At 37.5% G+C, this 72,089-nt stretch overlaps 3 protein-coding genes and 1 pseudogene across 3 annotated transcripts; all 4 read right to left on the bottom strand.

Moving 5' to 3' along the window:
* Window positions 1-17,525: 17,525 nt before the first annotated feature.
* Window positions 17,526-18,449, bottom strand: LOC132277839 (uncharacterized). The gene has a single exon (XM_059779680.1). It carries the CDS (start codon window positions 18,447-18,449, stop codon window positions 17,526-17,528), a length of 924 nt encoding a protein of 307 aa, XP_059635663.1.
* A 4,534-nt stretch (window positions 18,450-22,983) lies between these two features.
* LOC132279409 (aldehyde oxidase GLOX-like) lies at window positions 22,984-24,612 on the bottom strand. The gene has a single exon (XM_059781367.1). It carries the CDS (start codon window positions 24,496-24,498, stop codon window positions 22,984-22,986), a length of 1,515 nt encoding a protein of 504 aa, XP_059637350.1. The 5' UTR covers window positions 24,499-24,612.
* Window positions 24,613-41,049: 16,437 nt separating this feature from the next.
* On the bottom strand, window positions 41,050-42,690 carry LOC132279778 (aldehyde oxidase GLOX-like; annotated as a pseudogene).
* Window positions 42,691-52,330: 9,640 nt separating this feature from the next.
* Window positions 52,331-54,525, bottom strand: LOC132279896 (aldehyde oxidase GLOX-like). The gene has a single exon (XM_059781952.1). It carries the CDS (start codon window positions 54,422-54,424, stop codon window positions 52,781-52,783), a length of 1,644 nt encoding a protein of 547 aa, XP_059637935.1. The 5' UTR covers window positions 54,425-54,525; the 3' UTR covers window positions 52,331-52,780.
* Window positions 54,526-72,089: the final 17,564 nt, after the last annotated feature.

Below are 72,089 nucleotides of genomic sequence, written 5' to 3'. Positions count from 1 at the left end.
TTTGTATGGTGTTTGATTTGCGAAATGTTAATGAGTGAATTGTTTATTTGATTCGTGTGATTTTATTGTGAATTATATGTATTTAATAGTTTTAATTTACTTATTTTTATTATTTAAGTTAATTGGTTTGGGCTTAAGAGGAGTGGGACTAATGGATGTGGTCTTGGGCTTGAATGAAGCCTTATTGGGTTAATTAATAAAGGCCCATGGTTATGAAGATATTTAAAATAATTATCTTTCTATAATTATATATATATATAAAATTAATTAATAATCTTTATGGAAGGATATATATATTTATATATATATATATATTTAATTGATACATATATAGGTATAGATGACGAGTTACCTAATGATTATTTATGGAAGGAATATATATATATATATATATATATAGGTGTATATATATATATTTATTATTTAAAGATTATTATATTTTATTATTTTATTTAGTAGTCACAATTGGATAAAGATTTGGATTTTAATGTGTATAAATATATGCATAAGGCTTTAGTGTTAAAAATTTTTTACGTTAGAAAAATAAGAGAGACAAACAGAGAAAAGAAGGGCTAACGAAGAGGAGGCCGGATCAGAGAAAGAGGAAACCGGATTTAGAAGAGACAGGCAAGTTCTTTTCTAATTTTCCTCTTAGAACTCATAAGCCTATCATTTTGATTATTAAAATTATAATATATATATATATATATATATATATATATATATTTATTTATAGTGTTGATCTAAAATAATTTATTAACCGGATGTTTAGGATCACCTTTATTATTTACATATATGTTGATTTAATCATATGTATACATGTATGTTTTATCAGGATATTTTATTTTTAGTTTCTGAATGTTTTTAAAAGGTTGTTTTAATTATGTTTAGCATGATTAATTATATTACATGGAGGTAAAATTAATATATGTTAATGTGGCCCTAGAATATTAATTATTAAGTATTGGGGTTTGTCTAAAATTTTCTGGATATTTTATATGATTTAGATTTTTTTTTTTTTTTAGAATTTTTTTTTATATAACTTTTGGTAAAATATATATTATGTTTATATAATTTATGGGTTAATACTCATAACCGGAGCATTATGGGGAATTGACGCATTCACAAAGGGGTTGGAATTCGGTACGGCAAGGTATACAGCACCTTGGCGCGCTTAAATTAGGACCATTAGATGGTCCTAATGATCAGAAGTTATTGTGGTGTGGTGCGGCGCATAGAGTTTGGGTGCACAACAGATCTGGACCATTCGTAAGGTCCAGTCAATAGCGAAAAGATCTGATGCGGTGCGGTCCATGAAGAGATGGTGCGCCTGCATGATCTAACCACTATGATACCTCCTAATTTTGGAACACGGGTTGATCAAATCCGCACACAAAATTAAGGAATATCAAAACAATTAAAGTATTTAAACAAGCACAGAATACAAAGTTGAATAAGAAAGAATAAATAACTCGCTGAAAGGCATCTATTAAATAAAAGTTCCATTAATAATTCTCCAAAACTTACAACTCGGGAATCCTGTAACTCAAGGACCCTTAACCAAAATTCATTATCCAGAAGTTCATTATTAAATACTAATATCAAATGAAATAATAATAATAATATCCTACTTTTAAATAATAAAAATATCCTACTAGATCTCAAGGTTGAGGATCCGCAGCTGGAAGACTTATCCACTCTTTTGGTTTATTTAAAAGTAGGATATTATTATTATTTCATTTAATATTAGTATTTAATAATGAACTTCTGGATAATGGATTTTGGTTAAGGGGTCCTTGAGTTACAGGATTCCCGAGTTGTAAGTTTTGGAGAATTATTAATGGAACTTTTATTTAATAGATTCATTTCAGCGAGTTATTTATTCTTTCTTATTCAACTTTGTATTCTGTGCTTGTTTAAATACTTTAATTGTTTTGATATCCCTTAATTTTGTGCGCGGATTTGATCAACCCGTGTTCCGAAATTAGGGGAGTATCACAGCGAGTCACTAAAAACTTTTAAACATTTTACCTGAAGCTGGCTTGCCAATCGAAGTCCAGCTAGTAAAGCCTCACATTTGGCTTCGTTATTGGTGGCAGTAAAATTCAGATGGATTGATTGCTGCAACTTTGTTCCTTCTGGGGTTGTGATGATGATCCCAACTCCTGCACTGATTAGGTTCGAGGAACCATCTACCTGTAGCTTCCATTGTGGTTCGGGAAGTTCGGGTTCTTCAGGCGTATCTTCATATTCTAGGAGGAAATCAGCTATGGCCTGTCCTTTGTGCGGCACCTTCGATTCATAGGCTATATCGAAAGAACTAAGTTCAATTGCCCATTTGGTGATTCTCCCAGACAGGTCTGGCGTGGAAAAAATGGCTCACTGGTGGATTGGTCGCCGCACCACAAGCTTAGAAAGTGTGTATTAAGGTGAGGGCCAAGTTTTACATTTATAAAAGCCACTACTACCTTCACTAAAAATATAGTTACGGTGAGTAGGGATCGTCCCAAGGGATTGAAGTCGAATTTGGTTGTGGAATCGCTATTAGGGTTAGTAGGTCAAGTGATCAAACAAATGGTTCGTTGGTTGATTAAACTAGAGAGCAATTTAAACTAAATAATTGAATGCAATAAGGAGTAAGTAAGAGAGAGAGAGATCTTGGGGTTTAGAGGTCACCACCAAACAATGCTTTTCTGCACCTTTAACTAGTGACTAATGAAGGAAATGTGTGTTACAATATTGATGTGTGTGTGTGTTTGGTTGGTTCAATTAGCAAGGGTGACCAATTAAGCATACATTGTCTAATCAACATGTGAAAAGTACAATATATCTAGCAATTAAGTATATATTGTCTAAATAGCATGTGAAAAGCACAATATATCTAGCAAGTTATTAACCCTTTCATTAAGCTCACAAACCAAATACACCACAAGGTTAGAGACATATGCTACTTGTATTCAAAAGTATGGAACATCAAACAACAAGCATGAATTGTCCTCCCATCTAACAACTATGCTACCATTACACTACAATTAAGCTAATGACATGAAATTAAACTAATTAAGCTAAGGGAGAGGCACAATCCATCAAGAAATGAGCATGAACCATCTAGAAAATTACAAGAGCATTCTTTTTAAGCACTATGTTTTGACAATCTCTAGATCTATAGCATTAATACACATAGACATGCATCAATAACACAAGAAATAGGGACAAAAAGATGAACATCTATTCTAACATGCATAGACATATGGATAGAATGAAATGATCAATTGGAAGCATTAACCACATAAATAATTGAATAAACAAGATCTATATATATAAAAGTGCCAAAACATGTATTACAACACTAATCCCTCAATAATACACAAAATTAAAATGTAGAAAGCATTCTTGGGGCTAACTCTAACCCCAAGAGGATGTCTAGCCACTCATGGTAGTGCTTCTCCAACCCTCAAGGGCTAACTCCATGGTAGAGATTTGCTCCTTGGTTGATGAAGAGTCTCCAATGGTGTCTCTAGCCTCCTCATCTTTTAAGCTTGCTCTCCAAGAGATGATATGATGTGATATGGTATGATGTTGGTGTAAAAAGTAATCCTTATCCTTATATAGGTAGGTCAAATGATACACAAAATGAGCTGGGGTCGTGCAGAAAATATTCCCCAATGATTGGATAAAGGATAACTTTTGGTGAGCTGGAAATTTAACTTTTTCGTACTGGAGGAAGTTCGATCGATCGAACCTTGGACTTGGATCGATCGAACATGGTTGAGATCTATCGAACTTAGGCTGGATCGATCTTCAATGGCGGCGCTTTTTGGATAAAGACAAATTTAAGATATTTTGAAGATATTTTTGGGAAAAGGACAAAAGTGGTTAGTAAGGTGGTACAACTAGATAAGATCAATCATTTGGATAAGGACAAAGTAGTTCGATCGATCGAAGAATGATGTTGGATCGATCGAACTTTTGAGATCTCTGAAAATGTCATTATGGCTCTGATCCATCTTGAAGTGCTGAGATCGATCATGTTAGATCGATCGAAGATGTTGATTTCCACCTTTTTCTTCCTTTTGCTTCCATTTGGCTCCTTTCTTTGATTCATCCCAGAATTGCTTCATTTCTGCTCTTATTTGGCTGAGTTAGCTTATTTTCAAGATAAGTGCCTGAAGATGGAAATAATACGAAATCAATCTAAAACGGTAAAGTAAGATAGATAAAGGTACTAGAATGCCTAAGCTTAAGGGGTTTAAATACGCACTTTTCAGCGCTCATCACACCCCTAAACTTAAATATTGCTAGTTCCTAGTAATGAACTAGAAAGTAAAGGAATGAAATGAATAACTATATAACTATGAACTAGAAAATAATAAATGGATAGTGCCACTTTCGTAGGGAACACGATTGCACTTAGCACATACAACAAGCCTTTTAAACCCCTAGGTTACCCCTAGTGGACGAGTGAAGTCTCGTGGGGGTTTCCAGGAATGATATCCACAAACATTAACCTCATTCTCACAAAAGAGGCACCAATATTGCAAACAAGCATTGGGAGAAAACTACCTCAAGTATGCAATGTTTCAAACATTTCCGAGCAATCTTCCAAAATCTCAACATCAAGCAAGCAAGTATGGTCCTCCACACATCCAGAAAATGATCATGCAAATCAGAACAACTCTAGAATCCTTTTTGAGTGGACCGACATCAAATATGTTGCTATCTTAGCCAACTAAAGAATTAATCACATCCTTACCCTCAAACTAGCACACAAATCTAGTACCGATCATCAAGACAAAAAGTGAACCTTTTATTAAAGCTTTATTATTCTAGGTGCGCTCATTCTTTTCACTCGATTTTTTTTTTTTTTTAGGATCAAAGATGGAAGCATAATGCAATGTGTTGATCTATTAAGCTTTTTAGCTATTCATGAGGTCGAGCGTTAGGTCAATGACTCCCAAACCAGACAGCTTTAGGGCATTAGGCGTTCAAACACCCCTACGGACTTACAAGCTCAAATCAATTAGGCTACAAATCAAGACAACCTCCATCTAATCATTTCCCACTTCTCACCTTTTGGGAGAAGTCCTCACTTTTTATTGCTTTTGCAACTCTTTTTATTTATTTATTTATTTTTTTTATAAGCAAGTTCAATTATTAGCCTAGAGTTTGGGCCCTCCACCTTTCAGCGTGAGAAGTTCAATGCTTAATGAGGCTAGAATCCTGGCTACTTAGTAAAAAGAGGTTGTTATCCACCTTTATCAAGAATGAAAACTTTCAATGCACTACTAGCTCAATTGGGATATAACCAATTCAATAATCAACAAAGCATGTACCCCACAAATGAATGCTAGTGTGTGCCGGTGTTAGTGTAGAATTCTAAAGTGAATCTCAAAACAATCACAAAATCAAGATGATGTGGACCACAAGTGAAAGCAAGATATCAATCTTTCAAAAAATTTACTCCTAAATGGCATCCATAAGGCATACAAGGAGTATTGGACTCTCAAGTCAAGTAATTTTTAAATTTTAAGCAATATAATCATCAAAAGATCAAAATCATAGCTAGATATGGACCAATCATAGAAAATCTCTCAAATACACAAGTTATGCTCTAAATTTGAATTTAAAAGCAAACACTGTAACATACACCGTTACCCCAAAACTTAAACGGCATAATGTCCTCAATGTGCAAAGAGAACAAAAGGAAAGAGTATACCAGTGCAATTAAGGCAAAGAATGATCGGGACTGAAGTATCCAAATTAAGTGGCACGGCCCCCCAAACTTGGGATTAACTGTGGTCCTGAAATTTAGCACTCGGATAAACTCATCAGATAACAAAAAGGGATAATCAGTGCACAGTGGACATGCAAGTGTAAATGAAATAAAACAGTGAGAGAGGTATAAGGGTGGTCCTAAAAATCGGGTAGCACTCTCTCACTGAAATCACTGTGATGCACCTGATGGAGTCAAACATACAGAGATAAGAATATAATAGATGACATCCATAACAAAAACATATATAAGGAAAATAGAGTACTAGATACATCAAAAGATCAAAGCCGACAGATCGGCTGCAAATATAATAATGTAGCAAACTAGCAACATAGATATAGAGCATAAAAAGATAGAGGGACAGGGAGTCTCAGCCAGAGGATGCAAGACTAGTAGGGTGATCTCCGCGGATCTCCCTAGATAAGTCAGCAAGTGTAGCCATGATCTCTGTACGGAAGGAAGCAATGTCTGCTCAAATGCAAGCAGGGTATCCTCCAAAACTTGCATTTATGCTTCAAGGCTAGCTATTTGATCAAGAGCTTCAGATGTAAGTGGAGCAGAAGAATGGGCAGTCTGAGCTTGGGAGGACTCTGCAGGCTCTTGTGTCTGAACATACTTATGTTTAGTCATGTCCTACAAAAAAGGAAAGTGAAACTTGCAATGGGAGTGAGTGCTAAAATAAAGAATTGAAAGCACAGCACAGAGACATGCATGTCAAATGAGATAGATAAAACAGATAGATGACATGAATCTATGCAAGTGACAGGATATGAAGCATGCTAAACAATGTAAGTATGAAATGCATCCAATGTGGAATATCACAGGCATTGGGCATATATGAAACAGCATGAACATAATGCATGATGAATGAAGTGTGTGTGTGAGATCTGTGAAGTTCGATCGATCGCAAAAAGGTTTGAGATCGATCTCAAAACTTCGATCGATCTGAGAAATGAGTTCGATCGATCTCTCAAGATCGATCTGAGATAGAAGTTTAATCGTTTGAACTGTACAAAGGTGAGAACTGAAAGGTCATATATCTGTCACGGGGGCCACACGAATAAGGTCATGGGCCCAACAACACAACAATTCAATCAATCCTACTCACTTAGCATGGCCTATACTCCCACAAATCAAATCAAAACACACAAATATATACACAACATATATACACATATATATATATATAAACAACATGTTTCAAGCTCCATCAATGGAGGATATCATCATTAATATATCATGGATTCAACATTTAAAACATATATTGAACAAGTGAAGGCTTGAAATCACAAGATGTGGCTTAGATCTTACCTCAAGTCGTGAGAGAAGAAAAGAAGAAGATGGAGATGAAAATCCAAGAGGAGAGAGAAGAGAGAGAGAGAGAGTCGAAGCTCACTAGAACTCGCCGGAGATGATGATGAAGATGGGTACATAGTGGCGACGGGAATGATGAATTGAGGGTTTGGAAAAAGGGTTGGATCGATCTAATGAATCGATCGTGAGACCCTCAGGGTCTATTTAAAAACTTTTCCTGATTAGTTCGATCGATCGAACTGAGATGTCAGATTGATCAAACTTTGATGATCTCTCTTCAAAGTGTTTTTGGAATTTTTGAAATTTTTGGAAAATTAAAACTGAAATTAAAAATTAAAAATTAAAATTGAAAAATAGAAAATATTTTTGGATTTTTTTTTTTTTTTTTTTGAAAATAAAAAAATCAAATGAAGTCAAACCAAAGTTAAAATAGAGAATTGAAGAACTGAGATCGATCTGAATAAAATGTTCGATTGATCAGACAGAGAGCAAAAATATGCAGGTTTTTGGTTCAAAAATTTGGCTAAGTGTTGGAACTTGCAGATCGATCGAACTTTGAAGTTGGATCAATCAAAGATCTTCATATCAATCTTAGAATAAGTTCGAACGATGGGACAGAGAGTTGAAATATGCTGGTTGATGCAGGCTCAAAATTTTTCTAAGTGTTGGATCTCAAGATCGATCGAACTTTGAAGTTGGATCGATCTAAGGTCTCCTGATCGATCTAAGAATAAGTTCGAACGATGGGATAGAGAGGTGATTTGGATGCAGGTGGATGCAGGTCGAAAACTTTTCTAAGTGTTGGATGCAGGTGGAAGTTCGATCGATCAAACCATCATTTGAGATTGATCAAACTTATGCAGAATACTCAATCACAACACAAAATTTCATGCAATCCTAATCACAGTTCCTAGCAATGCATATGAACCAAAAACAAGTATCTAGACTTCGCAAGAAATGAAATTTAAGATAGAAATGAGGGAGGAATAGGATTTTGACACCCTACGAAATATTTTGCTAGTCTTTAACGTCACTAGCAAGACGTTGGGCTCTTTTTGCTCGGATCAAAGATCTTATTTTGCATCCCCTCCTTGTTAGGGTGATAGATGCTTTGAACTCCACCCAACAAATGGTTCCTTAAAGAACTTGTTAGTTTAAGTTCAAAAGAAGCTTTTGCTCCCTTGTTAATGCAATTTTCTATGTTTTCATACACCGGGTCAACTAGATGTGCAGCTTCCAAATGTCTTTGAAAGACTTGACCCTCGATGTAAGGTTTCAACCCCTGTCCATTAACCTTAAAAATATTTCCCTTCTTCAAATTTTTGACTTCAACCGCCCCATGAGGTGCAACAGAGATGATTTCATAAGGACCCTCCCATTTGGTTCTCAATTTCCCAGGAGTTTCAGTCTAGAGTTAAAAAGCCGAGCTTTTTGACCGGGTTCCAAAGACTTTTTCAGAATATGCTTATCATGAAAGGCTTTGGTTTTTTCTTTGTAAAGTTTGGCATTATCATAAACATTGTGTCTCAATTCTTCTAACTCACTCAATTGAAGTAGCCTATTCTCTCCGGCTTTATCAAGGTCAAAATTGAGCTTTTTAACCGCCCACAAGGCTTTATATTCTAACTCAACTGGAAGATGGCAAGCTTTCCATATACAAGCCTATAAGGAGACATGCCAATGGGAGTCTTATATGCCGTCCGATAAGTCCACAAAGCATCATTTAGCTTCCTTGACCAATCCTTCCGGGTGGTGTTAACCGTTTTCTCAAGAATATGCCTAATTTCCTGGTTGGACACTTCAACTTGCCCACTTGTTTGAGGATGATAGGGAGTGGCTACCTTATGAGTGATGGAGTATTTAAGAAATAAATGCCTTAGGAATTGATTGCAAAAATGTTTTCCTCTATCATTTATTATAACCCTTGGCATACCAAAACGAACAAAGATATTGGATTTCATGAATTGAATGACCACGGAGTGGTCATTTGTTTTGGTAGTACATGCTTCCACCCACTTGGAAACATAATCAACGGCAAGAAGAATGTATTGAAAACCATAGGACATAGGAAATAGACCCATAAAATCAATGCCCCATATATCAAAAATCTCAACAACAAGTATATTGGTCAAGGGCATTATATCTCTTCTAGACATTGTTCCCATCTTTTGACGTCTCTCACATGATTTGCAAAAGTTGTAGGCATCTCTATGAATAGTGGGCCAAAAGAGCCCACTTTGAAGAACCTTCATGGCGGTCTTCTTTGAACTAAAATGCCTACCACATGCAAGAGTGTGACAAAACACTAGGACGCTTGGAATTTCACTCTCCGGAATGCATCTTCTCACAATTTGATTTAGACAATATCGGTACAAGACAGGGTCGTCCCAATAATAATTCCGGATGTTGGCAAAGAAACGATTCTTTTCGTTCTTTAACCAAGAAGTTGGTAGCTTGCCTCCTGCCAAATAATTCACAATGTCGGCAAACCAAGGCATTTTTCCATTGAAAATTTGAAAGAGTTGTTCATCCGGAAAAGAGTCACAAATTGGTAGGCTAGGGAAAGGCTCTATCGATAACCTAGAAAGATGATCGGCAACCACATTTTCGGTGCCTTTCTTGTCCTTGATTTCAAAATCGAATTCCTGAAAAAGCAAAATCCATCTAATTAACCTAGGTTTTGTTTCCCTTTTTGTCAATAGATGTCTCAAGACGGCATGATCAGAATAAATAACAACCTTAGACCCTAAGAGATAGGAACAAAATTTATCAAGAACATACACTACGACAAGTAATTTTTTCTCGGTAGTGGAGTAATTCAATTGAGCTCCCGAGAAAGTTTTACTTGCATAGTAGATGGCATAAGGAAGCTTACCCACTCTTTGTCTTAAAACTACTCCCATAGCATAATCAGAAGCATCACATATGATTTTAAATGGGAATGACCAATTGGGAGGTTGCATGATAGGAGCAGATGATAATAATTTACGCAATTTATGAAAAATGTGTAAGCATGCTTGGTCAAAGACAAAAGGAGTTTCCTTGGCAAGAAGATTGCACAAGGGTCGAGCAATTTTGCTAAAGTCTTTTATAAAACGACGGTAAAAGCCAGAATGACCTAGAAAGGAGCGAACCTCTCTCACCGTTGAACGTGGAGGCAATTCGGAAATAAGCTCAACCTTCGCTTTATCTACCTATATTCCTCTCCTTGAGATAACGGGACCCAAAACAATATCCTCTTGAACCATGAAATGGCCTTTTTCCCAGCTAAGTACAAGGTTGGTTTCATGACATCTCTTAAGCACTAGATCTAAATTTTTGAGGCATGCATTTAATGAAGACCCAAAAATAGAAAAATCATCCATGAAAACCTCTAGATACTCTTCCACTATATCCAAGAAAATTGACATCATACACCTTTGGAATGTGGCGAGTGCATTGCACAAACCAAAAGGCATCCGTCTATAAGCAAATGTGCCGAATGGATATGTAAATGTGGTTTTCTCTTGGTCTAATGGGTCAAGGGCTACTTGATTGTACCCCGAATAGCCATCAAGGAAGCAATAATATTGTTGCCCGGCCAATCTCTCCAGAATTTGATCAATGAATGGCAAGGGAAAGTGATCCTTTCCAGTGGCGGCATTCAATTTGCGTAATCAATGCATACACGCCATGAATTAGCAGTACGCTTAGAGATTTCCTTACCCTTTGCATTCTCAACCACCATAATCCCCGATTTTTTGGGAACTACTTGAGTTGGACTCACCCATTTGCTATCGGAGATTGGGTAAATGATTTCGGCATCTAAGAGTTTGACAACTTCCTTCTTAACTACCTCCTTCATGTTTGGATTAAGTCTCCTTTGGGCATCCCTAAAGGGTTTTGCATCATCTTCCATAAGTATGTGATGCATACAAATAAAAGGGTCAATTCCCTTAAGATTCGCCACACTCCATCCTATGGCTTCCTTATTTTCTTTAAGCACACTTAATAGAGCATCTTCTTGGTCTTTTTTAAGACTTGAAGAAATGATAACCGGAAGAGTCTCTTTTGGTCCTAAGAATGCATACTTGAGATTAGAAGATAGAGTTTTAAGCTCAAGAATTGGTGGAGAGATTAAAGATGAGACCGGTGGAGTGCTAGAGAGTGGAGGAAGAGGTTCTATTGGAGTTTTCCAAGATGAAAAATCTAAGCTTGCAACAGATTCCATGAGATTGCTTACTTCATTCATTGATTTTTCATCATTAAATCCACAACTTCCATACATTTCAAGAAGACAAGAAGCAAGAGGATCATCGGATAAAAGAGATGAAAGACTATCCTCAATTGGTTATTTCATTACCATCGTTGGAATCGATTCCTCAATAACCTCATCTAACATATCAACAAGGTAACACTCATCTTCATCTATGGGATGTCGACTTGCATGGAAAACATTAAGTTTGATCATCATGTTGCCAAAAAAAAGGTCCATAATTCCGGATCTACAATTAATTGTTGCATTTGCGGTGGCAAGGAATAGTCTTCCTAAGATGATTAGGATGTGGTTAGAGGGATTAGCAACCGGTTCAGTGTTAAGAACTATAAAATCAACCGAAAAGTAGAATTTATCCACCTTGATAAGAATGTCCTCAACCATGCCCCTAGGTGTTTTGACGGATCTATCGGCCATTTGAAGCACCACCGAGGTTGGCTTCAATTCATTCAACCCTAATTGGACATATACGGAGTAAGGAATCAAATTAACACTTGCACCTAAGTCAAGAAGAGCTCTACGAATTTCATGAGTTCCAATTACACAAGAAATAGTCGGAGCACCGGGATCTTTGAACTTGAGTGGAGTGTTTTGTTGAAGAATAGAGCTCACTTGCTCCATGAGGAACACTTTTTTAGGGCTTGGTCCCTTGCTCTTCCTCTTTTGTGTGCAAAGATCTTTCAAGAATTTTGCATAAGGTGGAATTTGCTTAATGGCATCCAAAAGAGGAAGATTGATGTTGACTTGCTTAAAAACTTCCATCATGTCATATATTTTCCCTTCTTGCCTCCCATAAGGCGAAGTTTCTTTTAAAGCATAAGGGAATGGAGCTTTTGACTCACAAGACTTTGTAATTTGAGAGGATGATGGAGAAAATTGAGAATTCCGGTTAGGATCATTTTCATTCAAGGAAGTAGGAGTGGAATTGGGAATTGGATGGGTGACAACTTTAGGTTGGACTGATTCACTATCTTCCTTTGGTAGTTCAAACCTATTGTCCACTTGCTTACCACTTCTCAAGGTGGTGATGGCTTGCGCTTGAGCTTGGGAAGAACCCCCGATGTAGGGTTTGCTTCCACACAAAATTGGGCTTTTGGATTCCTCTCGGGTTGACTAGGTAATTTCCTAATTTCTTTTTCATTCAAAGCATTATTTATGGCCCCAATTTGGGATTCAAGCTTTGATATGGATTGAGAGTGGGAATGCAACAAGTTGGTATCCTTCTCTAAGCTACCCAAGGCCATCAAAACCTTATCTTCAAATGTGGAATTACTAGAAAGTGATTAAGGATAATGAAAGCCAACTTGGGAATCACACATTTGAGAATGTGAGAGGTCATTCATCCTTTGATGATGGAAAGAAGAAGAAATAAACCCTGAGAACCTCCATTTCTTTTACGAGGTGGAATGTATTTTCTTTGAAAATTTTGAGCTTGATAAGGGCTTGAGTTTTCATTCCACAATGGAACATATGTATTTGAATAAGGGTGAGCAAATGTAACATTAACTTGTTTAAAGTGTTCATTAACAACATGTCCATGGGGACAATCGAAAGTAGTATGCAAAACACTTGAACATGTCATGCAAGGCTCATAAAGATAAGTTGTATAATGAAAAGGAGATGAATTGATAGACGGTTTTTGATTCAACAAGAATTGATCAAGTTTTTGAGAAAGAGTTTTAACCTCGGCTACAATTTCCCTTGACCTTTCAATTTGACACACTGTTACACTTTTCTCCTTTTTATTAAAACCATGATCAAGCCGAGAAGTGTAATATTTATGCAAAGAATTTTCACTCATTTTTTCAAAAAGGTGCTAAATGTCATCTTCATGTTTTCCAAAATACGAACCTCCACATAAGGTATCAACTATGTCCTTTTACATGTCGGATAGGCTTTCATAGAAGTATTGGACAACTTGCCATTTTAGAATATCATGATGTGGATACTTTCTTAGCAAGTCATTCAATCTCTCCCAAGCCTCATGCAACAACTCTCCTTCTACTTGAGAAAATTCTCTAATTGAAGCACACATTACATTGGTCAAACTTTTGGGGTAAATTTTTTTTAAAAACTCATTTTGCATTTGTGCCCAAGATGTTATTGAATTTACCCTTAAAGTATTGAACCAATGTTTTGCTTTATTTTTAAGTATGAAAGGGAAGAGAAGTAATTTAAGAACTTCCTCCGGGACATCCATGTACCTCACGGTGGAACATAGTTCAAGAAATTCATTAAGATGCCTATGTAGTTCCTCTTCATCTAAGCCATAAAAGAGTGGACACATTTGAATGGTCTCGGGCTTGATTTCATATTGATTAGCCTCAAAATTAGGCAACACAATGCAAGTAGGTGCATGGTATGTATGAAGATTATAATGATCACGAAAGACCATTGGAGGAATTGGAGTTTGAACTCCGGGGCCATGTTGATTAAGAGGTAGGTTTTGCATGAAACGTGGGTCTAAATAGCCAAGATTACCCTCTAGATTTTCCATGTGAATGCCTAGAATGTATGATATGACAAGGTCTATTCCCAATTACAAGCGACACATAAATCACAACAAAACAAACAAGCACTCCTCCTTCGCAACAAATCAACAATCAACAAACTTCCTCCACATACAATGTTCCTATACTCCCATACTCAAACAATATGCAAAGAACAATTAAAAATGCCTCCACACGGGCTCACGATTTATCTAAGAAATTAAAAACAAGCCTCCACGCGGGCCGACGATTTAACTAAAGGATTGAGTAAAAAAAGTCTCACAAAGGTTCCATAACACTTCAACTCCAAATTTATAGCTTAGCTTAGCAATTTTTTTAATATTAAAATTTTATCATATTTCCTTGCTTACTTAGCTCCTTTGCTTGCCTCCTAACTCAATGCTCCTTGTCAAAGATGAACAAACACAATAAGTAACAAAAAGAAAAATAAAAATAAAGTAAAGACACGATCAAAAGAGTACTAATTGCTAATGAATGCAATAAGGAGTAAGTAAGAGAGAGAGAGAGATCTTGGGGTTTAGAGGTCACCACCAAACAATGCTTTTCTACACCCTTAACTAGTGATTAATGAGGGAAATGTGTGTTGCAATATTGATGTGTGTGTGTGTTTGGTTGGTTCAATTAGCAAGGGTGACCAATTAAGCATACATTGTCTAATCAACATGTGAAAAGCACAATATATCTAGCAATTAAGTATATATTGTCTAAATAACATGTGAAAAGCACAATATATCTAGTAAGTCTTTAATCCTTTCATTAAGCTCACAAACCAAATACACCACAAGGTCAGAGACATATGTTACTTGCATTCAAAAGCATGGAACATCAAACAACAAGCATGGATTGTCCTCCCATCTAACAACTATGCTACCACTACACTACAATTAAGCTAATGACATGAAATTAAACTAATTAAGCTAAGGGATAGGCACAATCTATCAAGAAATGAGCATGAACCATCTAGAAAATTACAAGAGCATTCTTTTTAAGCACTATGTTTTGACAATCTCTAGATCTATAGCATTAATACATATAGACATGCATCAATAACACAAGAAATAGAGATAAACACATGAACATCTATTCTAGCATACACAGACATATGGATAGAATGAAATGATCAATTAGAAGTATTAAACCACATAAATCATTGAATAAATAAGATTTATATATATAAAAGTGCCAAAACATGTATTACAACACTAATCCCTCAATAATACACAAAATCAAGATGTAGAAAGCATGCTTGGGGCTAACTCTAGCCCCAAGAGGATGTCTAGCCACTCATGGTAGTGCTTCTCCAACCCTCAAGGGCTAACTCCATGGTAGAGATTTGCTCCTTGGTTAATGAAGCGTCTTCAATGATGTCTCTAGCCTCCTCCTCCTCTAAGCTTGCTCTCCAAGAGATGATATGATGTGATATGGTATGATGTTGGTGTAAAAAGTAATCCTTATCCTTACATAGGTAGGTCAAATGACACACAAAATGAGCTTGGGTCGTGCACAAAATATTCCCCAATGATTGGATAAAGGACAACTTTGGTGAGCTGGAAATTTAACTTTTTCGCACTGGAGGAAGTTCGATCGATCGAACCTTGGACTTGGATTGATCGAACATGGCTGAGATTTATCGAACTTAGGCTAGATCGATCTTTAATGGCGGCGCTTTTTGGATAAAGACAAATCTGAGATATTTTGAAGATATTTTTGGGAAAAGGACAAAAGTGGTTAGTAGGGTGGTATAACTAGATAAGATCAATCATTTGTATAAGGACAAAGTAGTTCGATCGATCGAACTTTTGAGATCTCTGAAAATGTCATCATGGCTCTGATCCATCTTGAAGTGCTAAGATTGATCATGTTGGATCGATCGAACTTTGATTTGAGATCGGTCGAAGATGTTGATTTCCACATTTTTCTTCCTTTTGCTTCCACTTGGCTCCTTTCTTTGATTCATCCCAGAATTGCTTCATTTCTGCTCTTTTTTGGCCGAGTTAGCTTATTTTCGGGATAAGTGCCTGAAGATGGAAATAATACGAAATCAATTTAAAGCGGTAAAGTAAGATAGATAAAGGTACTAGAATGCCTAAGCTTAAGGGGTTTAAATACGCACTTTTCAGCGCTCATCACTCACATAGGGTAATTTGTGAGGACCACAATGCGGTGAGACTCGAAATAGTGTTGAAACTTTCTCTTCGCATATACTAAGGCTAATATGTTCTTTTCTGCTTTGCAATATCTTGTTTCGGCATCTGTCATTGTTTTACTTGTGTAGAAGACTAGATGTTGATTACCCCCTTCTTCTTGGATTAGAACTGCACTTATGGCTATGCTGGAGATCGCTAAATACATAGTGAAGGTTTCTTCAGCCTTCGGGGCAGATTAAATTGGAGGTGTAGTCATGTAATACTTCAGTTTAGTGAGAGCTTCTTGCTGCTGAGGTCCCCACATGTCTTTTTTCTTCGACCGTATAGCATTAAATAAAAGTTTGCACTTATCGGATAATCGGGATATGAAACGGCTGGGGGCTGCTATTTTGCCGGTTAGTATTTATACTTCCCTGTGAGTTTTTGGCTCCTGATTCTGCAAGGCATGGGCCTAAGCTAGGCTTACTTCTATTCCTCTCTTGTTGACAATATAGCCGAAGAACTGTCCTGAAGAGACTGCAAAGGAACATTTAGAAGGATTCAATTTCATATTATACTTCCTCAAGGTGTCGAAGACTTCTTGGAGGTGCCTGGGTTGATCTTCCTTCCTCTTACTCTTGACAACCATGTCGTTAATGTAAGATTCAACTGTCTTCCCCAGCATCTCATTGAAGATCTTGTTGACAAAACGTTGGTAAGTAGCCCTGGCATTTTTAAGTCCGAAGGGCATGACTTTGTAACAGTAGGTTCCCTTCTCAGTGATGAAGGATGTTTTCTCTTCATCCTCAGGATTCATGGGAATCTGATTGTATTCGGAGTATGCATCAAGGAATGTGAGTTTTTCATAGCCTGCTGTTGCATCCACCATTTGATCTATCTTTAGTAGTGGAAAATTGTCTTTGAGACAAGCTTTATTATGATTGGTGAAATCTATGCAAACTCTCCACTTTCCATTCTCTTTTTGGACCACCACTACATTTGAGAGCCATTGAGGATAATGCAGTTCCTGGATGAAGTTCGCTTGAAGCAATTTGTCTATTTCTTCAGCAATGATTTGGTTTCTTTCAGCAACGAATCTTCTATGTTTTTATTTGACTGGTCTGAATGACGGGTCCACCCTTAGACTATGGCATGAGACCAAAGGGTTGATTCCTGGCATGTTCGAATGTATCCAGGCGAATGTATCTGCATTCTATCGGATAACATCAACTAACACCTCCATCTTTTCGGCTGCTGGGGAAGAACCCATATAAGTTACTTTCTGTGGGTTATCGAGGAAAACTTCGACAGCTTCGAGAGATTCCTCAGTGGGTTTTGTTGCATCATCTTCTACCTCTGTTTCCAAATACTTAGGTAGAGGACTCTGTAATTACTGAGGATAACTTTCTTAGCTTGTGAACAACCCTCAATCTGGAGTAGTACACCTCTTCTGACTCTTGGTCTTCCTCTGACTTTTCATGTATTGCACGAATAACCTTCACTTGATTTCCTTCCACTTTCCGATAATTAACTTCCTTTAGCCTTGCCTACTTCCTTGGCCCGAGATAGTCTGTTAGGTCTCCTATGGTTATCAAATTTTCCACCTGTCGCCTAAGGGATCTACAATCATTGGTTGTATGCCCATAATCCCTATGGTAGGCGTAGTGTTTGCTTTTATCCTCTTGCTCCAGGGGTTGCCTCATTGGTTGAGCGGTTATAAATCTCACTTTGTTCTCTTGGAATAACCGAGCAAATGTGGTACGAAGAGGTGTGAACCTCTCTTTTGTCTTCTGCCTTTTCTCAGGTATTTGGACGATTGGAACTGAGGCATATTGACTTTTTTGACTTTTTGAACTCGAAGCTTTTTTTTTAGGCTTATTTTCTACCTTGACGAGGGTGGCATGTTGTACTCGGTGGGTTACATTCTCCTTAAGCCGAATGTAGATTTGTGCCCTGGCATTGAGAGTCTGCATGTCCGGAGGAGAATATTTGACTAAAGAGGCATGGAACTTAGTCCCTTGTATCATACCGATCTTGAATGTTTCTATAGCAGTCTCAGGGTGACAATCTGCTATTTCTAAAGCTGCCATGTTATATCTGGATAGGAAGTCTTGTAATGTTTCTCCTCTCTTCTGTCTTATAGTGAAGAGACTAGCGATAATCTTTTTCTGCTTTTTATTACTACAGTATTGTGCTAGGATCATGGCGCACAGAGTTTTGTAGTTCGGGATGGACTTGTGTAGCCTATTCTTGAACCACTCCAGCGTGGCTCTTATCAGACTAGTTGGGAAAACTTTGCATATGAATGCGGCATTGTCGTTGCCCAGAGCCAGATCGAGGTGGCGGGAAGGATCTCCCGTGCCATCGAATTGAATGAAGGTTGGCATAGTAAATTTTTTAGGTCTGTCGACATAGTAAATCTGATCAGTGAATGGAGTCTTCACTAGAGAGGCCTTATGCTCCCTGGCCATCTTCCCGGGTGTTTGAATCCTTAGGAGTTTCTTTTCATCAAAGGCTTCTTGGACACCATCTTGAATGCCATTTGTCCATACTATGAGTTTGCTGTTGGATTCAGCCTGTTCATCTTGTGCGCGATGAGGGTGGTTGTCCGAAGCTACTGCCTCGGTTCTCACCCTCTGCTCCTCCCGACTCTCGTTGGCTTAAGCTTCGTTAACAAGAGGAACATTGTGGTTGAGGGGAGCTTTGTCAATAGGAGGAATATTGTGGTTGGGAGGAGCTCCTATTATATTTCCTGGTGGTGGTTGTGGTGCTATCTGTGCCATGGCTGTTTGGAAAGCGTCATTCCTCTGCTGAAGCAACGCAATCTGAGCAGTATTGGTCTCGTTTGCTTAACGGAGGGTCTCGAACTACTGCAAGAACTCTTCTCGTATCTTTTGCATTAATTCCATCTGTTGATCAACTGCGGCTGCTGCTCCTCTGATTGACATCCCAGATCGTAGTAGCATAAAAGATTTCAAAACACTCATGGGGGGATATTTCTATATGTTTTCCCACAGACGGCGCCAAAGTGTAGGCTCAATAACTCACTTAACTAGAAAGTTAAAAGAATAAATACAACTCACTTAAAATAAAAGAACAATAATTAGAACAACAATTCAGAGAAAAACTTATATTGCTCGATCTTTATTGGAGGTCTAAGCCTCTATTTATATACAAATTGATGGTGGAATTATGGTAGGATTCACTATGCTTGTCCTCTAATTCATTCCATATACAACTCTTTACCAAAAATGTTATTTCTTTTTATAATTCTTTCCATTCAAGACTTTTCCTACATAGAACTTCCATATATGAAGGATCTGTTGGTAAGTAGGATTTGATCAATCTAAACTGGACTTGAATCGTATACATAATGGGCCAGATGGGTTTTCTAGTAGGCCGAGAGGTTAATATTAATAACCTTGGATTGCTATTGACTTTCTTTGGGCTTAATCTGGATTGGGCTTTGATATGTTAGCGGAGAACCAATGAGGTAATTCTTTATTATAGTGATGTGGATGATCCTTATTGGAGGGGGATTTTTCCCTCCACACAATCGGTTCGTAATTCTTTTTTAAAGATATGATAATATTCGTCTGAGTCCGTTAAAATTTTTAGTTCTCTTTTATTTTTATTTTGTTAATAAACTAATACAATTGTGATGATTTTTTTTTTAATTTATTTATATATTTTCTTTTAATGTCAATTGTTCATTTTATAAGGGGTACTATAGACTTTTAATTATGCAAATGGCATAATTGGCATTTGATTATTTTATGGAGGGTATTGTGGACTTTCCCTATGCAAATGGCATGGAGGGAATTCAATAAAGTTAGAAAGGCCTTTTGGTCATTGCACAAGGTCCACCTTTTTGACTATCATGTGGGCTTGACACCTAAGTAGGTGATGAAGCAATACATATGCATATTATAATTTAGGGTAAAGTGCACTAAACCCCCCTAAACTATGACCTAATTGCAAGAAACCCCCCTGAAGTAAGTAAAACTCCCTTAAGTATCATTTTATTGCAAACGTTAATAAGCCGTTAACGGAAAATTAAATTACTTTTTAGTCTTTGAGTTGAACGACATCGTTTTTAAGTTCTATATAATTTTAACTGCTGTTGTGGCAAATACAATCTTAGGTCCAATAAAAAGGTGACATCACATCAACCTTTTTTTTTTTTTTCTTTTTCCATTCTTGTTCTTTCTTCTTTACTGTTGCTACCCTTTTTCTTTTTCCAAGCCCAAGAGACAACCTCACATGTGTACGATGGAAGAAGAGGAAGACGGAGACGGAGACGAAGATAGAAAAAGTCAGGAAACAAAGATGACGTGGATGTCTGCGTGCTCTGAATGATTGCAAACACAAACTATTCGGCGGTGCACTGATGCAAGAGAATTGAAACACACCGACGACAAACTGAAACGCACAAGTGGAACAGATCCAAAAAAAAAAAAAAAAAAAAAAAAAAAAAAAAAAATTGTAAAAAAATTAAAGACAACATATCCAAACCAAATTGATTGAAGATATATATATATATATACTTCTACCCAGTTGAGGTTTCTCAATTCGTCAATTAATGGTTTTGGGTAGTTAATTTAATGCCCAAGGAGAAGAATTTGACAGCAGCGGAAAATATGAAAATGGGTGAAATGTTGAGTTTGGGTTTGGGTTTGAATTTGTATTTGCATTTGCAGGGGTAGAGAGAAAGGAGAGCGGAGAGATCGCCAATTGTGGTGTTGGATTCGTAGCGGTAGTTTTTGTTTTTGTTTTTGTTTTTTGTTTTTTGTTTTTTGTTTTTTTTTTTGTTTTTGATTTTTTTTTTTTTTTTTTTTTTTTTTTTGTGGGTTTTGATTGTGGGAAATGGGTCCTGTGGTGGTTGGCGGGGTGGGTATTATGGCAGTAGTTTGGGGTTAAGATGGTGGCGGTTGGTGGCCGATGGTAGTTGTTCATAGAGAGATGAGAGAGAAAGGCCAAAAATAGGTTATGGGTTTTACATAGTGAGGGAGGGTGCCGCCGGAGAAGGTGGCGACAAGGACGGTGGGGTCCCCGGCCTCTTGGATCCAGTAGCCGCAGACAAATATGGGCCTCTTCATCTAAAGTGAAGCATCGGCGATATGCTTTTCAACTCTGGCAGCACCGACTCCTTCTTCACCACCAAAGTTTCTTGAAGACTCGTATGATACGACTACAATAGCTCCTTCACACTACTGCCATGGGCGAAGATGGATGAGAGAGAAAGTAGAGAGGGAATAAAGTGGAAGAGATGGAGGGATTCCACGTTCAGCAACGTTAGAGTCGTTGGTTTTGAAGCCGGTGAAAAAATAACATTTTCCATATATATATATATCCTTAACTGTTGTAGGGTTAATTTTGTCTTTTAAAAAATTTGGACCACTCACGTGACCTGCATGCCTTCATTTTTGTCAAATATCTAATGGCGCGCAGACTTAATATTTGCAACAAATAAAATAGTTTAGGGGGTTAAATGTCTTTCAAATAGTTCTGGGGGGTTTATTGAGAAAGATAAGAAAGTTCAGGGGAGTGTAGTACACTTTACCCTATAATTTACAAAAATCCATCTGAAGGATAGATACAAAAATATTCTGCAGACTTTCGTGTCTTTGTTTTCCTTCCCATAGGCGTCTTCTTTGTACGCTAAATTGATGCTCTTGTGTTGGGAATTTGTTATAGCTTTGTGAATGGAAAATGTTCCTAAAATCATAAACTTCCTTTTAGTGTAAAGTTTGTAAACAATTCCTTAGTGTTGGCCGGGTTTTCAAAAGTGGTTTTAAAAAGGAAAGAGTTGGTTGTACTACAAGAAAGGTGTCTTCATTTTTCTCCACTCTGGTGACGTTGATTCTCCATTTTGGTGAAGTTTTGGGTTGGTAGTAAAGTATTCAAGCTTCAATTGAGGTAGGATTGTTTAAATCTCACAACCTTTACATTTGGTGAATTATATCTCTTTAATTGAATGTTATTTACTTGAAAAATTAAATAAATAAATAAATTTGAATTAAGAACCATTTTCCCGAGCAGGTGACTATGTGATATTTATTGTGTTAGTAAGCATGATAGAATTTTAAAAGAATTTAATTAATAATGTTTTTGTATATGGACATAGATCAAATTATTGATTTTAATATGTTGTACATTGTATCATTATGAATGTACATTCATCTCGTATGGTTTGGGGATGAGTCTGGAATGGGAAGGAAAGTGGAGACATCTCATTAGATGGTTGTTGAGAAAAGAATTAGAAATGAATGATGTGAAAGTTAGATGTCGGGGATTACCTCATATCTAGATCGTTATGGATTTAGAGAAGACGTAGAGACATACTATACGTGTGGTTGAGTCACTAGCCCCAAATGGCGCTTGGGATTACCCTGGGTCAGGGACAGATGACCAATCTTCTTCTCGTGGTGCTGGGGATTACCCTGGGCCAGATGTATTAACAGTCGGAATGTGTGGGTTGATTGAGGTTTCGGGAAGTGGGAGATGTCTTTGGCATTGGCATTAGCATTGCACTGTACTTCATTTTGTTATCTCAAATGATATTATTTTCCCGAGCCTGTATGATCATTGTGGATTCACGGAGGTATTAAGGAGTGCACTTTAGGCAACTCCTACTAAGTTGTGATTGCACATTCCTATTTTGTACAAATCTTTTTAGGTCAAAGGTCTCAGAGCTGTAGACGGATCTGGGTCTGTGGTTGTGGTTCAGTTACATCCCTGCTATTACAGACTTCGAGATTACGAGATCTTGGTTGTCTGTGTGGTGAGTTCACAATCCGAACTTCGGTCTTGGGCCGTGACAACAATACTTATGGAAAAAAATAAACAGGTTTTCATGCTTCTAATGAGAAAAACAAAAATATATATGCATAAAAACCATTCAGATAAATATGAAAAAATAAATACTATTATTCCTGAATTTTACAATGAATATTTTATCACCTGCATTGCACTCCTATTGTATATATACAAAGTATATACAAATTACTGTATCTGAATCCATATACCCTCACTAGGAATTTCTTGATGAACTACAAATAAAAGATAATATCCGGAAGGTGCAAGATTGACGGAACCCGGTGTCATCACTGTCACTACATAAATGGTTTCCCCTATTTTTACCAAGTTCTCTCCACTAAGCACCAATAGTCTTTGGTGCATTGAAAATGAGTGTGTGTTGAATGATGGTGCTACCATTGTAACCGAGATCAAATCTTCTTTGAGTACACCCGTTATGGTGAACCAAATGGCTACCTTTTGTCCATAGCCGAGCTTAACTTGAGAAAAGGGCAAAAGAATACTCGGACGCAAAATTGTAGACTCTGAATCTAAATACGATGGCGAGAATGCCTCCAATCTTAATTCTGTTGGAAAAAGGACTTCAGTAAACTCATACAATTGATGAGGATTGCTACCACCAACAAGAACCCTCCCGTCACGTAACAAAATTGCAGTTGAGTGGTACATACGAGGAATGGTGGTCGGGTTTTGTTCCTCAAACCGAGACCCAATAAGGCTATTGGGCCGGTAAATTACCGGATTGAGAACCGGGTACCGACCATTATCCCATCCGGCGGTACCAGACCCCGCACCATTGATGATTAATACGTTGCCGTTTGGTAGTAAAAGCATGTCACCCATAACCCGAGGCAGAGGCATTGTCTCCATGACCCACTGGGCATTCGGGTCGGTTATTTTGATTCGCCCACACGTATTCAAAGCCCCGACAAACATGCGACTTTGATTCACGCTGGTGAACGATCCTTTGGGTGCACCACCGCAAACCAAAACTTCAGCTTCAATTTGAGGTCCCTGTAAGTCCTTCAATGGAAGGAGAACTGAAGACCCAGTGCTCGGATAATTCCGAGGATCGCCTCCGGGGATTCCCGGGTACGTCCTCACAACGACATCCTTCAAGTAATCGAATAATATAGCTCGGTTATTAGCAAAAATAAACAAATTTCCATCAACATTAAGAAAAACAAATGGATATAGGTTGTTCTCTATGTATCGGTCATAGGTGTCAGCTAAGAAGCGTAAGAAATAAGGTTTTGAAGCTGAAGCAGTTTTTGGATAAAACTCATAGGTGAACTGTTTCCGCCCACCGATGACGATTTGCCGGCCGTCCGGCAATATGTGATTGGTGGCGTACCACCTCTTTTGAGTTAACCCATCGTTTACTTCCTCCCAATCACAGTCACTACATGGTCCAAAAATTCTGACCACACGTTCTCCATAATTTAATCCGCCAGTTTGGATCAGACGGCCGTCAGGCATCACAGCACCCGAGGAGCACCACAAGTCGGTGAGGACCATGAGGGGACGTATAGTGTTGGTTGCGACGTCGTATTCGACAGAGTGGGCCGTACAGTCGGTTTTCAAAGCCTTTTCTTTGGTGTCGTTGCGGCATTTGCCGTTTGGCAGTGAGATGTTGGAACGGCCGAAGTTGGTTCGGTCGAAGATGACAACTCGGTCGTTGTGGAGGAGTTGCATGTGCATGGCCACTATGCCAATGCTGGGACTTAGAAGATTCCAACAGCCGCCGGCGGCATGGGTCAGATTCAGGCTACATTGTCCGGCTGCTATGAGTAGTAGAAGCCGGAGGAGGAAGGAAAGAATAACGTTTCGGGTCATGAATTTGGTTGTTTTAAGGGGTATGAGGGTGTTTAAGAATCGATGTAAGAATGTGGTGGTGTGGAGTCCATAGATTTATAAGGTACCAAGGCAATTTTTTTTGGGAATTTTTTTTTTTTGGCATTAGTAATCACGTAGTACAATATTTAACTCTCAAAAAAGAAATAAAAAATAGTTGAGGTAGGTTTTGAAAAGAAAGAAATAAAAATGGTTACTTCAATTTTTTTTTAAGAATAGTTTTTTTATTTTAAGAAAATTAAAAATACCAAAAAAAAAAAAAAATGTATGAAAGACAATTTTCTATTTTTTTACTTCACTTTAATAAAGAAAAAGGAAAAAGTGTGGATTCTTACACAATGCATTTTTATGTTAGGATTTCCGCGGTTTTGCCAGCCGTGTCTATCAAAAAAATTCAGTTGGCAGAAGAAAAGAAAAAAACTTGTGTTATTTTGTTATTTAAATGAACCCTCTTTTCCTAATCTTGTCATACGGAGTTGTTTTCTAGAAACAAAATTAAAAGAAGATACATTCAAAGTTGAGGAATTATAATACTATTTCAAAGAATTTTTATTATTCTATAAAGTGGAGGTCTCGTAGAAAATATTAGTATTTGTAGAAAATATTAGGACTTAGAATGATTGGAGCGGGAGCTATGGGAAAAGAAAGATGTAGATGACCATGTGAGTGAGATACATGGATGGGAGCAAAGAGAGGAAAAAAAAAAAAAAAAAAGATTTGTCGGGTTTATACCAAAAAAATCGGTATAACCATTTTTGTATTTTTTTAAATTTAAAAGAGGTGTCAACCTTTTATTGGGATATGTTGGTGTGCAGGACACAATCTGTCTTGATGAGGTATAAAATTATTGTCATTTTTTTTAATCACTTTTCCTAATATTGTAATTTCAGATTATTTGTGTATTTTTTATTGGACTACATCAGTGATAAGTAGGGATGACCTACTCACCAATAAGTAGACAAATCTTGTCCCAAAAAAAAGTAACTATTATACCAAAGATGCTAGGGTTAACGAAGGACATATGATTTTTTCATAGCAAAGAAGCCAAGGATATATGGTGTTATTTGTGTTAGACTATTAATTCTAAGTATCATTATCCTTTAACCATGATGTGTTATTAACTTCCGAGATGCCATTGACACAGTTATTTTTTTTGTTATATATGTAATTGGATCTTTTCACAACAAATTATAGCAATTGGCTAGTGCAATCCTAAAATTGGAAAAAGAATAAAAGAGAAATAAAAGAGTGAATACTACAACCAAAATGGTCAATCGAATGACAAGAAAGAAAAGATAACAATTTCAACCCTGCAATTAATCAAATTGATCGATTGAATGACAAGGAAATAACAATTTCAACCGTGCAATTACAAGTTTATTCCCTTTACCTATTATCTAAGTTTCTTGCATACTACAAATTACCATATAAATTACATCTACCATATTAGTATCTATAGATTACTTGTTTATCACTTACTTACCCCAAAACCTTTTCTTATATATAATACTTTTATATAATCTTTATTTACATCTTCATCAAATTAATATAATATAATATTTTTTTATTTCTAACCGGTCATAACTGTTATGCCCTAACCATTATTTGAATCCATAAGAGCATCTCCAATCTAATGCTATATTGGTTGCCATTTCTAAAATATAGCAAGAGATGGTAAAAATGGGTTTTTCAATGCAATGCTATATGGGCTGCCAAATTTTAACTTTGCCAAAACTTATGCCAATTGTAGCACAAGAAATATCTACTGCTATTTCAGAAAATAGAACGGCATAAAGAGAGAGAGAGGGGGGGCGATGGAAACCGAAAGATATGAGTTTTGATTTTTTGAACAATCTGAAATGATATGCCGATATAGGTTTATATATATATATATATATATATATATATTAGATCATAAAAAATTTCATCAAATAGGATTTAATTTGCAAAACAAGAATTACATACCTTGATTAGTTGATTTAGAAAAAAAATTAAAACAAAACCCATACATACAAGTTAGCGTGATCTCCTTCCAACAACACTTCCAAGCACGCAACACCGATCTGATCATAGCCACTGTCCCCAAATCAGGCACTACTTGGTCCAAGTTTTTATTTTTACTTTTTATGTCATAGTAATTCCATGTTTTTCCTTGTCTCCCAAATTTTAAAATTAATCCATTTGTATAAAAAAGTTTTATTTTAACTCAAGAAAAACCTGAAAAGAAAAATATTACTTTTCTTAAGCAAAGTCACATAACAATTTAAAAAATTCTAAATACGACTGAATTATAATAGCAGCAAAGAAAAACAAGCCACAAAGCTAGCTTCTAGCAGCAGATAAAAACCCCAGAACAGCTCCAATCAATTACCTCAAGCATTACATGTCACTCCCTTGAATAATGCTCTTTGTTAGTTATTGTGTTTTTAAGTGATTAGTCCATTATATATACTAAAATGTTAATACTCAAGCTCTCCAATGTATCCTACGGAGCAAAATCACAAAGATACTTGAAACAAATAGATAGAAATGGAAATTTCTAGGAGCAAACAAGGAAAACATCAGAAAAGCAGGAGTGGGATAAATTTAAGTAAGGATTAAAGGGATCATACCATGCTTCTGCATCACTAAAAGAAACTTTATGATCGCTTCTAATGATGGTCTAATCATAACCTGACGCTTTCCCCTCTTCTCTGCATTGTACATGCTCTTAAGAGCATCGTTCAAAACACTAACTCTCACCATCTTCGCTAAAAAGGCTGCAGCAAAATTTTAGAAAGGCATCAGATATATATAACATCATAATTTGACATGCAATCATTAAAAATTTAGAAAAAAAAAAAAAAAAAGGAAGATGTGAAGACATAGATAAATGAAGGTGGACTTCATTCAGGCCAAATAAGAGATTATAAATATCTAAAACCTTGAGTTGCTTTTACTGGGTACAAGAGCAGACATAATTCAGTCACCTTGTCATAAAACATCCAAGAGAAAAAGCGCACTGCATATTTTTTAAAAATCAAACAGATAACAATATGAGAAAACTCCTTTGTACTCGAGCAATTAACCAAATGAACCCAAAGTGCAATTACTTGGGGCATCAGAAGAAAGGCAAATCCCTCCTCATTCCAGACCACTAAAACTACAAGTACCAATTATATTAGATATGGTATAAAAAAACTAACAATTATATCACATTGCAAGGTATAAAAAACTAACAATTTTTAAAATTTTGCATCACTAAAATGATAAGTATGTTTCATTCAAGTAAAATATATACCGTCTTAGTATCATACCCACCGCATCAATTGCTGAATACTGACCGCTAACATTACAATATGTTTTTTCGCCCAATCAATATCCATACCAATGCCAAAAACATATAAATATTTATATATAAAAAACAAAAAACTTGCAAACCATTCAAAGAAAGCACAAATGTGGTATTTATTTCATGGCATTGCAGTGTGATTGCACAGTTAGTAGCTGTCAAGGATCGTACCCAAATGCTCAACCGAAAACCGTCATTACACCACCACACGTTATGAATCAAACGCATGTTTCCATTGTCCATCTATAGAGTCTCAGTGTGTCATACATTCGCTTGATGCTGGCGAAGTAACAAATATCAATCAAATTTGATGTCAAAATTTAATGTCAGAAATTCTGAAAAGACATATAACTGATATATATATATATATATATATATATATATATATATATATATATATATATCTACATAAAGAAACACATACACATACACACACATAAGAGTTCATTCAGCTCCAATAACACAAAAAACAGAGTTTTTTCTTTCATAACAAATATAGAATGCTTCAAATTGTAAAGCCAATTGAACAGAACGACATTAAATAAAAATAAAAATAAAAAGGAAATTATATTTGTCATTTCATGGCATATATGGTCTGATGATTAAAGTGCCTTTTCTTTTTTCTTTTTCCTTTTTATTGCTTTCAATATGTTTTTTCACCCTGTCAAAAACAGCTTTTGGCTTTTGATTGTCTGGTTGCTTCTACGGTTGGATTTGATAAAAGAGTACTATTTCAATAAATATAAATATTTATGGTTAATGAGCTATTTGTTTTGCAATATGGAGGTGCTGTAAATGAATCTGCAAGCTTCTAATTGAGTCTTCTTATCATTTCTATCTGCATCAATAAAACAACATAAGAAATTTTGGGCCAGTGCCAGTAGAAATCTTGGCATGATCACCTATTTGGGCCTCAACTAAATTCAGTACTGCCAATTCATTTTGCAGCATTAAGAAGTTCAAATCACCAATAACTAATCAGTTGAAATCAAATTGAAAATTCTGAATCCAGGAATGTTGATGTACACTTATCAGTCAGTTACTCTTAGGCAGTTGGTGATGAGTGGAACTCCAAGGTGCTTTATAAGGAGAGTACCTAAGCCAATTCCTAGTAGCTTTCAATGTACCTTTATTATAATGCTTGCTTTGCTTGGTTTAATTACAGCAACTTTACAACTTGCTTTTCTTTCTCATACTTTAACTATTACAACTTTGTAGGTCAAGAAAATAGGATTGCGGTTGCCGTTATTTTTTTTTGTTACCGCTATATTTTTTGTATGGCTCATGAAGAAGTTGCATATATAGAAGAGAGAGACTTTATAGAGCAAGAAGATAGGAAGAATTTTTGTTTTATTTTGGTTAAGTAAAGATGTAAGGTGTGGATCATGAACTTCTTTGAAATTTGTATATTGTTAATTTTTGTATATAACAATGATTTGGAATTGGTTATATATATATATATATATATATATATATATATGATGTTATTCGCCAGTGGTAAGTTATTTTAGTTATGATGTTATTTTTTTTTATTTATTTAGAGTTTGCTTCTGGGGTCCTTGTAAGGCTATAGTAGGGAAAAAAAAGCATCATAGGGGCTATATACTAATTTTTAAAAAAAAAAAAAAAAATTATATAACACTTTCCACCACGGTTTTGCACCGTGGTGGGAAGTCGTCTTTTTACTATGGTTCTGCACCGTGATAGAAAGTCTCTACTTACTATCATGGTCGTTTCCACCACGGTTCAAAATCGTGGTAGAAAGTGTTTTTCACCATAATAAAAAACTATTTTTCTTTTAGTGGAATAATCAAAGCAATTAAATGTTACAAGCAAAGAACAACATTCAAAGGTACGTACTACTATTATTTAAAATTGAAATTAATTATTTGTAACATATTATTCATGATCATGATTTGGAATGAAAAATACAAATCGAGAAACATACCTTATTATTATCAGATTCGTGAAACATACCTTATTATTATCGGATTTGAGAAGCATACCTTTTTTTTTCGATAATTAAAATATTGTTCACATTGGCGAGTTGAACGAAGGACCTCCAAAGAGGAATTTTGAGAAGCATACTGTGGAGGGAAAAAATCCCCTCCAATAAGATGACTCCACATCATCACGGGCACAAATCTGTCTTCCAAAAAGCCCATCATGCTCAAGCCAAAATTAAATATATTCTTAGCCCAAGATCACTGTTATTTGCCCTCTTACCTTTATCTGGGCCAAATCAAGAAAGTGTTAGCCTGATTTGTTCATATTAAACAACCGGCCCATTATTCAAGACCAGTAGGTTGATGCTATAGCTGGCCCAGTTATTCAAGAATGAACAAATCCTGCTTGTTGAAGGATTTACCATAAAAGGAAAACTCTGCAATAGAAAGTTCTACACAAAGCAAGTTCTGTGGATGGAAAATTAAACAATGGAAAGAACTCTAATTGTAAAGAATGTCTACATGGAAAGAATTGGAGGACAAGCAATGCGAGTCCTACCATAACTCTACTACTTTTTATGTATAAATAGAGGCCAAGACCTCCAATAAAAGGAATCCAAACATACAAGTAATTCTACGCTTCTCTATATACTGTTCTTGTTTATTGTTTGTTGAGTGAGTAATTTTATTTCTCTTAATCATTATTGGTTGGGCAAAATTTTGCACATACACTTTGCCGCCGTCTGTGGGAACCGTGTGCAAATATATTCCCACTCCTGTTTCAAGTGAATTCTGCTACTACCATCTGGAATGTCGAACGGAGGATCTTCAGCGGATCAATAAACGGAGTTGATGCAAAAGATGCATGAAGAGTTTCTACACCAGTTTGAAGTACTTCACCAAGCGAATGAAGCTAGCATGGCTCAGATCGCCTTGCTTCAACAGCAGAATAACACTCTTCAAACGGTGATGGCTCAGTTGACACCACCGCCACCACCAGGTGATACGGTAGCACCACCCCCTAATCAGAATATTCCTCTAGTTAACGGGCCTCAACCTAATGGGGCAAGACCCAATGAGGCTCAGCCAAACGAGGTTCAACAACAGTAGAGGACAAGGACCGAGGCAGTTGCTTCGGACAACTTCCCTCGTCGCACGCAGGACGAGCAAGCCGAGTCTAGTCGTAAGCTTACGATACGGTCTAATGGTATTCCAGATGGCGCTGGTGTACAGGATGCCTTTGATGAGAAAAGACTCCTGAAGATTCAGACACCCGCTGAGATGGCTAAAGAGCACAAAAACTCCCTTGCGAAGACTCCTTTCACTGACGATGTGTATATTGTTAAGAGGCCCAAGAAATTTACTATGCTTTCTTTTACTCAGTTTGACGGTACGGGAGATCTTTCTCGGCACCTGGATTATTACGCCCAAAAGATGGCTTTGGATGACCGTAATGATCCTTGGATGTGCAGAGTTTTTCCTACTAGTTTGACAGGAGCTGCACTAGAGTGGTTTAGGAATAGGCCACACAAGTCCATCCCAGATTACGTAACTCTATGCACCATGTTCCTAACACAATACTGTGGAAACAAGAAGCAAAAGAGGAGTATTGTTAGACTCTTCACCGTAAGGCAAAAGAAAGGGGAAACATTGTAGGATTTCTTATCCAGATTGTCATCCCGCGACTGCTATAGAAACATTCAAACTTGCAATGGTTCAAGGGACGAAGTTTTATACTTCCTTGGTCAAATATTCTCCTCCCGACATACAGACTCTCAATGCTAAGTCCCAGATCTACATCCGGCTCGAGGAGAATGTAACCCACCGAGCGCAGCATGCCACCCTCATGACAATGGAGAACAAGCTTCAGGAGAAAACTCCAAATTCAAAAATCCAGAAAAGCCAGCGCACCTCAATGCCAATCACCCAGGCACCTGAGAAAAGGCAAAGGATAAAGGAAGGGTTTACACCTCTCCGAACTACCTTGGCTTGGCTCTTCCAAGAGAATAAGATGAGGTTCACAACCCCCGCAGCCAATGAAGCAACCCTTGGAATAGAGGGACAAAAGCAAGCGTTGCACTTATTATCGAGATTATGGGCATTCAACCAATGATTGCAGATCCCTTACGCAACAAGTGGAGAACATGATAGTTAGAGGTGAGTTGACAGATTATCTCACAACAAAGGAGTATGTGAAGCCCCGCGAGGTTTACCCTCATAAGGTAGAAGGTAATCAAGTAAAATTCATTCATGCAATACATGGTAGATCTGAAGATGATTAAGAGTCTGAGGAGGTATACAGATCCAGATTGAGGGCAGCCCATAAGCTCAGAAAGTTATCTTCGATCAATGCTATCGCTTCGGGCAGCATCAGTATTGGATTCGGCGATGGCGACCTATCCAGAGTTCAACTTCCCCACGAGGATCCATTGGTCATCAGTCTCTTAATGGCGAATTGCATGATTAAGAGGGTTCTGATAGACCTAGGGAGTAGTGCCAACATCATCACAAAGGCGGTCTTTGAGCAGCTAGAGATCCCGTCATCATCAATTCGACCTACTTCCAGCCCATTGATGGGGTTCGATGGCACAAAAATAGATCCCCTTGGGGTAATTGACTTATCCGTAACCGCGGCAAAGAGGACTCTGAAGGAGAACTTTGTCTTAATAGAGATTCACCCTTCTTATAATCTTATCATTGGAAGAGGCTGGATACACTGAATGAATGGAGTCCCGTCCACCCTTCATCAGGTGATGCGGTGCTTATATCCGGATGGAAAAGAAGTTATTAATCTATGGGGAGATCAAGTTGCTACAAAAGAATGCTATATGCTGACACAGGCTGAAGTAAAGAAGATGTCTAAACAGCCTCAACCAGGCGTGACTCCCTGGAATACACCCAAATAACAATTACAAAGCCCACTGCCCAAGTATCTTAAGGTAGAGGAGGAAGAAGAAGCTGTAAAGCCTACCGAGGAGATCCTTGGAGCCATAGAAGTTATCCTCGGCGACCCTCAGAAGGTCACTTATTTAGGTTCTTCCTCCATATCTGAAGAGATGGAAGCATTAATCGACGTCATTCGAAGCAATGCAGATGTTTTTGCTTGGGATCATTCGGACATGGTAGGAATCGACCCTTTAGTCTCCTGCCATAGCCTGAAGGTGGATCCGGAGTTTAAACCGGTTAAGCAGAAACACCGAAGATTTGCCCTAAATGCAATCGCATTATAGCTGAAGAAGTGAACAAGCTGTTGCAAGCAGGTTTCATTCGAGAGGTGTAATATCCACAATGGCTGTCAAACGTGGTGGTGGTCCAAAAGAAGAATGGGAAGTGGAGGGTTTGCATAGATTATACCAACCTTAACAAAGCCTGCCCTAAAGACAGCTTCCCTTTGCAAAAGATAGATCAGATAGTTGATGCTACTACTAGCTACGAGAGGTTTACATTCCTCGATGTGTACACAGGATATAATCAGATTCCTATGAATCCAGAAGATGAGGAAAAAACTGCTTTCATTACAGAAAAAGGCACTAATTGTTACAAGGTCATGCCCTTCAGGCTGAAGAATGCCGGGGCCACTTATCAACGCCTTGTTAATAAGATCTTCGACAATTTGTTAGGAAAGACGGTTGAAGCATACATAGATGACATGGTGGTTAAAAGTGTGAAAAAGGAAGACCATCCTAAGCACCTCCAAGAAGTCTTCAATACTCTGAAGAAGTACAACATGAAGCTGAATCCTTCCAAGTGTTCCTTCGCAGTATCATCAGGTTAATTCCTCGTCCATATTGTGAACAAAAGAGGGATAAAGGTAAGCTCGACTCAGGCTAAGGCCCTCATGCAAAATTAAGAACCAAAAACTTGTAGGGAGGTGCAAGTTTTTACCGGTCGGATCGCAGCTCTCAGCCGGTTTATATCTCGATTATCAGATAAGTGCAAACCGTTCTTCGATGCCATAAGATCTAAGAACAAGGATATATGGGGACCTCAGCAGCAGATGGCCCTCAATCAACTGAAACGTTATATGGCCGAACCTCCAATTCTATCCGCTCCAAAACCTGGAGAAGTTCTTATTATGTATTTAGCAATTTCTAGTATAGCGACAAGTGCAGTGTTAATCAGAGAAGAAGGAAAGAATCAATACCCAGTCTTCTACACAAGTAAGACAATGACGGATGCAGAGACACGATATAGCAAAGCACAGAAAATCATCCTAGCCTTGGTTTATGCAAAGAGGAAGCTTCGGCATTATTTCAAAACTCATAGCATCGTGGTACTCACCAACTACCCTATACGGGGTATACCCTCTAAGCCAGATTTATCTGGAAGAATTACCAAATGGGCCATCGAGCTCAGTTCCTTCGACATAACGTATGAGCCGAAGGTGTCAAATAAAGGACAAGCACTAGCAGATTTTCTCCTCGAATATGAGGATACTCCTAAAGAACCAGAACTCCCTGAACCATAGTGGGAGCTTCGGGTCGATGACTCCTCGAACTAAACAAATGTAGGAGTTGGGGTTGTTATATCAACACCCGAAGGCACCAAATTGCAGCAGTCAATTTGCTTGAATTTCCCTGCTATTAACAATGAGGCCGAATATGAGGCTTTACTTGCTGGTCTTCGATTGGCCAGCCGACTTCAGGTACGGTCTTTAAAAGTTTTTAGTGACTCACAACTTGTTATAAATTAAGTGACAGGTCAGTATCATCCCAAAGAAGAATGGATGAAATCATACAAACAAGCTGTAGAGAATGTTACACGAGGATTCAATCAAGTCGAATTCTACCAGGTACCTCGTGTTGAGAATGCTGAAGCGGATCAATTGGCCACAGCAGCGTCATCTTCAAATGAAGATCTGACTCGAATTGTGCCAATTGACATCCTGGAAGAACCTAGCATCAACCCTCAAGCATGGGACTCTTCCAAACCAGAAAATTGAGGTACGGAAGCTTAGATTCACCGTAGCTAAATATGCCATCATCAATAACCAATTGTACCGGAAGTCATTTTCAGGTCCTTACTTGAATTGTTTAAGCCCCACTGAGGCTCTTGTGGTATTGAAGCAGATTCATAACGGAGATTGCGGCAATCACTCTGGGGGCAGATCCCTCGCACATAAGGTTCTAACTCAAGGCTATTTCTGGCTATACTTGGCTCAGAATGCTGAAGAGTATGCCCGGAGATGTGATAAATGTCAGCGCCATGGTCCAATAAAGCATCAACCTGCCAAAGATTTGCACGCAATGGCAAATCCGTGGCCATTTGCACAGTGGGGGATTGATATGGTGGGCCCTTTACCCAAGACCGTGGAACAAAAGGAATACGTGCTGTTAGCTACAGACTACTTCACAAAATGGGTGGAAGCCGAGGCTTATTCAAGTGTGACCCATGAGCAGGTAAAAAGCTTCCTTTAGAACAACATCATTTGCCGGTTTGGGGTACCAAAAGTCATTATGATGAACAATGGTAAGAACCTCGACAATAAGAGTACAAGAAAATTCTTCACCGAACATAGAATTGTACAAAAGCTGGATGCAGTCAGTCATCCACAAAGGAATGGGCAAGCTGAAATAACTAACCGAACCATTTTCAGTTGTTTAAAGAAGAAGTTAGAGAAACTCAAAACAAAATGGTATGAGAATCTCCCCCAGGTGTTTTGGGCATACCGGACCACTCCACGGTAGCCCACCGGGGAAAGTCTATTTGCCATGGCCTACGGTTCTGAAGCTGTGATCCTAACCGAGGTGGCAATTCCAACCCTTCGGACATTCTTGTTACTTGAAGGAAATAATGGGCAGCAGCTTGAACACAGCCTTGATCTCCTGGATGAGAAGAGGGATGCTGCAGCAATTAGGCTTGCTTCACACCAACAACAGTTGCGCAGTAGCTATAACAAACGCGTCAGGTTCAGAAGCTTCATGGTAGGCGATTGGGTTTTGAAACAAGAGACAACTCATGTAAAGAAGCTAGAACCTAATTGGATCGGACCTTATAGGGTTACCGAAGTAGTGGGGAAGGGAGCATACCGTTAGCCAAAGCTGATGGACGTCCCATTGCGCGTCCTTGGAATGCGATACACCTTAAAAGGTACTACCATTAGATAAGTTTGTAAATTTTGCAAGAATTTCTTCACACAAATAAGGCTGCTTATGCCCACTGTCAGTCAATTTATTTCTTTATGCTGCTTCTATCATATTCGGTGTGGGATACAATTCTGCTTCATTTCTTTCTTTCTATAAAAATGGGGGCTATACTAGTATCCTACAATTATGCGATTTTTATGCATTTTTATGCATACACATTATGCAATTTTTATATGCCAAGACGCATTATGCAAATTTTATGCCAAGAAGCAATGCCAAAACCAAGATATCAAAAGGCATTCTTCACAATGATTCTTTTTTAAACCTAAGTTCTGGCCCATATTTAAAGCTCTCTATCCCATATCGATAAGAAAGTATGTTTTGCATTCCGTTATATATGGAAATATTAAAATAGTTGAGTGCAGTGTAAGGAGGGCCCACTGGTATTAAAAGCGGCCAAGCCTAATATTAGAGGCATTCCTTACACTGACCTTTTTGTAAAGCTTGAATTATTGACTTATATTTGACAAAATTTAATCTATGTCCCACATCGAATAGAAGTAAAAAAGGGATGCAGTTGATATATACATAATCCACCACATTTGGTCGCCAAGAAGAGAGTCTCAGTGGAAGAAAGTCTCCAAAATAAACGAATAGGAAATTTCCCAGTCACTGTTACTCGTTTTCTTGGCCTCCTATCATTTTTAAATCTTTGGCCTCATGATAGGTTATTACAAAAAAAATATATATATACATAAGCGAATGGTTCGGCACACTTCCCCTCAAGCTCAGTGCCGGGGAATGATTCATTCGCTACGGACACTAAATGTCCGGTTCAGCAAATTTCCCCTCAGGCTTAGCGCCGGGGAGTAATTCGTTCGCTACGGACCCTAAGTGTCCGGTTCAGCAAACTTCTCCTTAGGCTTAGCGCCGGGGAGTAATCCATCTGCTACGGACCCTAAGGGTTCGGCTCAGCACACTTCCCCTTAGGTTCAGCGCTAGGGAGTGATTCATTCGCTACGGACCCTAAGGGTCCGACTCAACACACTTCCCCTCAGGCTCAGCGTCGGGGAGTAATTCATTTGCTACGGACCTTAAGTGTCCGGTTCAGTAAACTTCCCCTCAGGCTCAGCTCCAAGGAGTTATTCGCTACGAATCCTAAGTGTCCGGTTCAGCAAACTTCCCCTCAGGCTCAGCGCTGAGGAGTAATTCGCTATGGACCCTAAGTGTCCGGCTCAGCACATTTCCCCTTAGGCTCAGTGCCGGGGAGTGATTCATTCGCTACGGACCTTAAGTGTCCGGCTTAACACACTTCCCCTCAGGCTCAGCGCCGGGGAGTGATTCATTCGCTACGGACCCTAAGGGTTCAGCTCAACACACTTCCCCTCAGGCTCAGCGCCGAGGAGTAATTTATTTGCTACGGACCCTAAATGTCTGGTTCAGCAAACTTCCCCTTAAGCTCAGCGCCGAGGAGTAATTCGCTACAGACCCTAAGTGTCCGGTTCGGAACACTTTCCCTAGGATCAATGTTGAGGAATAGAACACCTCGGACCTTGAGCATCCGGTCCAATACATTTCTCCTCAGGCTTAATGCGGAGGAACCAATTGTCTTAGGCTTTAAAATGCCTGGAGAAAATGTCTTGTGGAAGTCATACTCACTGGCTCTACTCCCAGTAGTATGAGCCACAAGGTTGTCCCACATCGAAAAAATACAAGAAGAAAAGAGTATATACATATCTACTCCACACAAATCCATTTCAAGAAGGGTTCCCTTGACAGTTAAATCACTAGGGGGAAAAACAATCCTCTGGTATCAGGTAAACTGTCAAAGGAGATCCCTTCTTCATAACTTATTTATTTTTGCTTCGGACTATAATAAATATGGAACCCTCAGGCAGGGTACTTTTCTTAAAACATTCCCATGTAGCAAAGTGTGTGCAATATTAAAAGCATTCGGGAATATTCAATCGAGGCAAAATTAAGGCGTCACTGCCTGAAAAACATAGTCATATCATTCCAAAAATTGTTTCATTACAAAAACAGGATTACATGATCCTACTTCCTTTTCGGATCAAACGGAGCAGATTCAAAAGCGTCCACCACAGCTGGACTTGAAGTTGAAGGAATTGAGGGGCTAGGAGCAACTGTAGGAGTTGTTGCACTTGGAGCCGGAGGGACTTCGGGATGAGCCTTCACCATCTCAGCAAAGAGCACTTCAGCTTCTTGAGCTTTCGGACCCTCATCATAGGGGAAAGACACCCCTATGTGAGCATCAAAGGCCTCAGGATCTGTCGTTTTTTCACCTAAGCCTTGATTAAAGCCGGACCTGTAGGCCTTTGCGCTAGACAAGCGCACTAAGCTGGAGTAACGCCCCTGCATTTGCCTCCCTGCAATAATACAGGTGCTAAGGGCATCGTTCAAATGCTGAACCTCAGCCTCCAGTAACTCCACTTTCGCATCAGAAGTAGTCAGACGCTTCTTATAAACATCCCTAGCTTCGTATGCAATTGTTGCATTCATAATGGCATGAGATGCCTTCTTCTCAAAATTACTGAGGTCCTTCTCCAGCTTTTGAAGGGAGAAAGATTGAGCCTCAGTAGTGGCACAAAGATCCATCATGTGATACAGGCCCTACACCATTAGATAGTAACAATAACGATGTAAGTAAAGTGACAAGATGATTACGAAAATGGAAGAAGAAGGGAGGAGCAAACCTCTATGGCTCGAACAGGGGTAGAAGGGAGTAGCTGTTCCAATCCCATTCTACCAATAATCTCTTCGTCTTTGGGGAGCCACATTCCACGAGCAACTGCCAGCGCTGCAGATGGGTTGGTAATTATAGAATCACCGGTATGGAGGACTAATTTGTCAGCCCTCAAGAAAGAAGGAGTCCAAGGTGCCCCAACCTCAGCCAGGACGTAAGCTCTAACCTCCTCTTCAGGATCGGTCTCTTCAGCCTTCTTTCCTTTACTTTTTGGATTGGAAGCACTTTTAGATTTCGTAGTTGAAGAAAAAGTCAACCTCGCTTTCTTGTGCAAAGGAATTTCATCAATCTCCTTCTCTTGTTCAATTGAGCGCAATATAGTCAAAAGGGCATTCTCTGCAGCCTTTCTCTTTAAAGCTTCAGCCCTTTGTTTTTCTTCCTCAGTCATTGAGAAGCTATCAAAAGATGGAAGTGAGAGGTCCATGAGGTCTACAGTTACAGCTCTGGAAGCAATTGCTTTAAGGTTTGTGGAAGTAAGCAAGTCCTCAACAGAATGAGGCTCTTTCCAAACCTGCTCTTCAAGAAAGGAAAGCCTTTTCTTGGCAGCAGAGGAGGGGAATGTCACTAACAAAATACCAAGAAACTCATAAATATACTGAAAGAATAAGACTTGACATGGGAAACAGCCAGAACAATCTTTATGAAGAGAGGGGGGACGTTCTATACCTAACTTCCCAAACTTGTGTGGGATTGGGAGTTTGCTCGATTGAGGTACAACCCATCTCCCTTTAACAATTACCATCCTCTCTTTCCACTTCTTTTCAGAAGTAGGGAGGTCTGTACATATCCTCTGGTGCAAGAGAGAGGTAAAATAGAAACGACCAGGTTCGGTTCCATGCTTGGAAATAGTGTAAGTGTTCAGCAAGTCAGCCAGAGTCAGGTCAAGACTCTCTAGCCATCGGTGAATTAGGAGTGCCGAGATTATTCGAAGGAAGTTAGGGTTTACTTGTAGGGGTGTAATCCCTAATTTGTTAAAAACTAAATGGTAAAAAGGGTGAAGGGAGAATCGAAGAGTGTTAAGATGCTCAACAGAGAGGAGCAACTCGTCATCCCCGACGTCCTCGCTGGCACAAAAATCGGCGCCCTTGGGGTATTCTACAATTTCTATCTCCTCGGGAATCTCAAAATCTTCCATTACGGATTCAATGGAAAACTTAATACGACGAACAGATAAAATTGCATCTATTTCTTCCTTAGTAAAAATACTATCCGACCTAGAGGTGGATGTCTCAGCCTGGAGTGGGGAAACATCTGGCTAATTAGCGAGTCATTTGCAGACCTAAGGAAGTTCGAAACCCTATGAGGAGGAACCCTAATGAGATTAGGGGAAGACGAGGGCATGGATTCAGAATCCGCGATTTCTATATGTTCAGGAGTAGTCGAAGTACTCATAATGCAAAATTGGAAGAAGAAGATGAAGAACTAACATGGTGATATGAGAATGTGAAGAACGCAAGGGATGAAACGAGCGCAGTGAAAACAAAAACAAGTCTTGAAGAAGTCCTTGAGTCAGAATAACAATAGACACAAATGGAAACGCCTCGTGCGAGAGTGGCAACTGCACAACTTCAATTCCCTTTTAATTAGGAGCCGTAATCCAATTAAAAAGGAATTGGGGGCAAAGTGTGGAAGGAAAAAATCCCCTCCAATAAGATTACTCCACGTCATCACGAGCACAAATCTGTCTTCCAAAAGGCCCATCATGCTCAAGCCCAAATTGAATGTACTATTAGCCCAGGATCACTGTTATTTGACCTCTTACCTTTATCCGGGTCAAATCAAGAAAGTGTTAGCCCAATCTTCTTATATTAAACATCCGGCCCATTATTCAAGACCAGCTGGTTAATGCTATAGCTAGCCCAGTTATTCAAGAATGAACGAATCCTACTTGTTGAAGGATTTACCATAAAAGGAGAACTCTGCAATAGAAAGTTCTACACAAAGCAAGTTCCGTGGATGGAAAATTAAACAATGGAAAGAACTCTAATTGTAAAGAATGTCTACATAGAAAGAATTGGAGGATAAGCAATGCAAGTCCTACCATAACTCTACTACTTTTTATGTATAAATACAAGCAATTCTACGCTTCTCTATATACTGTTTTTGTTTATTGTTTATTGAGTGAGTTGTTTTATTTCTCTTAATCATTATTGGTTGGGCGAAATTTTGCACATACACATACCTTATTATAATTGGATTCAATGATTAAAAAAAAAAAAACTATTTTCAATAATTATCATCACAAGCATTGCAGGTGCATTTTCCTATTATATATAAATTAGTGTATATGAATCCATATTCCCTTACTAGGAATTTCTTGATGAAGTAGAAATAGAAGATAATATCCCGAAGGTGCAAGATTGACTGAACTCGGTGTCATTATTGTCACTTCATAGGTGGAATTCCCTAAATTTATCACATTCTCTCCACCAACCACCAACAATCTTTGATTCATTGAGAATGAGTGTGTGTTAAATGATGGTGCTACCATTGTAACTGAGACCAAATCTGCATTTAGCACGCCTGTTACCGTGAACTGAACTGTAACCTTCTGCCCATAGAAGAGCTTAGCTTGAGAAATGGGTGAAACAATTCTCGGGCGCAAATTTGCATTCTTTGGATCCAAATACGATGGTGAGAATGCTTCCAAACTTAATTCCGTCGGGGAAAGGGCAGTGAAATTATAGTATCGATGAGGATTGCTACCACCAACAAGAATCCTCCCATCACGCAACAGAATTGTAGCAGAATGATACATACGTGGTATGGTAGCTGGATTTTGTATCTTGAACCGAGACCCAATTGGACGGTCTGTTTGGTAAATTATGGGTTTGAGAACCGGGTTACGACCATTACTCCATCCAGCAGTACCCGCGGCTGCACCGTTTATGATTAATACATTACCGTTCGGTAGTAAAAGCATGTCACCCATGACCCGAGCCAGTGGCATTTCCTCCACAACCCAATGAGGATCCGGGTCGGTTATTTTGATTCGCCCGCACGTATTCAAAGCCCCGACAAGTTGCGCCTTAGGACACTGGTGAATGCTCCATTGGGTGCACCACCACAAACCAGAACTTCAGCTTCAATTTGAGGTCCCTGTAAGTCCTTCAATGGAAGGAGAACTGAAGACCCAGTTGTCGGGTAAGTCCGAGGCTCGCCGCCTGGGATTTCCGGGTACGCCCTCACGACCACACCTTTCAAATAATTGAATAATATAGCTCGATTTTTAGCAAAAATAAACAAATTTCCATCAACATTAAGAAAAACAAACGGGTATAAGTTGTTCTCAAAATGTGGACCACTGGTCTCAGCTAAAAACGGTAGATCATAAGTTTGTGTAGACGAAGCCGTTTTCGGGTAAAACTCGTAGTTGAATTGTCTTGTCCCGCCGACAATGACTAGACGGCCGTCCGGCAAGATGTGGGTGGTTGCGTACCACCTTATTTGACTTAACCCAGGGTTGACTTCCTCCCAATCACAGTCACTACATGGCCGATAAATTCTGACCGCATGATCTCCATCGTTCCACCCGCCAGCTTGGATCAGACGGCCGTCAGGCATGACAGCACCTGAGGAGCACCACGTGTCAGTGAGGACCATGAGGGGACTTATAGTGTTGGTTGCGACGTCGTATTCGACTGAGTGGGCCGTGCAGTCGATGGTTAAAGCTTTGTCCTTCGGGTCGTTACGGCATTTGCCGTTTGGCAGTGAGATGTTGGAGTGGCCGAAGTCGGTTCGGTCGAAGATGACAACTCGGTCGTTGTGGAGGAGTTGTATGTGCATGGCTGATATGCCAATGTTGTGACTTAGAAGGTTCCACCGCCCTCCGGCTGCGTGGGTCAGATTCAGGCACGCTGCTATAAACAGTAGCCGCCGGAGGAGGACGGAAAGAAGCATGTTTCTGGTCATGGTCATGAATTTTGTTTTCTAGATATGAAAGGTGTTTGATAGGTGAGAATGTGATGGTGGGGATTTATAAGGTATATATATATATATATATATATATATATATATGAGGGAAGGATTCATGTTTCCACCAAGGATTCATGTTTCCACACGCAAGTAAACGCGGGGAATTTATCTACACTATTTTTTCTTTTTGACAGTAGTAATTAATATTTTTAAATTTTAAAAATGAAAATAGCAACTATTATATTTATGGAAAAAAGAAGATAAAAGTAACTACCATAGCAAAGAGGAATTACTAAAAAATGCAATGTTTTTGGTTTTGGTTTTGGTTTTGGTTTTGGTAGGTGTTTAAGATTTAGTTAATAGGAAAATAAAATAACACTTAATTTGAGCCATGCAACCGCCATAGAAATGGTTTGAAAACTTTTTGGTGAAAATTTTCCTGAACTTATTTGTGCATGGCATGATTTTTTTTTTTTCACAAATAATAAGTCGTATATTTTAACCAAGGTATGAAGGAAGTGATACAAAACTTTCAAAAGTTCAAATTAAAATCATAACATGGAATAGGTTCTTGGCCGGTTGGGCTTCTTATCTTCAACAAAAGTTGAAACCTATTGAGAGAGAGAGAGAAAATTGAAGCTTGAGAGTTCAAGTCTCCACAGAGATTTGAGTATATTTCTAAAAAAAAAAAAAAGAAAGAAAAAAAAGAAAAAGACATTCTAGTGAAAGAAATATGAATTAACAATATAAATGGTACCCATACATTCATTTTTTTGGGTAAGTAAAATGGTACATATACTTGATAACATGCTTTAACATGGAAATGTGTTCGATCTTTCAGTTTGGAGCACTAGAGTTCAATGAAAGAGATAGGGTCCATAGGGAGAATGTGGAGAGAGGGAGAGAGAACATTTTCAATGTTCTTGATTACATTATTTTAGCAATTGTAACTGAGTTTACTGTGATTTCTTTCTAGTCCTTGAGTAAATGACCCTTATTATTATGATTGGGAAATTATAGGGATTAATTATCTTTCATACAACTGCAATTTGAGCAGTGGGGTCGGAGAAGATTGCAGAATATATTGCTTTTGACTCTTGCATTTGAAAAGCAACATTGTCGACCTAATGAACTCAAAAAAAAAAAAAAAAAAAAAAAAGTTGATCTAATTGCTTATTAACTGTTCCTCCAAAAAGTGTTAGCCTGTAGTTAATTAACTATCTGTCTAAATTAAGACCAGTGATAGGGAGTTTGTGGACAAATCGGTTTAATTTTATGTGAGTATAAGTGCATGTTATTGTGACTTTAAATATATTAATGTCATTATGATGATGTCAATTCTCATTCACACATAAATCAAAGAAGGTTGCTCTCGGTCATTATTCTTATTTTAAAATTCAGATGACCATTTAGTTAGAAGTAGCAATTTGTGTTGGTATTTAATGTTTGCATCATGTACTTGGAATCCGACAGTGCCATAAATTTAACTTGTTTATGCGTGTGAGGACTGACATTATCATGATATCATTAATATTTGATATCATTAATATTTGTAGTGTCATGATGACATCATTCCTTACATAATAATACTCGAATGCGTCGATTGGACTTAAGCACTAAACACGACACGACACGTTGATTTGTTGCGTCACGATTCAACATAATTAAGCCAAACCCAACCCCCCTCCTCCCAAAATTCTCTTGAAACTATATTACTGCTACTTATTAAATTATAGCTATTAATGGTAATTTTGTATAGAAAATTAAATTTCTCCCATCCATTTTTTTCTCAAATTAAAGGTTTGACTATGTAACAACCTGAAATGATCTATTTAGTTGAAAATGTTGTTTATGTTTGGTAATTAAATAATATTAATTTTCTTAAATTTATTTACCAACCCATAAAAATTAATTTGTTTGATCATTAATTTAAGTCCGTCCATCGGTTTGGTCAAACAAACAAAATTGATTCCTTTAATAACAAAACATTATAAAAGTTGTTAATTAGTTTAACTCTGAAAATTATTTGTGCAAAGTAATCAGTGAATGCATGTGGTTGGTCCTAAGAGATAACTATGCCTACGTAAATTCCACTTGAATGCATGTGGTCGGTACTAACTGATTACCAATGCCATTTGTGCAAAGTAATAAAAGTTGAAAATGTCGTCACTCAAAACATTTTAAAAGTTGTTAATCAGTTTACTTTATGCCTACGTAAATTGTGTAAATTGTGAACTAATTTCAATATTACCAGCATTGAATTTTGATTCTTTTTAATGTAATTAGTATATGCCAAACAGAGCAGGCCAGTTATTATCAATCATCTTAATGGATGGCATGTCCATGAACAGAAACAGTTTGATTAATAAAACGCGTTCTTATTTTTTTTCAAATAATAGAAAAATCAGTTGAATTACCATCCCTAAAGAGGATAAATGAAGGTGGGTTGTATTATTTGAGATTCACGAAGTTTGATATATATATATATATATATATATATATATATATATATATATATATTTTCCCGACAGGTAAGTGAATGTATCAAAAAAGAAAACCGTACAAAAAAAAAAAAAAGTGTGCCCCTTGGCCTAAACAAAACAAGCCCCTAAAAAAGGGTAATGTTGCAGATAATAAATAGAGAAAATTAAAACATGGCCCAACACAACAAGAGAAGTGATTCTGCACAGAGTTGGCCCAGAAAAACATTGGTCCAGCCCTCCCTTCCAAATAACTAGCCTAACATGGTAAACATATATTCCCTTCCTTATTTATTTTGAAATTTTTTGATTCCTTTCCCTCCACACATGGTGAACATAACTTGCCAAAGGCAAGTTTCGAAGTCATCACTATGCTTCTCTTGAGCTTTTGTTTCCGCATTTTTGTTGTATCCCATTCCATAACACTTTCGAGTATGTGCACCGGTGAAAAATGTGTTCAAGATTTTCTGTTGCATTGAGGCACGATGAATAAACATTTGGTTGCATTGTGAAGTGGAGGGATGTCTTATCTTGAGTCGATAGTTTTTTCCCGGATTGCCAACCATAGACAAAAGGAATGTTTGGGGATTGGGTGCTTGAACCACGCGAGTTTGTGCAAAAGGTTGAGGGAAAGAGATGATGCGTTAAAGCCTTGAGGGTATGCTTGAATGAGTAGGTTTTGGTGGGTGATGGATCGTGGCGGCACTTAGGATCAATCGCAGCTCACCTAAGATTGATCTTAGGTGCATTAGAAGTAAAATCCTGATAGTTGTGAGATTTTCATGTTTTACTCTATTCTTACCATATACGAGTCGGATTTCTTCAAAAGCTTCCCCAAACTAACACAAGTAACCTTTTTCCTGTTAACTTTTCATTGAATGCTTTTATGAAAAAAACTTGTGTTTTGATCCCCTAATATAAGCCAATGCACTCTAGATTTTTGTTGGAGAAATTGCTCCTCAATTTTACTTAGACTTGAGTAGGTGATTGAAAGATTTTCTCCAGAGTTACTAGGGTCAGCGCAAAAGAGGTTCTGACACTCACTGAGTAAGGTCTTAACATGTTTTATTTTGATGTTAATGTCACTGAAGGCTTTATTATTAATTGATTTAAGGTCAGTTTTAAATTTCTTGAGCTTAGTAACAACTTTAAACATGGGAATGCGGGAGTCCCAAATAGTGGTCACTGTGCTCATGAAATCATGGTGGTCACACCAGAAATTAAAGAATTTGAAAGGACATTTCCTTCTTTGGGTGGGAAGACCTAAATTCACCACCATGGAACAGTGATCAAAGCATAAGGGAGGATGGAAATGACAGGTTGAGTTAAGGAAAACATTGAGCTAGTAAGGGTTAATATATAAGAGCAACTCCAATGGGCTACCAAATAGGCTGTCAATTTCAAAATATAATAGGTGAGTTTAAAATGAGCTTTCTAATGGCATGTTAAATGGGCTGCCAAAATATAGCTTTGTTAAACCAAATATAACACAAACTATAACAGCTGCCAAATCTACTATTGCTATAAGATTTCATTCTTTCCCCCGCCTCTCTCTTCTCCCCCTCATCATCTAGAGAGAGAAAGTACACACAATTGTGATTTCGGCTCTGGTGCACCATTTCCGCACCGCCTCTTTCCGCAGGTGATTCTGGCTCTGGTGCACCACCTCCACACCGCCAAGGCGCTTAATGTGCAGCAGCTATCGGATGTTTATCAATCAAGCGCTTCATATCGCCTTGGAATCTGATCCTTAGTATGTTTATCTTAATCTGTGCAAAACTCACTTCCCCATTTACTTTCCATTTTCTATTTTCATCTCTCTCCATATATAACCTTAAAATTCTGTATATACACACGCATATATATATATATATATATATATATATATATATATATATATAATTGTTTATTTCTTTTATTCTGTATCCACAATTAAGATTCAGAATTCCTGAATTTCAATGGCATAATCTAATTGGGTCAACATACTTTTGCTAGTTGCACGAGGATGATTGATTTATTATAGATTTATGGTGAATTAGTTGATTTATTATTTGTGTGTGATGTGTCATTACTTATTTATAGAGTTATGGACATAAGCAAGAGGGGGATTATGTTCATTCAAATTAGGGATTGTGTTTTTGTTTGCAGTGAAAATGTTTGGTTGTGCTGTTGGTTTATCTTTTTCTTAATTCATAATGATTTATAATTAATGATATTTTCTAACTCAAAATTGTGATATTTCTTTCTCTAGAATCTTATTTAAGATTTCACTACTTTTTCAGCAAAACATAACCCTTTCTCAAAGGTCAATATCATACCAGGCACTTCCTTGGATTCAATTCGATTCGCGATAGTAAGAAATGGGCAGGTAACTGATTTAATAAGAAATTGTTTCTTCCAGATGAATTTTCAATTCGAAGAGAAAACAATTACGTATTGCAGCCATATTGTAAGATTCGTAATAAAAAATGATCTGTTTGGTTGTTGAGGGAAAAAAAAATAGTAATAAAAAATTATAGAAATTCAATATCTTAGACCATCACCATGGAACAAAGGTCTCTCATACGCCTATGGATGTTAGTTGTTTTGATTGTCATTTCTTTGCTGAATTTAAATATCTAATGATGTTTAGAGATTGTAATTGGGAATTCTCACACATACATAGAAATACATGTTTTTATTTGTTTAATTTTGGATCGAATTAGCCAATTTGCCAGTCCAATATTTCTATCCTATGATGCACACAATCCTAATTATTTTTTTCGATATCATTTTGTTGAAAATAGGTCTCTCTGGTTTTGATTTAGGACTGTACAGCTTGTTTGTTGTCCAATTACTGTTAAAAGTTTGTTTCTTCTATGACTAGTTGCTGGACAAATAGCTTGGTTGATGTAATTTATTTGTGTATGATAGTTGAAAAAGAATGGTAGCTAAAAATGATAGTTGGGAATGGTAGTTGAAAAAAAGTAGTGATTGTGTCAAAAAATAGCATTTTGGATGAAATGAACCATTAGAGCAAAATTTTTAAAATATAGCATTCTGACACTGCAACACCTCTCAAAATATAGTTTTGACATGTAAAAATAGCATTTTGCATTGGAAATGGCTTAACAACCTATATAGTTTTTTAGCAATAGCCTGGTGTCCTTGGGATTTATTAGACTAGGTGTGAAAGTGCCCAGCGTATTTCAGGGCCACCAAATCATAGTCCTGCAGGTAATCATTCATTGCTAGACACTTGTGATCACTCCCATCGTGGACTTATCTAGGCCATCTAATGGCGTTAAAATCCCCCAAAAGAATTCAAGGAATAGGAAAATCGGTGTGGCCAGCTCAGTGATACTAAGAGCCTGGATTGCAAAGTAGGGGACAAAAAATAATTAAATTCATGATTGCTTAATGATGTAGAACTAATTGCTGAAGCCTTTATGGCCTGTTTAGACCGCTAGGCCAAACAAGCATACTGACAGATTTTCTTGACTGATCCCGAAGTGAACCCGAAAGGGCCCAGTTTTATCAGAAACGACCCAACTTGCATATATCGGCAGCAAAACTGCCATGTTAGGGCGTCTTTTGGCCAAATTCAATCGTTTAGGACTCAGGAATGACGTTTTCTCATTTTTGAATATTTCGGGATTTTCGTTAGAAGACTAAACAGATTCGATTTGCTTTTTTTTTTGGTATTTAGTAGTTTTTAGTAATTAGGTTTATTTCCTTATTTTTTAAGAATATTCAGAGCAAGTTTGTTTTTGAGCAGTTTCTTTGCGCTGCTAGTTTTCTTACATTTTTATGATTTCCTTTATGCAGTTTCCTTGCGCTGCTAGTTTCCTTACGTTTTTAGGATTTCCTTTATGCTATTAGGGTTTTTATTTATCAATACATGTACTACAGAGCAAATCATTAATTCAATTATCAAATAATATATCAGATTTCTCTGAATTCTCTTTTCGTTTTGTGGATTTAAAATACCCACCTTGTGGATTCAAGGTAACCTATTCCTCGTGAACAAATTTATCGCTTCCGCTTACGTCACTTAGTGTGTCATTCATGCTCTAAATATTAAATTCTCATGCAACAGTCAATCAATTAAACCCAATAATGTACAACCTTCTAACACATTTATACTTCCAAACTATAACGCGTTTTCACAGTCAAGAATTCACTGAAATATGTTTCATACAAGTATTAAAACAAATACCTGTAAGAATGCAAGATATATATTTTCCTTATTAATAAATTCATATTGGAAAGTAAGATCTATGTGCTTTGTCCCTGACTAGTTATTAATCCATTATATAGTAAATTACTCAATTTAACAAGAAATCAAAGTCATCAACAAAGTATTTTTTATTTTTTTACAAAAATCAAAATCAAAATTTCACTAGATTAATAATAATAATCCATGATATCCATGTAGCTATATATGCCTTAGTACCTTACACACGAAGAGTCTAGGTCTTATTCCATAGGCTAACAATATGTTTACTTTGCAGGGCTGGGCCCTGTTATGTTTTATTATGATTTCTTTTGTGATTAGGTTGTCCATAGTTCGTGAACTTGCTCATATTTAAAGTTTGACCTTTATAAATTTTATAAATCCTTTTATTTATAGAAAAAAGAATAGTACATGGGCTTAATTATAAGAACGATGGTGTTAAATTTTTTTTTTTTTTTCTTTTCAATTGGATGTGAACCATAACCCAAGTTAGCCCATTATTAGTTCCGTCCCGGACTACCCAAGGAGGTCTCCTTTCCTCGTGTTGAAGCCATAAATGAAACTAGCAAAAAATGGGGTGATGGTGGAGTCAAAGGGGTTAATGGAACAATGGATCAACTGGTCAGTCATGTGAACACATTGTAGGTTGCATAGGTACCACAACTTACCAAGGGGGTGAGAAGACACAATTAGTGATAATAGGCCACTGTGAAATGGCCTTGTGGATGGTTGCCTTGGAAGGGAAAAAAAAAAAAAAAAAAAAAAAGGCCTTGTGGACAAAACCCTCATTGTGAGTCTAATTTTTGTCTCGGTCAAGCGACCAAATTATCGTTAAAAAAAAAAAACTTTGGATTTTCAACTATTTAGAAGAATTATTCACCCCTCTTACATTCCATGCTGCAGTGGTCATTGTTTGGTTGAGTTTTTAGGTCCTTAAAAGAACCTAGTGAGACTTCCTTAGATGCCTTCTGAGCTGCCTTAGCTGCTCTCCTAGCATCTTTTTCCTCAATTTCTTCCTTTGGCTAGCAGTGAGTCTAGGGGCATGGATATCATAGATTCATGGTGACAAAGTGACATCATCATCTTACCATTCAAAATAAAAATAACATCATCTTTCTCGTATCAATGCCAATAAATATTTTTTGATAAAAACCAACTAATGATTAGAATAATATAACTTTTGTTTGGTAAGTGCTACGTACATAAAGAATTGAGCATATTGTAACTGGAAGATTAAGTAAATCTTCAGTCCACATAATTAGCAATTTAGTACTCGCAAGAAAATGAGTGTAGTACTTGAATAATTGAACTTTTATGAGATGATCGAATAGGCATAAGAGAAACAACATGGTGCACACACTCCACCGTGGCAGAGAATCCAACTCTATGAAATAAAAAAGGTTGATTATGCTTACACTTCTGAGATTTGTTCTATTGATAACTAGGTGAAATGTCTAAAATATATATATACTCCTGAGGTTTGATTATACTTACACTCCCTGTCAGTTTTTATCTTAAAAAATAATATTAAATGTCTAAATTGCCCTCTTGTTATTTAATTAATTTTTAATATATATAATATCTAACAAACTAAATTACTTAAATACCCATTATCATTATAAAAATTTATCAAGAATCTTTCCAAACAGAGGCTCTTTTCTCTCTTCTCAGTTACAAACCCACCAAAACTCAACAAAAACATAAATGGCAGTCGATCCACCAGTCACCACCCTCCCTAACCACCAGGTCCAAACCCCATCTATCTCAAGTCTAAATCAAAACCCACTGTCACCACCCCCACTCACCACCCGGCCACCCCCATCTATCTCAAGTCCAAATCAACCCCTATTATTTTTTTGAAAAGGCAAATCAAATCCATATTGCTTTCTACTATGTATTTGGTATATATAACTCTCACTCTCTTTATATAGAGAAACCAAAACCCATTTTGCAAATTTTTTTTTAAAGGAAAATCAAACTCATTTTGCTTTCTATTTATATATATAACTATATATATACCGAAACCCAAACCCATTTGAAGGTTTTTTTTTTTTTATTTTTTATTTTTATTTATTTATTTTTTTTCTAAGAAAAAATGCAAATCAAACCCATTTTGCCTTCTATGTGGTATATATAACTATATATATATAAACCCAAACGCATTTTGCAGCAACGATGGCGGCGGTGATGCAATCCCAACGTTGACGAAGGTTTTGTTCGGCGACTAGCAACGGCAATGGCACGACGATGACGCGATTCCGACCTCAACAAGGGGCAATAATATGCATTTGGTGTGACCCATCGACTCTGATTGATTGAGCAATGACCAATTGTTTTTGGGTCGATTGAACCCTAAGGTATATGGAATTTTGTGAAGGAATTCGGAATGATTTGTGACTCTGTGGAAGAGGGGGTGGATAGAGGTTGCCGGTGGTTTTATTTGTGAAATATATATATGTGTGTGTATGTATGGTATATATATGTATGTATACTTTGTGGTGATGGACTGAGGTGGTAATGGCAGCTGCTACAGTGGAGATAGAGAAGAAGAGAATAAGGGTGGCTATGGGTAGAAAGAGGGGAGAGATAATGTGAGGGCTAATTTAGTCCAATAAAATATTTTGTAAAGGGAAAAGGGTAAAAAGGTCAATTCATTATGTGTCAGATGTGCAATGGACGGTATTTGTCAACTCTATCAAATTTGAGAGAGTAGCATTGTTTAAAAAAGAACTAATTTTCAATTGGCTGCTAATAGAGCAAACCTCAAAGTGCATGTGAGTGTAATTAACCCGGATAAAAACACACAGAAATAAAGATCTACCATTAAAATAATAAAACACATGCAAGTTTGAAACAATGCATGTGTCTTAGAACTGAAAACTGTTTTTCCCTAATTTTTGGTTCTCTTTTGTTTCGTAAATAACTAATACAAAGCTATGAATGCATGTGGTTGGTCCCAACTCCTAAATCCTAAGCTAGTATAAGTCGTCTAATCCCATCGTCAGAAGCATCAAGTTTTCATGCCTCCACTTACCAAGATGGCACAGTCCTTAAAAATTAATCAAACTTTAGCACCTTATGAATTTACCAAATCTTCCAACTACAATTTTTTCTTAAATTTTAATCACACTTTTGGACAAAGGAAGATAATAATACAAAAAAAAAAAAACATAGATACAAGACCGGTTGAGATCAATTTGAAATGGGAATGATTTGTGTATTTGGTCTCTACATATATAAAACTACAATTTTTTCTTAAATTTTAATCACACTTTTGGACAAAGGAAGATAATAATACAAAAAAAAAAACATAGATACAAGACCGGTTGAGATCAATTTGAAATGGGAATGATTTGTGTATTTGGTCTCTACATATATAAATATATAAAAATTACTGTATATGAATCCATATACCCTCACTAGGAATTTCTTGATGAATCACGAATATAAGATAATATCCAGAAGGTGCAAGATTACCCGAACTAGGTGTCATCACTGTCATTTCATAAGTAGAGTTCTCTACTTTTTGCACGTTATTTCCACCAAGCACCAACAATCTTTGGTTCATTGAAAATGAATGTGTATTGAATGATGGTGCTATCATTGTAACCGATACCAAATTTTCATTTATCACACCCATTACTGTGAACCGAATGGTTACCTTCTGCCCATATCCGACTTTAGTTTGAGAAACGGGAGAAACTATTTTCGGCCGCAAACTTGCGTACCCTGCATCCAAATATGACGGCGAGAACGCCTCCAAACTCAATTCTGTTGGAAAAAGGACATTGGTGAAGTTGTAGAATTGATGAGGATTGCTGCCACTAACAAGAACCCTGCCATCACGAAGTAGAATTGCCGTCGAGTGGTACATGCGGGGTATGGTGCTCGGGTTTTGTATCTCAAACCGAGACCCTATTGGGCTATTGTGCCGATAAATTATGGGTTTGAGAACCGGGTCCCGAGCATAATCCCATCCAGCAACACCGGATGCCGCACCGCTAATGATTAATACGTTACCATTTGGTAGTAAAAGCATGTCACCCATAACCCGAGGCAGAGGCATTTTCTCCAGAACCCACTGTGGATTCGGGTCGGTTATTTTGATACGCCCACACGTATCCAAAGCCCCGACAAACTTACGTCTTTGGATCACGCTGATGAACGATCCTTTCGGTGCACCACCGCAAACCAAAAATTCAGCTTCAATTTGAGGTCCCTGTAAGTCCTTCAATGGGAGGAGAACTGAAGATCCAGTGCTCGGATAACTCCGAGGATCGCCACCAGGGATTTCTGGGTACGTCCTCACGACGACACCTTTCAAATAATCGAATAATATAGCTCGATTATTAGCAAAAATAAACAAATTTCCATCAACATTAAGAAAAACAAACGGGTATAGGTTGTTGTCTATCTTCGGCTCGTTGGTCTGAGCTAGAAAGGATAAATTTAAAGCTTCTGTAGACGAAGAAGTTTTTGGGTAAAACTCGTAGTTGAACTGTTGTATACCACCGATGATGATTTGACGGCCGTCCGGCAATATGTGATTGGTGGCGTACCACCTTACTTGAGCTAACCCAGAGTGGACTTCCTCCCAATCACAGTCACTACATGGCCGATAAATTCTGACCACACGATCTCCATCGTTCCACCCACCGGTTTGGATCAGACGGCCGTCGGGCATGACAGCACCCGAGGAGCACCACGTGTCAGTGAGGATCATGAGGGGACGTATAGTGTTGGTTGCGACGTCGTATTCGGCAGAGTGGGCCGTGCAGTCGGTTTTTAAAACCAATTCCTTGGGGTTGTTGCGGCATTTGCCATTTGGCAGTGAGATGTTGGAGTGGCCGAAGTTGGTTCGGTCGAAGATAACAACTCGGTCGTTGTGGAGGAGTTGCATGTGCATGGCTGAGATGCCAATGTTGTGACTTAGAAGGTTCCACCGCCCGCCGGTAGAAGCGTGGGTCAGATTCAGGCAACATTGTCCGACTGCTATAAATAGTAGCTGCCGGAGGAGGAAGGAAAGAAGCGGCATGAATTTTGTCTTGGGGGCTATGTGGGTGTTTGATAGGTGAGATTTGAGAATGTGACACTGGGGACTTGCAAGGATTTGTAGGGAAATGATTTACTGTGTTATTTGCTTTTGGTAGGTATATTTTATGTCCTGCATAGTTATTATTGCCATTATAAGCCTCTGCAAAAATAAATAGTACACGTGAGGTCCATGCATTAAAGATTTGGCACTAATTATATAGCCTTATTGATGTCAGAAAAAATAAATGTATAATGTATAAATTGTGTGTGTATAGGCGTGGACTTTGAACAGGAGATGGAGGAAAAAAATTGTAATGATCTTGATTTTTCTTATTTTTTAATTTTTGAAAATTTTTAATTTTTCTCAATTATTTTTGTCTTGCCTTATTATAAGTAGCGGACATCGCAGGAGTTTAGAACTCTTGAGAATATATTAGTTGCTATTTCAGTATTTTTTTATATTTTTGACTGAGATGAGACCCTTTACCAAAATTATTGAGTACGATAACTATATTTCGGGTTTATTGCATTTCATGTGTGTGGTTGGTATGTATGTATATATAAAAAGACATAGATATTTATTTTTTACAATGTGACCCACAAATGATTTTGGTCATGATCGGACCATATTACTACGTATTTCTTCCTTTTCTTGTGCAATTTCTTTCTTCCTATCTGTATCAGTTTTAAGCATGACAGCACCCGAATAGCACCACGTGTCAGTGAGGACCATGAGGGGACGTATAATGTTGGTTGCGACGTCGTATTCTACTGAGTTAGCCGTGCAGTCGATGGTTAATGCTTTGTCCTTGGGGTCGTTGCGGCATTTGCCAGTGAAATGTTGGAGTGGCCGAAGTCGGTTCGGTCAAAGATGACAACTCGGTCGTTGTGAGGAGTTGCATGTGCATGGAAGTTTCCACCGCCCACAGGCAGAAGCGTGGGTCAGATTCAGGCAACATTGTCCGGATACTATAAATAGTAGCTGCCGGAGGAGGAAGGAAATGAGCATGTTTTTGGTCATGAATTTTGTTTTCTAGATATGAAAGGTGTTTGATTGGTCAGAATGTGATGGTGGGGACTTCAAGATTTATATGATGGAAGGATTCATGTTTCCACACGCAAGTAAACGCGGGGAATTTATTTACACTATTTTTTTCTTTTTGCCAGAAGTAATTAATATTTTTAAATTTCAAAAATGAAAATAGCAACTATTATATTTATGGGGAAAAAGAAGAAGATAAAAGTAACTACCATAGCAAAGAGGAATTACTAAGAAATGCAATGTTTTTGGTTTTGATAGGTGTATTTGATGTCGCATTAAATAAGGTTTGGTTAATAGAATAATACTGGTTCAGGATGGACTATTAGATTTAAGAATTATTATCTTTTAAAAGTTGTATGTATTAAGTAATTTCTAAGATGCCATTGTCACGATTATGTTTGAGATGAGGTGTAATTGGATCATTTTGCCATAAACTATAGCAAGTGTAATTTTAAAATGAATAATAAATAAAGAGAAAATGAAAAGGAAAAAGATTGAATACGAAATTCAAATTGATGAATCGAATGATAATGAAAAAATATGATAACACTTTGAGTCATGCAACGCCATAGTAATGGTTCCAAAACTTTTTGGTGAATTTTTTTTTGAACATATTTGTGCATGGCATGATTTTTTTTTTTTTTTTTCACAAATAATAAGTCACATATTTTAACCAAGGTATGAAGGAAGTGATACAAAACTTTCAAAAGTTCAAATTAAAAATTGAGGAAAATTAAAATTTTAACATGAATAGGTTCTTGCACAACAGTATCTTATTATTATGATTGGGAAATTATAGCGATTAATTATCTTTGATACACCTGCAATTTGAGCAGTATGGTCGGAGAATATTGCAGAATATAATCAATATATTGCTTTTGACTCTTGCATTTGAAAAGCAACATTGTCGACCTAATGAACTTTCAAAAAAAAAAAAAACACATTGTCAGACCTGCTTATTAACTGTTACTCCAAAAAGTGTTAGCCTTTAGGTAAATAACTACGTGTCTAAATTATGACCAGTGATAGAGAGTTTGTGGACAAATCGGTTTAATTTTATGGGAGTAGAGAGATTGGTGTTATTATAATATTAAAAGTATTAATGACATCATGCTGATGTCAATTATCAATCACACATAAATCAATGAATGTCACTCTCAGTCATTGTTTTTACTTTAAAATTCAGAAGATCATTTAGTTAGGAGTAACAATTTTTGTTAGTGTATATATATATATATATATATATAACCAAAACCTCATTCATATATATATTTATGTATAATCAAAAGCTCATTCACGATTTTACACTAAAAAAAAAACAAGAGAGAGAGAGACAAAACAAAAGAATATAATCATCACCTAATTGTAAATATATACTGTATAATATATCTATCAATTTATCACTTTCCCATAAAAATATAATATTTTTTTCTACTTTCCCAAAATATAATATTCTTTCTCACTTTTTAAAAAAAAAAGTATTTCATTTTGACTTTACCACAAACAAATAGATTGGTTCCATCACATTTTCAATCTTCTAACATTTTTCACAATCCAAACAAAGCAAAGCAACCATTTATCAATAGACAGAGACTCAGTCAATTGTACTACAATGCGACAGACAGGAAATCTGATTTTTTTTTTTTTTTTTTATCATCTAAATTTAAAATTATAATTCTAATTAAAAAATTATTAGTTATTATTATCAAAATTATTTTAGAGCCTGTTGTTCTTTTAAAATTTAGTTTGTGTAATTGTGTTACTAATTATTATTTTCTAAATAAGACTTAAAATTTGTTTTTATTTGCAGCCCAAATCAATGAAATCACATATTCACTTATATCATGTATTTTTATTTTTATTCTTTTTACATATGTGATATATTAGAAACATTAGGTAACTGTGTTATTTTCTTTTTCATATTTTATTTTTGATTCATTGAATATGATTTTTTTTAGTATATTTAATTGAATGAACTCAATTTTGAAACTGTAATGTATTGAATAAAAAAATCATTGTGAATGTATTGAATAAAAAAATCGTTTTGGTTCAAATTATATATATATATATATATATATATATATATATATATTATGTTACATCATGATGATGTCATTAATATTTGTGATGACATGATGACATCATTCCCTACTTGCAGAAAATTACTCGAATGCGTCGGTTGGACTTAAGCACTAAAAAGAAATCACGATTGAAGAATATTAAACATAAACACGACAGGTTGATTGGTTACATCAATTCAAAACAACTAGATTGAACATAATTAAGCCAAACTCAACCCCCCTCCTCCCCAAATTCTCTTGAAACTATATTAGTGCTACTTATTAATTATAGCTATTAATAGTAATTTTGTGTAGAAAATTAAAGTTCTCTCATCCAATTTTTTCTCAAATTAAACTCCATTAATACTACTGCTTGTTCCAAAACCCTAATGGTTTGACCATGTAACAACTTGTGATCTATTTAGTTGAAAATGTTGTTTATGTTTGGTAATTAAGTAATATTAATTTTCTTAAATTTATTTGCCAACCCTTAAAAATTAATTTGTTAGATACATTAACTTAAATCCTGTTCATCCGTTTGGTCAAACAAACAAAATTGATTCCTTTAATATCAAAACATTATAAAAAGTTGTTAATTAGTTTAACTCTGAAAATTGTTAGTGCAAAGTAATCAGTGAATGCATGTGGTTGGTCCTAAGAGATAACTATGCCTACGTAAATTCAACTTGAATGCATGTGGTTGGTACTAACTGATTACCAATGCCATTTGTGCAAAGAAATAATAGCTGAAAATGTCGTCACTCAAAGCATTTTAAAAGTTGTTAATCACTGTACCTTTTGCCCACGTAAATTGAGAACTAATTTCAATATTACCAGCATTGAATTTTGATTCTTTTTAATGTGCTTGTCACAAATTGAATGTTTCTCTTGAGGAATTGTAACTTATAATTTGTGAGTCTTAATTTTTTATTTTTTTTTATTTTTATTTTGGGACAGAGATAATAGTTAATAAGTCAAATAAAAACAGGCGAGTTATTTTCGGTCATCTTAATGGATGGCATGACCATGAATGAAAACAATTTGATTAATAAAACGCGTTCTCATTTTTTCAAATAATAGAAAAATGGTTTAATTTCAATGACACCCTTTTAGGTTTGACTAAATATCACCTTAAAACACCTTTCGAAAATTACTATCATTCACACCCAAAACGTTTGTTCAGTTTTTCTCTCATACTCCAACCATCACTTGCAAAGCTCTGACATCATACAAAATGGCTTAAATACCTTTTGACTTGTCAAAGAGCTCTTTTAACCTAAATAATTTGATTAAAAGTCTAAAATACCCTAAATACTTTGTAAAATTACAATTTTATTTTACGCGCGCGCGCGCGCGCGCACACACACACACACACACACATATATATATACTATATTTTTATTATACTATATTCATATATATATATATATACTATATTCATTTGTCGCAAGAGAAGCATCACCGTTGGAGATGACGAAGTTTCCCAACCATCCTCCGACAGAATAAGCCTCAAAAACAGCAATTAAATATAAGGATTTTGTTATTCTATACAATCTGAATTTAATGGTGAAATTTATTTTTATCTGAGATTGAGTTTTTTGAATTATGAGTGTATATACAAATATTCAGACTCCATGATCACTGGCAACGAATGTAGTTATAGCTTCTGGTGATGTGACTATCGTTGCTGTTGGGATTCTTGGCTTAGGTTTTAAAGGTAAGGGTGAGATGGGTAAAGGGTTTGGGCTTCCAATTGGTTGTGCACACCGAAAAACATGATAAATTAGAGTGGTTAAATGGGATGGTGTCTAGTAATTAATGAGGGGTTCGCTATCACCACCGTCGACGACTTTAGCAAGGCCTTGAACCTCCTCCAGTCTTCCATCGTCGGCCTCAATTGGGTCCACCCTGTCTACAACTCCAGAGAAGTTGGAACAGACCTATCTGTGGGGGCAAAAATCTCCCCTTCCAATTAAGACAAGACACGTCAGCACATAAGGAGACCACCACATATACTGAGACTATTCAACTTTCATATTGGGCTTCTACAAGAAGCTTGGGCCGGGTTAACTAATCATAATGGGCTGAACTCATTAAGAAGGCCCGAGATGATGAGACCCCGAGCCCAGGTACGAGTCTATTACTAAACCCATTTTAGTAATAGTTTTATTAGAGGAAGAATTATAATTTATGGAAACCAAATAATGTAAATCCTTGTTATAAGGAAAGTATGATGTAATTCAGATTCTAAAGGGACAAGCAATGCAAGTCCTAAAAGGAATCCATTAAGGTTTTTCTTATATAAAAAGGGCTCAAGACCCTCAAGAAAGGGGACACAGAAAAAAGGGAAAGCCCCCCAAAAATACAGATCCAATTCTCATCGCCAGAACTATGTTTAGACCTGATTCCCACTCTCCATGCGAGATACGTAGGCAATCTAGGTAATCCTAGGTTCGGTCATATCATCAAAATACCCCCTCATTTCTATATAATATTTCTAGTTCGTTGTCTTTTCTCTATTATTATTTTGGGTGTAGTAATTGTAGAGAATTCGTTAACTTGTCAAAGTTGAACGAATTTTTGTACCTACACTTTGGTGCTGTCTATGGGAATCGTATAGAAATATATCCCCACCAAAGTTACAACACTTCTAATTAAAATCTCCAAGTCCAGCAACGTGAATTTGAATCCAACCCTTTTCAGACGTTCAAAGCCTGTGTTCCACACACGACCAGATCTTTCTCTGCACAACAAGCGCAGGTGTCCAAAAGGATTTTTTGTCAACCCAGCGCGCCGTGTTCCTCATACAGCCAAAGGATCTACCTAAGGATGTAGATCCGGCCAACGCGTTTCAACCATAACTCAACACCCACGTGGTGATGGCTCTCTAATCAAATAATTTTCCCATGCCAAGTCTCAACTTGATTTTTACAATTAAATCTTTATATATATATATATATATATATATATATATATATATATATATATATATATATATTTCCACATGATGCAACCTGACTTCATTATATAGTAAATAAAGTCTAATTTGGCGTGAGCCCTTGCCAACTCTCAACTTCCTTGATCTTATTCTTTTCTCTAAATGAAAGAGGATGTTGGTATAAAAATAAATTGATTTTTATCATAGTTGGAAACTAGTTATATATGATTAGTTGTGCTGGACAACTGTTTATTATTTGGAATTTTTTTTTTTTTTGAAAGGTAAATAAATTTTATGAAAGCAAGAGAATTACAACTGAGTAGTTAACCTGGGCTAACCAAACATACAAGCCCAAAAGTATGAGGCACACCACAGAGGCAGCCTATACAGGAGCAACAGAAAGTAAGGATTGCCCAAAGCTGGACACAAGCACTATGAGGTGAGCATGGAGACAGGATCTCACCCTTCAAGGTTTAGTTGTTGTCTGGAGGCTTCGCCGGTGGCCCTATAACAGAGGTTGGAAGTTCCCACTCTTCAATGATGCGTCTAGAAGCTGGAGAATCTGAGAGCGAAGATGATAAAAACTTCTGTCTAATTGTATCTAAGACTTACTGCAGAAGTGCATTTTGGGATAAAAAGTTCATCTTGAATATTCTCCTATTACGCTCCATCCAAATGTTGTAGACAAGTGAGCTTAGAGTAAGCTTTGCCACTGAGTTGCTATAGAACCTTTTGTTATTTCTCCAATGGTGAGAAGCCCAAGTGATGAGGGACTGCCATGAGTTGGGATGGATATAGAAGCCACACCTTGATTGGATGAAAGACCACAAGGGCTTTGTGTAGTCACACTGGAAAAAAATATGGTCATGGGACTCCAAGTGAGAGTTGCACAATTGGCAAATGGTAACATTGATGTGGGATGTGCATCTTCGATTCAGTGTAGGTAATTTCTGTTGTATGGCCACCCATAGGGTAAATGATTGTTTAGGGATTGAGTTCTTGAACCAAACAAGGTGAGTCCATGGTGGACTTGACAGATGAAGATTGAAATGGTTAAGGGTTTCTGCTATTGAGAAAGCTCCATTGGGAGAAGGGATCCACAACACTCTATCTTGTTTCTCTGGACATGGCAGTATCAAATTATTGGCTTGCAAAAGTTAAGGGATTAATGTGGTAATGGCAGGATGGAAATACCAATTGGAGTTTGATATAAATGAGCATAACTTTGTTTTTGTATCAAAGCCAGTATCTCTAAGCTGCTGTGGGTTGATTAACTGATGAAGAGGTCCAAGACTGCACCAGTTGTCAAACCAAAAATTGGTGATTGAACCATTACCGATTTCTTATTTGACAAGAGGCTTGATTAAACTTCTTAAGCTGAGAAGCCTTCTCCAGCTCCAAGAGCATTGACCTGGGATCTTGATCTCCCAAATGCTCCTCCCTTTGAGCAAGTATTGATTGATCCATTTAGCCCATAACATCTATTTGGAGTTGATGATGTGCCAGAATGCTTTATTACAACAACTTCATTCCATAGTTGTAGGTTTGGAATACCAAGACCTCTAGCCCTCTTAGGCAGACAGTATAGATCCCAAGCCACCTTTGAACCTGTTTTCTTGATAGAGGGACCTAACCACAAGAAAGATCTAAATAGGGAGTCCATTTCATGGATGATACTCATTGGTAGTATAAACTTTAAGCTCCAATAGAGTTGAATAGAAAATAGCACTGCTTTAATAAGTTGTAGCCTGCCAGCAAATGAGAGGTCTCTGCTTGTCCAGTGAGCAATCCTCTTGGTGATCTTGTCAATCAAGGATTTGCAGTCATTTGTTTTCAGCATTGTAGTGATCAGAGGCACACCTAAGTACCTTATAGGGAGAGTCCCTTTTTCAAAGCCAAGAAGAAATAGGATGTTGGACTCCAAATTTTTATTAACACCTGATAAAAAACATTAGCTCTTGTTATTGTTGATTTGAAGTCTAGAGATGGCATTGAATGATTCAATAATGTGCTTAAGAGTTGTAATGGATGGAATGCTTGCATGTGTGAAGAGCATAAGGTCATCTGCAAAGATGAGGTGTGTGAGCTTCAAATGCTTACATCTCCAATGGTATTTAAATGGCAAGGTAGATGTAGGTTTGTTCACCATCAAAGAGAAGACCAACATAACAATCACAAAGAGGAATGGTGACAAGGGGTCACCTTGTCTCAGCCCCTTAACACTGTTAAAAAAACCATTAAATTCACCATTGATAGAAATGGTGAAGGAAGGGGAGGTAACATAAGATTTAATCCAGCTAATGAACACCTGAGGAAATCCCATTAGCATCATAGCTTAGAAAAGGAAATCCCAAGACACTGAGTAGAAGGCTCTTCTAAGGTCAATTTTCAGAGCACATCGTGGAGAAGCTGTGTGCCTGTGATACCCATTCAAAAGCTCCTGAGCTAAGAGTATACCATCATCAATCTGTCTTCCAAGGATAAAAGCTGATTGGGCCTGGTCAATGATTAGAGGAAGAGTAGGCTTCAGCTTGTTTACTATAAGCTTAGATATGTACTTGTATATAGTTGAATAGCAGGAAATTGGCCTGAAGTTACTAATGGTTGTAGGGTTTGGAACCTTGGGAACAAGTGAAATGTATGTGCTGTTAACCTCTTTAAGCAGCTTCCCAGTGGAAAAAAATTAACTGATAGCCCTTGAAACATCAAGATCTATTACTGCCCAGGACTTTTTGAAGAAATGAGGGTTGAAACCATCAAGGCCTGGAGCCTTGTCGCAGCATAGGGAAAACATGCAACCTTTGATCTCAGTATAAGTAGGGATGGAACAGAGTGATTCAGTGAAAGTTACAGGAACACAACATTGAATGAGCGATTAAAGAGATTCCAAGCCAATGCATTGGTGGGGATTCTTCCCAAGTAACTCATGGAAGTGGGAAACAATTTCCTTTTTTATGTCTGCTTCAGTTTCAAGGAGGGTGCCAGTAGTAGTGGTGATGGATACAATTTTGTTCCTATTACATCTTGATGAAATGGATTTATAGAAGAAAGATGTATTTGAATCTCCTCCCTTCAACCATTGGACTCTGGATTTCTGTCAGCATATTTGTTCCTCAGTGTGCTTGAGTGAAGTGTAGGCTTCAAGGAGCTTTTTCTCTTGATCCCTTAATGATTAACTGTCTGGCACATTGTCAAGTGCTAACTGGCAGCAAGAGAGGGCTGATTTTACAGTACTTACCTTTACCTGTAATGTGGATAAAGGTTTTGCAAACTTTAATTTCAGTGGCTGCTTGAGACCCTTCAGCTTGGATACAACTTGGAACATTAAGTGACCCTCAGCATGCCTACTCCAGTGAGATTAAACAAGTGGAAGGAAGTCATCATGATCACTCTAGCTATTGAAATACTTGAATGGGACCTTCCTCTGTGGATGGAGGCTTCCAAGATTGATAATCATGGGACTGTGGTCAGATATACCTGGAGTGAGGAAGCTGTAATGAGAGAGAGGAAAAGCATGGTTCCAGGAGTCATTGATTAGCACTCTGTCAAGTTTCCTTGCAATATTAAAAACACCTGGACTTTTATTGGACCATGAATGAAGAACCCCTAAGAATTTAAGATCTTCAAGGCAAACTGTATAGAGATATTTCCTGAATTGGAGCATAGGCTTCGATAATTTCCCTCTACCACCATGGTCCTCCATTGGAGATTTAATGATGTTGAAATCCCCCCCTAGGATCCAAGGAGATGAAGAAATGGTTGTGGATTGTTTGATAATATCATCCCATAGGCATTCCCTCTCTATGGCTTCATTGGCAGCATAGATAAAGGATAAGTAGAAGTTTATTCTACAACTAAGGATAGTGGCATGGCAATGTATAGCCTGCCTTAAATAGTGCAGGATTTGAAGCTCCACTGCTCGAGGGTTACACAGAACCCAAATTTTTCCTAATGAAGAGTAGGTGTAATTGTGTGCAAGTCTCCAATTTCTGGCAATGTATTTGTGGATTCTATCAATATTGACTGGTTGAACCTTTGTCTCAATGATTGCAGCAATGTCTGCCCTATTTTCAGAAATAAGAAGTTTGACTTCATCTTGCTTCAGGATGTTGTTCAAGCCCCCAATGTTCCATATTGCAATAGCTACCATTTAGAGGATTTGGAGGGTCTGCCTTTTGGGAATAAATTCCCTCTTAGAAGGATGAGCTTTCTTGATTGCCTCTTCTTGGAAGAGGTGACTTTCTTAGCCTTGCCTTTGTCCAAGGCAGCAGGAAGGCTACTTGTTGACTCATTCTCAGACAAGCTAGAACAAACATCATCAGCTATTGGTAAGGGGTGCTTTAATAGTGTGAGTTTCAGTGGGGATGATAGTTGATTAGAGGGTGAGTCTGGCACAAACTCTGGAGTGAGGTTTGTGAGGTTGTAGGGGGTTAGATCAATTTTGAGCTTTTCAGTAGGTTTAAAATAGTGTGTGATTATGTTTTGCCTAGGTTGAATTGCAATGGTAGTATGAGTGAGGAGAGGCTGGTTGGTGGTTGCTGTGTTATCATCATATTGGGGAGGTGGATGGGTGATCTTGTGAGGCTTCTTGTAGGGGATGACTTTCCATTCTGATGTAAATTAAAGGTTCTTTAGGTGAGTGGTTGATGAATGGCAGGTTTTGGCTGAGTGACCAAAGCATTTGCATGCATAGCAGATCATAGGCTTATGCTGGTAATCCACAATTACATTTGCTATCTTAATGAGCTTTAGTGCAGCTTAAGGACAGAAGGAAGGTCAGATGATGCATTAATCTCAACACAAATCGTGGCAAATCGAGTTTTTTGCTTTTTTTCAGTGAAAGGGTCAGCAAAAAGAGGGACTCCAATAAAACTGGAGATATGGTAGAGCCCTGATTTGGTCCAATAGTTTAATGAAAGCCCAAAGAGTTTAATCCACACTGGTATAGTTGAATGCGCAGCCCTTTGGAAGTCTGGATTCTAATGGGTGAGTACTATGATACCCCTCGGATCCGAGACACGGGTTGATCAGGCCCAGGCCCAAACCCGAGGGAATATCAAACAATTAAAATATTTTAAAGCAAACACAGATGACAAAATGAAATAATAAAGATAGAATAAAGCGGAAAGAAATACTAATTATAAAACCCTCCATGCATAATTGAATAATAAAACTCCAATCCTCCAAAACTTCAGGGTTACAACTTGGGAATCCACTGGTGGACCCCTTACCAAAAGTTCAACTGAAACTGAAAACTGAAAAATAGATAACGCTAGAAACATCGAGAGAAGTCCTACGTAATCAGCTGAATGTGAGACTGTCCTCAACAAGCACGATCAAGCTCTAAGGCTGGAACCGTCCTGTACCTGAAAAGAATAATAAAGGAGTGGGTCAGACCCAAGAGCAAGTTCTAATCTAACTGCAATCCATACAGTGACCCGATACGCAGATACACCGTAGACACCTCATAATATCTATCTAGTCCATACATATAAATATATCCACACTAAGGGACATTCACTGGTCTATAATAGGGGTCTCAACCTGAATAGAAGGCAACATGCGAATACGCACCCAAAGGTGGGCATGAGTACCTAGACCTAACAGGGTACACCTCCATCTATTATAACCAGCTACGTATCCACCGCATATACGGACCCTAACCAACGAGTCTGAGACTCAAGCTCAACTCGTGGAACCATAAACATATATATAAAGTCCGTCCAAATCCAGGGTATGTAGTTCAACTATTTATTAAACTGACATACAATAAACCAACTAGTTAGTCACTCAACTTATTCAGTTGATATGACCTAACTACCATCCGTTAATCCAGGAAGTCATCTAACTTGGTTACAGCTGATCTGACTTAGACACAAATAGGATTCAATATCTTTCAATCCATTCTATTAACCCATTAGGTTAAGTTTATGCATTTTGAGCTAAACCGTCCCTAGCATGTCACTGTCCCATATCGGTACATATAATCCTCCATATCCATGTAAATTACAACATATATAACAGTTCAATAATTTACAGACTCAAAACCACCATCCAAATAATTGCAGAAAAATATTTAAAGTTTCAGCAATTAAAATCCAATCATTTAACCATATAGTTGCAAGAACGATTTAATAAATCAACAGCTAACATCCAGAGCCTGCATAAACCAAATTTAATATGTCAAGGACTCCATCATGCATGTGAATAGGTTAAATAATCCTATTATTATCCAATAAATTGCTAAAACAATTTCAGAAGATTGTTTAATGTTTCAGCAATTTAAATCCAAGCATTAACCACATAGTTGCAAGAAACGATTTAATAATTCAGCAACTAGCCTCCCGAACATGCATAGATCAAGATTAATAATTGAATGACCTTATCATGCATTTGAATTCATTTTAAAACAAACTTTATAAACACATTTCATTCCATCAAATTGCTGAAATTTAATTCAACAATTAATTTATCTTCCATTTGTTAACAACATAGGAAGTGCCTTAATTTTTACACTGTTTGTCCCGACAATTTAGAATTAAACTTTAATCAATTTAAGGTCTTAATAACACCTAAATTCAGCCTTCTAATCTCTCTGTGGAACCCCAGAACCAACAGATTAAATCCCATGCTCCAATAGTAAAAAACAGTACATAAAAAACTTTTTAAAAAAATTAAAACAAAACGTAAAATGAAAAGGGAGCCTGCTCCAAATTTTGGGAGCAGGCTCTTTCAGCCTAGAGTCGGCTCTAGGATTCCTTAGAGCCGGCTCTACTTGTTGTGGGAGCCGGCTCCCACTTCTATGGAGCCGGCTCTCACCTCCTTTGAGAGCCTTCAATCCTCAGTGCTTCGTTTCAGCTTTTGTGCTCCTTCTCTGGCTTATTCCTATCACTCTGTTAGTTTTTAAAACTAATCTTAGGTGTCATATTAATACCCAATAGCATCCCAATGGCTTGATAACAACAATTAAAATCAATTACAGAGATTAAATTTGCTACCGAACTAACCCGCGTTAGGAACAAAACTGAAACTATAATTCTATTCCAACCTCTCTGTTCCTCTTCACAAATTGATCTTAGGAGTCTTATATTATCCCATTAACATCCCCAGGGTTCATTTACAGAAGATAAAAGCAAGAATCGTAACTAAAATCTCAACAGATTTTAATATGCTTTAATGAACAGAACTGGGAGCAACCATACACGAACTGTAAACAGATTTGAATTCAATGCAAACAGATCATCAACAAGCATACATTAAACACATAAGTTTCAATTACTAATTAGTTAAACCCTAGAGACTATCTAGGTGCACAGAACACGAGCCAAAGGAAAAGAGGAAGATAAGAACTTGCCTGCAGTTTTGGACTCAAAACTTTGTCGCCGTCTTCCTAACTTCCGGCAACCACTGACTACCTTCTAACCTCCTCTAGTTCTGGTCTAATCCACCAAAATCCTCCCTTGGTACTCACTGTTCTTCTCCTTGACAATTCTTACAGTGACTCCGTTCACAACCCTCAGTGTTATGAACTAACTTCACGTTTATGTAACATGAATTATGATTGTAAACCCTAGGCTAAAGCATAATGGTTGTATTTATAGGTTTAACTCTAAAACCCTAATCCTTGTAATTTTAGAGACAGAGCCCAAATCTTAATCCTAGTCGGCCCATATAACAAAACCTACGATAAAATTCTATGTCGGCTACACTAGGTGATGTCCAAAAGAAACTGTGAGTCAATTAATGTATTTAAAAACTCACGTAACTTAATTTTAATATTATAAGAATTATAGTAAGTTAATTACCTAAGTTTAAAACAGTGAGTTACAAATTTTGTAATTAATAATTTACGAAAATATACACAACAATTAATAATTTAAATAAACCAAATAATGCACATAAAACCAATTTAATTCAAATTTCAAATAACCAACTAAACAAATGAAAAATATTAAAATAAAAAAATACAATAAAGACAATAAAATAAATAAAAATGCAATATAAGAAATATTAAAAATGCCGAGACTATCCTTTTAAAATTAGGGGTATTACAAGTACAATGTGTTTGTTAGCAAGAAACCAAGGCCCCTCTTCGAGTATTGTGGAACATTGCTCTGTGGTGGAGAAATGAAATTTATATAACCCTTTCTCTGAACTAATAACCTTGACCAGACCCTTATCAGCCTACAGCTCAGTTGACAGGTCTTTGACCAAACCAAATGGGAGGGCTTTATGGACAAAGTAACCAAGTAAACTAGACTTGAGATGATAGGACCCCATAGCACTGACTTCTTGTGGTAACTCAATGATGTTGTTAGATGGTAGGCTATGGTGGATATAACCCAATGGATATCTAGTTTGCTTAAGGGTTATGTCAACTCAAGAGTTGGAAGAAGGAGACATATGACTGTTGGGATTGATTTGAGGATTGTTGGAGACCTTGGTTAGTGGGATATTGTGTGCCATGTGAACACTTCAAGAAGTTGACTTGACTATTTCAGCCGAGGGGGATGCATTGGGAGAACCTTTAGGTAGTTGGTTGAGTGTTCCTTTTGCATTGTCAGTCCTCTTTCCCAAAGGGGATGAGGTAGCAGTGTCAATAGAAAAAGGGAGCGCAGAAGAAGTACCTGCTATGTGCATACTTGATTTTGAATTCAAATTCAAATTGTGGGGTGGGCCCTCTTCTTCCTCCGTGCTGTGGCGGTGGATATGGTGGTGAGGGTAGGAGCACTGATCAGGTAAGTGAGCCAAGTTTGATGCAGGAGATGAAGTTACAGAGTTGTGTATGGATTCCTTTCCATTGACCTTAGATAGTGTGTCTATCCTGGATGTATGGCTGGCATTGAGAGGTGAGTCTCCTGGATGGACATTGTTCTCCATTTCAGAGCAGGCAGTCGAGTGATTAGCATTTATGATTTGATCGCTGAGCTCATTGATTCTAGCTCTCAATTTGGCTTGATTCTTGAGACCATCTCCAATAATATCTCTAAGCCATTCTACTTCTTCAAAAAGGTGTTTATACTTGTAGTTGCTCCTGTACTCCATCAGATCAGTACGCAGCCTGAAGATCTCATCAATTAAAGCTTGACTGTTAGACGGGTCAACATCCACCATAATGTTGTTATGATCATCCCCATACTTGAAGTGGGGAAAAACTGATTTCCCAAGAAAGGGAGAGAAGATAACTTTTTTAATGGCTTTCTTCAATGTTAGTGATGGTGGAACCTTAGTGGGATGATTGCAAGGCTGGGATGGTTTTTTGAGAATGGACTCAGGAAGTGGAGGTTGGGGTTGGATATGGAGTGAAGAGGTTGGTGGAATATTTTTGGTGAGCGGTCCATGAAGGTGTGATGAATACTTTGATGGGAGTGTTAGAGCACAGCGGAAGCAAAAGAAAGAAAAAAAACAATAATTCAAACCACAACACAAGATATATACGTGGTTCACCCAAAATCAGGGTTACATCCACGGATGAGAAGAGATTCACTATATATGTAGAGATATTACAATAGTAGAGAATTTCAACACCGGACAATGCACACAAACGCTTGACCGAGTTCTCTGTGTACTCTACGAGACTCCCTCTCGCCATCAGTGTTCACTCTACCAAACCCGTAACTCACCCCTACCATCAACGTACTCCCTCATAAGGCTACATCTCTCTCAACTCATAACTCTCAACAATAGCCTAAGTGTCTATTTATAGAGTCACATACCCAATTCTTTTGTGGACAAGGATTACAATTTCTTAGAGCCCAATTCACGTCTCTATAAGAAATTACCATAAAAATACACTCTAAAATACAAACTAATAATAATTAGAATTCGAAACATAATTCCTAACAATCTCCACATTGACTCAAATTCCATTACGTCAATCATCGCTTCTCATGGCAATTGAATCTAGACAATTATCTGCAACTTCAATCTTCTCGATCTTATTGCAGAACTCGGATTATCTCCACTATACATTGCTTAATCAGTCAAAACCCTAAGGCTCCACCTTGACTACTTAAGCTTCATGCCATATAACCAAGTCGATTAACTCCACCTACAACTGAAGCCCATTGTAGCACATGTTGAGACTTCTTGTGTTTTCTGGATCTCCTTCACCTTTGGCTCTGATACCAGTTGTTGGGGCACAGTGGAAGTAAAAGAAAGAAAGAAAACAATAATTCAAACCACAACACAAGATATATACGTGGTTCACCCAAAATTAGGGTTACATCCACAGATGAGAAGAGATTCACTATATATGTAAAGATATGACAATAGTAGAGAATTTCAACACCGGACAATGCACACAAACTCTTGACCGAGTTCTCCGTGTACTCCACGAGACTCCCTCTCGCCATCAGTGTTCACTCTACCAAACCCGTAACTCACCCTTACCATCAACGTACTCTCTCATGAGGCTACATCTCTCTCAACTCATAACTCTCAACAATAGCCTAAGTGTCTATTTATAGAGTCACAGACCCAATTCCTTTGTGGACAAGGATTACAATTTCTTAGAGCCCAATTCACGTCTCTATAAGAAATTACCATAAAAATACATTCTAAAATAGAAACTAATAATAATTGGAATTCGAGACATAATTCCTAACAAGGAGGTAAGGTTTGTGATGGTGATTTTTGGTTAAGGTTATATGAGATGATATATTGCTGGACTGAGGATTAGCAGGAGGGCCGTGATTTGGTGGGATGAAGGGAGGTTTGAGGTGATTAGGGAGGGGATTTCGGTAGGATGGACGACATGTTTTGGGTGCTCTCATGGTGGAGTGAGGACTGCATAGGTTACTTTATCAGGAAGGATAACATGTTATTAGTCTCTAAAATTTTATAAAGACAAAATAGAATATACTTGTTAGTGGTTTATTATTCGGATTTTAATTTGATTGAGTGTCATAATTCAGTCAGTTCTTCATTCTTTAGCATCCATCAATCAACCATGGTTCACACGAAGGTTGGTTCTGAATCAGATATCTCCGTCCACTCCACCTTAGCTTCTCATTACGTTCGATCATCGCTTCCAAGGTTTAAGATGGGGGAGAATTCGATAGCAAAGGAGGCAGCGTATCAGATAATAAACGACGAGCTGATGCTAGATGGTAACCCGAGGCTGAATCTGGCATTGTTTGTGACAACATGGATGGAGCCGGAGTGCAATAAGCTGATGATGGATGCCATTAACAAGAACTATGTGGACATGGATGAGTACCTTGTTACCATCAAGTTTCAAAATTGATGCATCAACATCATTACTCATCTCCTCAATGCTCCACTCGGAGATTCTAAGACCGCCATCGGAGTAGGAACAGTGGGTTCCTCAGAGGCCATAATGCTCGCAGGCATTGTTTTTAAGAAAAACTGGCAGAATAAACGCAAAGCCCAGGGTAAACTTTACGACAAACCCAACATAGTCACAGGGGCCAATGTTCAAGAGGACAAACATTCTACATCACAAAGTATTAGTGTGTAACTAGTAGAGATGAGCAGATGACCGTCACTACTGGCTAAGCCCATCGGGGCATCGCTGAGAGTTCACAGCCGCTTCCTCATGATCGGACCGGAGCTCATCCTAGCCGAACCACCCGTTTGCACTCTGCACCGCTGCCTCTATCAT

This window comes from Cornus florida, unplaced genomic scaffold (assembly GCF_030987335.1).
Source record: "Cornus florida cultivar Cherokee Brave unplaced genomic scaffold, ASM3098733v1 CherokeeBrave_3.0.0_Hap2_Chr10, whole genome shotgun sequence".
NCBI classification, from domain to species: Eukaryota; Viridiplantae; Streptophyta; class Magnoliopsida; order Cornales; family Cornaceae; genus Cornus; species Cornus florida.
This window is presented reverse-complemented; position numbering and strand designations above follow the sequence as displayed.

Excerpts from the sequence above, each read along its gene's own strand:
- LOC132279409 (XM_059781367.1), bottom strand. The coding sequence starts at position 24,498 with ATGCACATGCAACTCCTCCACAACGACCGAGTTGTCATCTTCGACCGA.
- LOC132279896 (XM_059781952.1), bottom strand. The coding sequence starts at position 54,424 with ATGCCGCTTCTTTCCTTCCTCCTCCGGCAGCTACTATTTATAGCAGTC.
- LOC132277839 (XM_059779680.1), bottom strand. The coding sequence starts at position 18,449 with ATGGCCAGGGAGCATAAGGCCTCTCTAGTGAAGACTCCATTCACTGAT.